This window comes from Emys orbicularis, chromosome 23, assembly GCF_028017835.1.
Source record: "Emys orbicularis isolate rEmyOrb1 chromosome 23, rEmyOrb1.hap1, whole genome shotgun sequence".
Lineage (NCBI taxonomy): Eukaryota > Metazoa > Chordata > Testudines > Emydidae > Emys > Emys orbicularis.
Window position 1 is genome coordinate 11,861,672 of NC_088705.1, and position 71,150 is coordinate 11,932,821.

General features: G+C 51.4%; 1 protein-coding gene across 2 annotated transcripts; it reads right to left on the minus strand.

Moving 5' to 3' along the window:
- Nucleotides 1-2,845: 2,845 nt before the first annotated feature.
- On the minus strand, nt 2,846-28,866 carry OPRD1 (opioid receptor delta 1). Of its 2 annotated transcripts, none has more exons than XM_065421648.1 (3): nt 28,631-28,866; nt 8,246-8,595; nt 2,846-3,378 (listed from the first exon to the last, which is right to left on the minus strand). In XM_065421648.1, the coding sequence occupies exons 1-3, from the start codon at nt 28,864-28,866 to the stop codon at nt 2,846-2,848; spliced, it is 1,119 nt and encodes a 372-aa protein (XP_065277720.1). The 2 variants fall into 2 exon arrangements, with proteins under 2 accessions (XP_065277720.1, XP_065277721.1); XM_065421649.1 differs by having other exon boundaries at nt 2,846-3,382; nt 8,247-8,595; nt 28,631-28,749.
- Nucleotides 28,867-71,150: the final 42,284 nt, after the last annotated feature.

Here is a 71,150-nt window from a genome sequence, read left to right on the forward strand (position 1 = left end):
AATATCAGGACAATTCGCATCCCGACCGAAGGTAGGTCGGGACGCGGGACAAATCGGGACGTCTGTTCACCCTAACCAGCGGCAGTGGACAGCCGTCCGCTTTGTGCATCAGCCCTAGGTTGCCAGAACTATTCGTGATTTGTAGTAAAAGGCCACATCTGCTAAGCAACCCACATTTTTCCCCCTGATCCTTGGCTGATCACTTAGGACAGGTCAAATTGTGCATGTATATGTAAGTCTCTCTCTCTCACACACGCACACGTATGTGTGTCTGTTTTTATGATGAAGAGCCTTTCACCTGTAGGTTACAATCCAGCCCAAACAGCTAACGACCACAAGTAGCTTCTCTCTAATGAGTGTCCCCAGGCTGGTGTGAAATGAGTGGGATCAGGTCCGTCCAGCTCCCAGCAGGCAGGTGGACACGTCACAGAACCCACCGCTTCTATTGGCACTGACGGGTCTCCTTGGGAGCCCTCCCAGCAGCGATGTCTTGGCATTGAATGGGCTAAGGAGACAGCTCCTTTCACCCCCAAAAGGAGAGTGCCCCCCGATGAGAGTCAAGGCACATTGGCAGGCTTACAGCGGTCCCCAGGACTGTCTCACTCCAGTGTGAATCCGGCACAACTCTGTTGACTTTGTTGGATTTATACCAGTGTAGCCGCAAGCCGAATCCGGCCCTCGGTGTTGGTGCAGCCCCTGGGCTGCCTCTGGCCTGGATCAGCTCTTCTCGTTGCTACGTACCTGCACTTTTCCTCCCCATCAAATCATCGGAGCCCAGTTCCCACCAGGCTGACCAGTTCTGCCGGTTTATCTGTTAACCAGACCTGAGCCTGGCCCAGAAGCTCACGTCCCCACACGCTGTCCAGCTGGATGAACTCCAAACAGGGCTCCCACCTGGAATCATGCAGATAATCTTCGAACAGGGAGAATGAAAATCCTGTGTCCGATTGCTAGCGTGTTTGAGATTTGGCCCTGGGTCCGAATTTAGTGGCTTGAGCACAATGTACAGCACCAAGCACATGGGGGCCATGACCTAGATAAGGCATTTAGATGCCACTGAAATAAAAACAACAACAACAATAAAGCCCGTGTCTGGTATTCAAATGTGTATATGCACACAGAGAGCATAGAATGGAGCTGGCGCCTGTCATGCTCAGGGTATCTCAATGCGCTTTGCAGAGATGCCAGAAACCCAATTTGCAAACTACTATGAGGCCCCTAGTTCTGCATGTGGAGGCGCCGATCAGCGCGTCCACGCCTGGGATGGGTACCCGGGCACCTGAATGCCCACTTGAGCACTGTGCAAGTGGGAGCCCTAACTTCTGGGCCCAGGTTGGAGAGTTGGGCCCTGAGACTGGCTGCGGCGGGCAAAAGTGAGAGCCACTGTCTGCCTAGCAATGGCTCTCCCACAGTGTGGGCCCCCCTAGCCCACTTTAAGGGCTGATCCAAACCACCGAAGTCCTGGGAAAGACTCGCATTGACTCGACTGGGGTTTGGCGGAGGCCCTAAGTGAGAGAGAGGGAGGGATGGCAGGGATCCTGGTTCTCTTTTTAGAAAAGTCCTGAAAGGATCTTTAACTTCAGTGTTTCGCCTCCCCCAGAGAGAGGCAGAGGGAGTCCGTTTAATCTCCCCTCTCCCAGTGCCGTCGCCCTTCCGCTGCTGGTGTATAGCTACAAGCCCAGTTCCTACTGTGACACTGAACGCAGGACGCGGTGCCTCTCTGCTCGGGCCGGTGTGAGTGCGTTCTCGCCAGGCAGACCCTTCCACGCGTGTACGCGAGGCTCCGAGCTCCGTGGCGCGCCGGGCCGGTGTGAGCAGGGGAGTTGGCCGACTCCTACAGATCCCGCATAAGGCTGTGTAGAGTAATAACGATGTGGCGAAAGGAACGAGGCGGGCACACAAGACGAGTAGCCACGCGCCTCCGTCAGGAACGTCCCAGGCCTCCCCGGCCAGGCGTTGCCTCCCGAGAGCTGTTGGAGTGTACGTATGTACAAGACATGGCAGTCAGTGTGTGCTCTGCTCTCCTACGGGGGGGGTCCTGAGCAGCCATCCCAGAGCGCAGCAGCAAAGGGCCAGCAGGATGAGCCCGTGAGAACGGGCACAAAAAAAGCGCAGGGCTCCTCCCCAGAGTCCTTGGGCTGTTGGAGAACCCCAGTTCTACCTTGCCTGGGTCCCAGGGCATGATGCGCGACTTGCTCACAGCTGGCTGAGGCGTCTCTCCACCGGCGCCACCTGCTGGCGTCAGGGGAACCAAACCCAACGCTTCAACAGCACAAGACTTCACAGGGTTGCAGCTTTGCAGTTTGCATCGTGCCGACCGGGGTTCGAAGGGCGCCTGGGCTTTTACATCAGCTGAGAGCTAAAGAAGCGGCCCCACCCCCATGAAAGCAGCGGCAGGTTCCCCCATCTTGCCCTTCCTGATGGCGGGGTGGGGGTGCCATGGTGATGGCAGGGCGGGGCTCCAGAGCCGTCCGTCTCCAGGATGCCTTGTGGTGCAGGTTTGGTGGTCATCTGATGACGTGTTTGTAGCCTGTGGATCCTCCTCATTCCCCATCCGATGCCGCGGTTTGTTTTTCTGCAGTTCTTAGAAATGTTCAGCCAGGAATCTGTTGCTTTGTGACTCCCCCGCCCCCTGCCCAATTCCCCATCCCCCTGGTGTCTTCATGGAAAATCAAGCATTTGCAAATATATTTTTTTAAAAGAGTCCTTGATGAGCCCCCCACCCCTGCCCGCTCGCCTCCAGTCACCTCCACTAGAATTCCGTGGTGGTGACCTGAGTCACCTCCGAGAGCAGTTCCTCCCCTCTGCGGCTACGGGAACCCCGCCGGTGGCTGTCCATGCCTAGTCATGCCGGCTTATTGAGGGCTTCGGAAGGGGTGCAGGTGGAGACGCGCTCCCGGGTGGTGGTCCTCGCTCGGGAGAAGCTGTTCTGCTCCATCCGGGACCGGAAGGGCAGGCAGAACTCACGGAAACACCTCTTGAAGTTCTCGTCCAGGAAGGCGTAGAGGACGGGATTGAGGCTGCTGTTGGTGTAACCCAGGGCGATGCAGAAGTGCAAGCTGGCCACCACGTAGGGGTTCTTCTTGTCTATGTCCACCAGCGTCCAGACGATGACGAAGATGTGGATGGGCGTCCAGCAGATGATGAAGGCCGCTACCACAACCAGCACCATGCGGGTGATGCGACGCAGATTGCGGTCCTTCTCCTTGGAGCCCGAGAGGAGGCGGACGCTCTTGAGGCGGAGGATCATGAGCCCGTAGCAGATGGTGATGACCAGGATGGGCACCATGAAGGCGAAGATGAACACGCAGATCTTGGTCACCGTGTCCCAGTACATGGCGGGGTCGGGAAACTGGAGCATGCAGAGCACGATCCCATCTGCAGGGGAGAGAGGGTAAGGGAGAGTGGTGGATAGGTGGGAGAGAGAGCCAGAGGAATACCCCCTTAATCAGCTGCCCCAGGGGTGCATTTATAGCCCTCTCTGCTTATTAAAATGGCATAGGCAAGAAACTCCTACCGTGTTCCTGTGTTTCTACTTCAACATAATTAAATACTCCTGACAGTCTTACACCAAGGGGGATCACATCAGCAGGATAATTGGAACTGCAGTTGAATTCAACAGGCCTAATTTGCACCAGAGTAGGAGCCTGCTTTTGCATACAATAGGGCCTTATTTGCATGCTGTGTCTCCCATTGTATTCAAATGATTAGACTATCTCAAAGTTGCCACCCCCACAATCCTCCATGCAGCCCACCGGGCACCCTTTTTCAGCAGACAGCTCTGTCTGTGTGCATGCAGCTTCCAACCTTGGCACCTGTCAGTTTCCTAACAGATCTAGCTAAATTCCTAACATTTGCGCTTGGTTTGATTTAACGCTGGCTAAACAGAGTGCTTCAGAGATGGAGTGCTGCCTAGTGGTTAGTGCTGGTGACTTGGTGTGATGCTATCTACCCATGTGCCAGCTCAGGACAGGGTTGCAGGCTAATTCACTCGTATGCTAATAGAAATCCAAGGAGTGTCAAAAGGTATTGTAATGTAATCAGGCCAGTTCACTTGTGTGTTAGTTCAAAGGAACTGTTAATGGTATTGTCTTCACTTATCTATAACCTGTGGATTGCTATCACATTACTTTATGTATATCCCTGTAATTACCTAGATCAAAAGTGTGTGTTAGTGTTAAGATGAGAATGTACTTGATCTGTAAACTTCATGAAAACTAATGAAGAATTGTTGTTTGCAATTACAATAGGGGCTTTCAAAAACTCTGCCACTGACACATTTAATGGCCTTTGGCATTAACGAGATCTGGGCACAGAGTCAAAGACCCAGATCCAAACTCCTGCTCCAAACTTCAGGGTGGGTCTGGTCTGAGTTTTGGAGTGCTACATTTCACCTATTGGTGCCTCAGTTTCCCCATCCGTAAAATCAGTCTAACACTATTTACCTGTCTCATGCTACACTGTAAGGGCTAATTAATGTTTGTAAAGCATACATAGATTGCGGGCTCTTTGGGGCAGGGGCCATCTTTTCCTTTGACGTGTGTACAGCACCTTGCACAGTGGGACCTTTATCCTGATTTAGGGCTTCTGGGCCATGCTGCTGTACAAATGATAAATGCCTTGAGATTCTTAAACAGAAGCCTCTACGGATGTGTAACGATAAAGCCCTTCCTCTGATCACTGCCAGTCGTAACACTGATCCCTGTGATGCAGATGCCTGTACTCTGGAAATGGGGCCAAGGACTCATTGCAGAGAGGCTGCCAAATGGACATTGACAGCGACATCCCACCACTAACCAGCCTGCTCAAGGTCAGAACTAATCACCTTCGCTAAGAGACAGGGCAGGAGAGGAACCACTGGGAGATCTAGGGCATGTAGGGGAGGTGGGATGGGTTTGGGGGGAACTGAGGAATTCAGTGATCTGCATGGGGGGAGTCTGGGGCAAAGCCAAGAATGGAAGCCAGAATTTTTTTGTCCTAGCCCATAGCTTTAACCGCACCACCATCCCTCCCCTTTAGCCCAGGGCCACCCAGAGGATTCAGGGGGCCTGGGGCAAAGCAATTTCAGGGGCCCCTTCTATAAAAAAAAATTGCAATACTATACAATACTATATTCTCGTGGGGGCCCCTGCGGGGCCCGGGGCAAATTGCCCCACTTGCTCTCCCCCCCCCCCCCCACGGGCAGCCCTGGGAAAAATAAACCTTCCGCATCTCGGCACAAATCCAGTTTTGAGAGAACTTCTTTACAAGGTATCATTGGTTCTCAGCATCAGCTAGTGCTAAAAGGCACTAAAGCTCATTAAAAGGGTTGGACAAATATTTTTCTGTCAAAACTTTTTTTGGATCGAAAACTAGGGGTTGTTAAAAAGCAGAAAAAATCACGGACAATGTCTGCTTTCCTTCAAAATTTGTTGTGTTTTTTTTTTAATTGAAAAGCTGAAATTAGTCTGCCAAAACCTGAATATGGTTTGGGGTTTCAGAAGTATGTGGCCAAATATTTGCTGCTTGTTGTGTTTAATTGTTTAAAGAAACAATAAAAAAATTCTGCTAAAAAAAAAAATCCAAAACTGTTGAACCACCTCAGCTTGTGACCAAACGCCTGAGCCCATCCAGTCAGAGATTTTTCCAGGTTTCTGATACTCTGTTGGCTTCCTTGACTCATATCTGTCTCCATAACTTTGGGTTCATTTAGGTTAGAACATAAGAACATAAGAATGGCCATACTGGGTCAGACCAAAGGTCCATCCAGCCCAGGATCCTGTCTACCGACAATGGCCAATGCCAAGTGCCCCAGAGGGAGTGAACCTAACAGGTAATGATCAAGTGATCTCTCTCCTGCCATCCATCTCCATCCACCCTCTGACAAACAGAGGCTAGGGACACCATTCCTTACCCATCCTGGCTAATAGCCATTAATGGACTTAACCTCCATGCATTTATCTGTTTCCTAGAGACTGGCTCCATGGGGTCCCTCACAAACTGGAGACGGTTACTGTGGGTTTGTCTTTAGTACAGCTTATGTACATACTCCACGAACTGAGCATTTGAGCTTGTTCCAGAATCTGGGATGAGCCTATGTTGTGAGAACTGAAATGCTCAAAATAGCACATGCATGTGAATGGACACAGGGTGCTAAAATTAAATTAACACAGGGGTTCTCAAACTGGGGGTCAGGACCCCTCAGGGGGTCACGAGGTTATTACTGGGGGTCGCAAGCTGCCAGCTTCCACCTCAAACCCCGCTTTGCCTCCAGCATTTATAATAGTGTTAAATATATAAAAAAATGTTTTTAATTTATAAGGGGGGGTCGCACTCAGAGGTTTGCTATGTGAAAGGGGTCACCGGTACAAAAGTTTGAGAACCACTGAATTAATCCCTCTGAAGCCTCAGGGAATGCAGGGGAGGGGGGTGTCCCTTGGTAGGGTTGGGAAGGAGGTAGGTGGTGTAGGATATTGCTCTTCTCATGTGATCCCTCCCGCAGTGGCTAATTTTAAATGAAGCTACCCTCCCCTGACATGAATCTCCCTATGGCACTGAAATTAAATATAGACTATAATTTGGCATTTGAGAAGTGAAAGGGACGGCAGCCCTAATGGAAAAGCTAACAGCTTGGCTCTTCTGCAAGCCTCAAACTGCTGAATGAGCTTTAGGGTAGGGAAGGCTGTGCCTCCCAAACAGCCTGGCCCTGCCCCCATCTGACCCCCACCCACTTCCTGCCCCCCGACTGCCCGCCCCCCTCAGAATCCCCAACGCATCCTGCTTCTTGTTCCCTCACTGTCCCCCAGAGACTCCCCCAACCACCACCCCGGGATCCCACCCCTGCTCCCTGTCCCTTGACTGCCCCAACCCCTATCCACCCCCCCCACCGAGTCCTGACAGACCCCCAGAACGCCCACAATCCAACCCCCCTGTTCCCTGTCCCCTGACCACCCCCCCAACCTCTGCCCCCTCCCTGCCCCTTATCCAATCCCGCCAGCCCCGGCCCCTTACCCGCGGCTCCCCCCTCACCCAGAGCCTCAGCGCGCCGCATCCAGGAGCGGCCGCATCCAGGAGCTGCAACGTGGCTCCGGTAGGGCCTTAGCTCCTCCCTGCTCAGAGCCGCGTGGTAAGGGGGCGGGGCTGCGAGCTCCAACGGGCCCTGAGCTCCCGCCACTTGGCCCGGAGCTCGCAGCCCCGCCCCCTTACCACGCGGCTCTGAGCGGGGAGGAGCTCAGGCCTTGCCGAAGCCAGGGACGCTCCTGGATGCGCTGAGGCTCCGGGAGAGAGGTGGGGTCGGGCCGGGGCCGGGGAGGGAGCCTCAGCCATTCTCGTGAGGGCCCCTGCGGAGCCTGGGGCCTGGGGCAAATTGCCCCACTTTCCCCCCCCGGGCAGCCCTGTTCTAGCCTGCAGCTCCCTGAAGCTGCATCTACACTTATGTCTTACACTTATCCAGGAGCGGTGCCAGGGTTTTTGGCGCCCTAGGCGGGGGTCCTTCCGCGCTCCTGGTCGTCGTCGGCAATTCTGCGGCGGGGGGGTCCTTCCGCGCTCCCGGTCGTCGTTGTCAATTCTGAGGCGGGGGGGGGGGGGTCCTTCCGCGCTCCCGGTCTTCAGGGCACTTCGGCGGCGGGTCCCGGAGCAAGTGAAGGACCCGCCGCAGAATTGCCGCCGAAGACCCGGAGCGCAGAAGGACCCCCTGCCGCCGAGGGCGGCAAAATGCCGCCCCCCCAAATCCTGGTGCCCTAGGCGACCGCCTAGGTCGCCTAAATGGAAGCGCCGGCCCTGCACTTATCCCCAGCTAACACCGGTATAGATAGCAGTGTAAACGGTGAGGCACTGGTTAGGTGAGTAGAGTACAGCCATGCCAGAGCCTTAGGGTATGTACCCTGACTGGCTCTTTGCATGCCCAAGCAGCGCCTACTCCAGCTACACTGCTCTTTTTAGCACTATTGATGGAGTATAGTGTCCTGCTGCCTCCCTGCATCCGGAGCCTTTCCCCACCACAGGGAAAAACTCTGGCAGAGGGAAAAGGCTCTGGGAGCTCCCCGCTGCTGGAGTCTTTTGCCACTGCCACTCCCTGGCCAGAGCCTTCCACTGCTGTGTTATAGCTACATACCGCAGCATGGACACAGCCTCTTTTTCACCGGGGTGTGTAGCCACCACAAGTGTGGACGATGCCTGAGTGTCAGTTCTCCTGTTACAGGAGGGTTGATTGGCGCTGGCATACACGCCAGTCAATGGATCACAGCAGGGGGCCACGTTCACTTGCCTTTTGACTTGGTCACAGCCATGACCATGATGGGCACGCCAATCACAGAGGAGAGGACCCAGATGCAGACGTTGATGATCTTGGCTTTGGCTGGGGTGCGGAAGTCCAGGGCCTTGACCGGGTGGCAGACGGCAATGTAGCGATCCACACTCATCATTGTCAGTGTGAAGATGCTGGTGAACATGTTGTAGTAGTCGATGGAAAGGACCACCTTGCAGAGCAGCTCCCCGAAGGGCCAGGTCTCCATCAGGTATTTGGCACTCTGGAAGGGCAGCGTGCTCGTCGCCAGGGCATCTGCGAGGGCCAGGTTGAAGATGTAAATGTTGGTGGCCGTTTTCATCTTGGTGTATCTGAAGGCACAGAGTGAAGGAGAAATGTTAAAGTGCATCAGAGTTTTATTCAGTGCCAAGGGGATATGGGTGCTGTGTGGAGACTACCTAAGGCCCAGATCCTCAAAGGAATTTAGGTATTGAAACCAATGGGATTAAGACCCCTAAATACCATTGAGCACAGGCACCGACTTTGTTCTTTCTGGGGGGCTGCTCCACCCCCCCTCTGCCCCACCCTTGCTCCGCCTCTTCCTGCCCACACTCCACCCCCTCCCCTGAGCATGCCCCACCCTCGCTCTGCCCTTTACTGCCCCTGCTCCGCCTCCTCACCGCAGTGCCTCCCACCCGCCACCCATCAGCTGATTTGCGGGGTTGCTGAGCAGCTGATGGGTGGGGCCCGCCAAGCAGCTAATCGGCGGGTGGCTGGTGGGTGCTGAGTACCCACTATTTGTTTTTCCGTGGGTGCTCCAGCCCCAAAGCACCCACGGAGTTGATACCTATGCCGTTGAGGGTCTGGAGCCCAGACCCTCATCTATAACGTGACCGTGAGAGCTGGGTTGAGAATTTTCCATGCAACCCCACTCCCCTTTTCCACCCCGCCCCCCATTTTATCAAAACAGAACTTTCCATGGGGATGATGCAAAACATCACTGGGCAAATATCCACTTCAGTAAGGGTTAAGGGCTCGATCCAAAAACTCATTGAAGCCAATGGGAGCCTTTCTCAGGGCTTGAGTGGGTGTTGGATCAGAACCTAGGTGCACACTGGGTACGAATCCATCTTTCCTGGCTTCCTTGTTGAAGGGATATGTGCAGAAATGAACCATCTGTCCCAGTTCAGGATGTGATTCATCAAAGCACTTAAGCACTTGCTTAGCTTTAAACACACGATTAAATCCCATTGACCTTAAATTGGGGCTGTCAAGGCTGTATCCCCACTTTGAACTTTAGGGTACAAGTGTGGGGGCCTGCATGAGGACTTCTAAGCTTAATTACCAGCTTAGTTCTGGTCTGCTGCCACCATTCCCTTCCCTGGGAAGCTTTAAGAAACTTTTCACCAATTTTCTGGTGAATACAGATCCAAACTCCTTGGATCTTAAACAAGGAGAAATTGACCCTTCCCCCCTCCTTCCTTTCACCAACTCCTGGTGAATACAGATCCAACTTCCTTGGATCTAAAAACAAGGAAAAATCAATCAGGTTCTTAAAAAGAAGGCTTTTAATTAAAGAAAAAGGTAAAAATCATCTCTGCAAAATCAGTATGGAAAATAACTTTACAGGGTAATCAAACTTAAAGAGCTCAGAGGACCCCCCTCTGTCTTAGGTTCAAAGTACAGCAAACAAAGATAACACTCTAGTAAAAGGTACATTTACAAGTTGAGAAAACAAAGTAAAACTAAGACGCCTTGCCTGGCTTTTTACTTACAAGTTTGAAATATGAGAGACTTGTTTAGAAAGATGGGGAGAACCTGGATTGATGTCTGGTCCCTCTCAGTCCCAAGAGCGAACAACCCCTTAAAACAAAGAGCACACACAAAAGCCTTTCCCCCCCAAGATTTGAAAGTATCTTGTCCCCTTATTGGTCCTTTGGGTCAGGTGTCAGCCAGGTTACCCGAGCTTCTTAACCCTTTACAGGTAAAAGGATTTTGGAGTCTCTGGCCAGGAGGGATTTTATAGTACTATACACAGGAGAGCTGTTACCCTTCCCTTTATAGTTATGACAGGGGCATTGGAGCAAGATCCTGTAACGGGCTGAGCACCCTGGTTCAGCAGGACTAGGGCCACGTCCACCTGACCAGCTAAATCAACACTGCTACGATTGATGCAGCGGTGAAGACACTCTAAGTCGATGGCAGAGCGTCTCCCATGGACATAGTGCGGTGTAGACACCGCTGTCAGTTGATCTAAGTTATGTCGACTTCAGTTACGTTGTAGCGTAACTTACGGCGTTAGTGAAGACCAGCCCTAGAGGGTGCTTGGCACCTTACAGGATTGGGTCCATAGTTCTTCAACACTGGTACATCTAGGATCAGTTCAAGGCCTTGTCTACGCTACACAGTTTTGTTGACAAAACAGCGGCGGTTTATGCACTGAAATGCTCCTCCGGCCGATGTAACTCCCCTGCTATGTTGGCATAATAAAACCACCTCAACGAGAGGCGTAGGACTTATGTTGGAGTAGTTAGGCTGATGCAGTGTCTGTGTAGACCCTGCTTTCCTTACGTCCCCTGTGGGCTGTCATTCTTGTTGATTTCACGGCTCCGCGGGAGCCATGAAATTGACAAGAAAGCTGGCTCACAAGCCAGGCTGCGGTCTGGTCTCCACTCCAAGCCAGGGTCCCGGCTTGGGCTGGCTGCTGCCTGGGCTCCCTGCTGAGAACCTACTGGAGCAGGGCAGCCGACTGAACTCGGTGTGTTTGTCTCCCGGCTGGAGGCAAGAAACCCCAGCGGGCAGCAGCTCTCCCGGTGGGGATCTGCGTGGAGCTGAGATCCCTGGCTCTCAGACCTCCACGCTGCCCCTCTTCAGTTGGTGGAACCGCTCCTGGTGAGGATGGGTACCACCGACAGAAGGAAGGTAGGGTGGACGTGAGCCACCTCAGTGATTAATGCGGTGGCTGTAAGTCAACCTAAGGGCTAGTCTACACTGGCAACGCTAAAGCGCTCTCTCCCAGCACTCTAAAAAACCCACCTTCACGGGGGGCGTTTCTTCCACTGCTGGGAGCAAGAAAGTTTCAGCGCTGTAAATTGCCAGTGTAGACAAGGGGTAACATAGGTGGGTTTATCTTTGTAGTGCAAACTGTGAAAAAACACCCCCCTGAGTGCAGCAAGTTTCAGCGCTGTAAAGCGCCAGTGTAGACAGTGCACTGGTGCTGGGCGCCACGCCCCTTGTGGAGGTGGTTTTTTTAGAGCGCTGAGAGAGCTCTCTGCTGCGACTACACAAGCCACATGAAAGTGCTGCCGTAGCAGCACTTTAGCGTTGCCAGTGTAGACAAGCCCATAGCCTTAAATATGTGCTTAAGTGGTTTCCTTAAAATTACGCCCATGCTCAGGTACTTGGCTGAATTGGGGCTCTCATTAGGAAAGAGTAGAATAAAGTTCAGAGCCTGCCGAGGTTCTAATCCCATTAGCTGAACAAGGAGGTAATAATCATTTCTGTAGCTAGACTGGAGAGAAAAGCAGTTGCTTTGAGAATTCAAAGGAAGATGAGGTAATAATGCATGAAAAGTCTTTCAGACAAGGCCTGGTTTCAAATTAAACCAATTTAATCTATCTCTGCAGCTAGAGAGGCAGTTAGGCAACCTTTCTCATATGGCTGGCTGCTTTTCTTTCTTTCTTTCTTTCTTTCTTTCTTTCTTTCTTTCTTTCTTTCTTTCTTTTTTTCCACTCAGTTTTGTTTTCTACCAGATTGCTTGCAGAAATCCATTCAGCTGCCTAAGGGAACTAACATGCTGAAACATCATGATTAATAATATTTCTTTGCAATTTTAGCTTTTTTTCACCTACGCTTCCCCAAAGACTTTACAAACTTTATATAATGGAGCCCAGAACAACATGATTATTCGAACCATTTCAGAGCAGGTAAACTGAGGCATACAGGGACACATTTCCAGAAGAGTTCTGGGCCGGGTTTTCCCTGTGTATAGCAGCTCCTACTGTGACACTTACAGATAGCTTTTCAGAAGTGCTCAGCACTCAATGTGCACCTGATGTGCTGATGTCTTTTGAATATCTGTCTGCTTATTGAGATGCCAGCTTAATTTAGCTGCTTATTTCAAAGCACTGTTCAGGATGTCTAAAATCTGGGTATTCATTTAGATGCCTAAATGAGAGCTGAGCTCTTCTGAAAATTCTGGCCTAAGAGATTACGCAGTTTATACAAAATCAATGCAGCCAACGGCTAGCAGGTCCTGGAATAGAGCTCAAGAGTTTTGCCTTGTCACCATATTCTGCACTAACCACAAAGACGCTCCTTCCTGGTTGCAGAATGTTTCAATGCGTATTAAACATGTAGAAACAAATGCAATTAGCCATTTTCATAACGGCACTAGGGATGAGGTCCTGGGTCCCTCACCAAACATTGAGAATGTTCAGAACATGAATGAAATTATTTTTTTCCCCTTTTGCCCTTTAAATCATGGGATGCCACCCTCAGAAGGTCTAAAAGGTCAGGTTCCTGCATGAGGCAAAATCTAGAACCTTGAATATTCTAAAGGGTTCCAAGGTCTTCAAGGTTCTGAACCGTGGAATCTATGAAGCTCTCGGCATTCAGAAAGATCTACAGCCATAGCCCCAGTCTGGTCTCGGCCAAGTGTTCTTGACTTTGGAATTTGCTTCCTCAGTTGGTTTGAGAGCTGCTGAGTCTGTTCACCACAGGGGCAAGCTGCAAACCAGACCTGCTTGAAGTGGAGAAGAGGTGTGATTGGTGTTCGGTTCTGATGATTGCCCAGGAAGTGGGTCATCAAAACCTTGGGAGATGTTGTGGTCAGTCATGAGCTGGACCATGAAAATGGAGTTTTATGGATAGGTAGACAGCAGAGGCTTAGGCCGGGTCAGCTGTGTATGTTATGTTGCATGATTTGTCCTGTCACCAGAGGTCCAGGGTAGTAGGAGTGGAATGGAAGGGACAATACGTGGTAGCATCTTGCCCTTCCTGTTTCAAAGTAACAATGGGGCCCTTGCCTTTCCTGATTAGTGATGTGCACCACAGTCTGGGGACTAACTGACTGGCGGCCTGGCCCCGTCATGTGGTGGCTGTGGTGCAGGTCTGGTATCTGGGTACCCTCCTGCTGCAAAGACACCCCACAGGCAAGTAACTCCCTACACACTCTTCCCTAGTGAACCTGATGTTGCGGCTGGTCCAAGCCTGGGGTGCAAGAATGGGCCTGGTGAGCCTGGCCCCCTTTTAATGGAGCCAGCCACAATCTTAGTCCTGGCCCTCCCTGAATTCAAGTGTGATCACCCCCTGGGTGGGAGCAGGATTTGAACCCAGTACCATTCACAATAAAAGCATGCCCCCTCTGCTTTGTGAGCTACAGAAGTAACTTGGTCAGCTGGTTGCAGTAGTAGGTTGTTATATGGACCAGCCCTAGAGATGGCCATGACACTCACTTAGGGTGACCAGACGTCCCGATAAAATCGGGACTTTCCCGATTTTGAGGAGTTTGTCCCGTGTCCCGACCGGAGTACGGTCGGGACGCCATTTGTCCCGATATTTTGTTTCCTGGTCTTCGGTGGCAATTCGGCGGCGAGTCCTTCAGTCGCTGACGGTCTTCGGCGGCATTTCGGCGGCGGGTGCTTCTGTCTTTGTCGGGAAGGTTTATTACCCGCTGCCGAAATACCGCCGAAGACCGTCTGCAACTGAAGGACTCTCCGCCGAATTGCCGCCGAAGACCCGGATGGGTGAGTGTAAAAAAAAAAAAAACCAACAACAAAAAAAGCCCCCCCCCCCCCCAGCGGTGGTCCCGATATTTTCCCCTTACCATCTGGTCACCCTACACTCACTGTGCCAGTGTGTTACACATGGAGGGCATCAGCAACCCCCTTTGCTCACCTACAGCCTCCAGGGGAATTCTGGGTGTGGCAGCCGGGAACGCCCACTACTCTGTGCCCAAGTCCCGTCATACCAACACTCAGCTCTGTCAATGCATCTCAGCCCTCATCTCCAGAAACCCCTACTGTTATGGTTCTGGAGCTCCCCCGCTCCCCCTGCAATTCCCACCATGCCCTTCAGTCTTAACCTACAACCCCCACCCAGCTATTCCAGACCTGGGCTTCCTGCACATATAGCTCTGCCAATGTACCCCAGTCCTGCCCTGCAGCACCCTCTGCTTTTCCAGTCTGACACGGACGGTTCCTGGCAGCCACTCTCTGTCCCTAACCGGGCACTTTATTAGGAGCTCTGTGGATTTAGTTAGTGTAAAATCTATTGCTCAGCGAGCACGTTGCTGACTGCAGCATTGTGTTACCGCATGCTGAAAGAGAAGAGACTGCGTTCCCTCCAAGGTTCATGGCTTGGAAATCCTCTCTCAGTCCCGGGGTGCGGCTTTGGCGCTTAGCAGGAGTTTCTGGAGCCGCCTGCAACTGCTAAACACCAGTGATTCCTGCAGACGCTCTTCCTTAGGAGAGGATGTCATTTCGGTTTTGATCTATGGTTGGCTAAGCATGCGGGCAGAGCGAGAGAAACATTTCCTTGGCTGAATGCCAGCCACGGGCCTCTGGTCATGGAGAAATTATGATTCCAAGATGATGGTTTCGGCAAAGCCGTTCCTTTGTAATAGAAACACACTGTTCTCACACTAAATTGTAAGGAGGGGAAATGCACTGTGCAGCCTGTCACCTCGCTCCCCTTTCGTCAGTCTCTTTCTGTGGACGGCTGTAGGTATATTATTGAGCCTCCTTTATCCACACAGAAAAAGATCCACTTGCGGCTGTGGCAGTGGGTGAGCCCCTACTGTGTCCTCCCATCAGTTAGTTTAACTTCTGTGCCAGGGAAGATAATGGAGCAAGTAATTAAGGAAATCATCTGCAAACACTTGGAAGGTGGTAAGGTGATAGGGAACAGCCAGCATGGATTTGTAAAGAACAAATCATGTCAAACCAATCTGATAGCTTTCTTTGATAGGATAACGAGTCTTGTGGATAAGGGAGAAGCTGTGGATGTGGTATACCTAGACTTTAGTAAGGCATTTGATACGGTCTCGCATGATATTCTTATCGATAAACTAGGCAAATACAATTTAGATGGGGCTACTATAAGGTGGGTGCATAACTGGCTGGATAACCGTACTCAGAGAGTTGTTATTAATGGTTCCCAATCCTGCTGGAAAGGCATAACGAGTGGGGTACCGCAGGGGTCTGTTTTGGGACCGGCTCTGTTCAATATCTTCATCAACGACTTAGATATTGGCATAGAAAGTACGCTTATTAAGTTTACGGATGATACCAAACTGGGAGGGATTGCAACTGCTTTGGAGGATAGGGTCATAATTCAAAATGATCTGGACAAATTGGAGAAATGGTCTGAGTTAAACAGGATGAAGTTTAACAAAGACAAATGCAAAGTGCTCCACTTAGGAAGAAAAAATCAGTTTCACACATACAGAATGGGAAGAGACTGTCTAGGAAGGAGTACGGCAGAAAGGGATCTAGGGGTTATAGTGGACCACAAGCTAAATATGAGTCAACAGTGTGATGCTGTTGCAAAAAAAGCAAACATGATTCTGGGATGTATTAACAGGTGTGTTGTGAGCAAGACACGAGAAGTCATTCTTCCGCTCTACTCTGCTCTGGTTAGGCCTCAGCTGGAGTATTGTGTCCAGTTCTGGGCACCGCATTTCAAAAAAGATGTGGAGAAATTGGAAAGGGTCCAGAAAAGAGCAACAAGAATGATTAAAGGTCTTGAGAACATGACCTATGAAGGAAGGCTGAAAGAATTGGGTTTGTTTAGTTTGGAAAAGAGAAGACTGAGAGGGGACATGATAGCAGTTTTCAGGTATTTTAAAGGGTGTCATAAGGAGGAGGGAGAAAACTTGTTCACCTTAGCCTCTAAGGATAGAACAAGAAGCAATGGGTTTAAACTGCAGCAAGGGAGGTCTAGGTTGGACATTAGGAAAAAGTTCCTAACTGTCAGGGTGGTTAAACACTGGAATAAATTGCCTAGGGAGGTTGTGGAATCTCCATCTCTGGAGATATTTAAGAGTAGGTTAGATAAATGTCTATCAGGGATGGTCTAGACAGTATTTGGTCCTGCCATGCGGGCAGGGGACTGGACTCGATGACTTCTTGAGGTCCCTTCCAGTCCTAGAATCTATGAATCTATGAATCAGAAAGTCGTCCCTTAAGCCCGAGCGCTCCTCACCCATGTTCAAAGTGCAGAACCCACGTTAACCAGTTAATCTCCACAACACCCCAGTTGGGCAGGGATGATGATGGTGATGAATAACTAATCTTACTGTCGTGCCTAGAAGCCACAGCCAAGATGCGGGCCCTATTGTGCTAGCCCTTGTGCGTACACTTAATGAGAGAGTCCAAAGGGCTTCTGGTCTAAAGAGGCACGTCACAAAGGAAGTATCATTGGTGTTAGCATCATCTCTACTTCACAGCTGGAGAACTGAGGCCTGGGAAGATTAGGCAACTTGCCCAAGGTCACATGGGACGTCTAGCGGAGCCAGGAACAGATCCCATGACACAACCTTGAGGCGCTCTTTCCTCTTCTAGAGCATCAAGCGTTCCCCCTTGGAGGTGGGCCGAACCGCTGAAGTTACACACAGGAGCCATACGACGTGCTCACCGTCCACACAGGCAGGGCAGCAGAAGAGCCAGGATTAGATCTCAGGCAGTCCAAGAGCACAGCCTGCTAGTTGGGTGAGCCCCTAATGTGTCCTCCCATCAGAAAGCCTGGCGGGGTACCTGGAAGCAGCTGACTCCCTCTGACATTAGTAAATTACAAGGACTAAAGGTTGGTGCCCCATTGTTTCCAAGAGGGGGAAAACGAATGTGACTTTATTAGGTGGGACAGAAGAAACATGGCGCTCCCTAAGCCTACCGAGGAGCTGCTGTGTAGGGAAGAATCACAAAGTAGCCTTCATTGCTAGTCAAACCCATGATGACAAACACTTAAGGGAGAGAGAAAACAGGAGCCTAAACCATCTTCCAGCCAGAAGTCACTTTCAAGCCAGTGCAAAGCACAACTTTTCAGCGCACCTCCCCGCTGCGCTGGGCTCACACAAAGCTGCCTTCACTAATTAAACACAAGTGCAAGCTATGAAGCTAGAACATTAATATCGCTTGTGTCGTCTCATGTACAAACCCGTCCTTGACTGAGAGTTGCCTGGGACCGTGACATTCAGTCCCAGATGTCCCTTCCCTGAGTTCACCCAGAGTTAAACCCGCGATGAATTTGAGCCCAAGTGTTCTAATTAACCCACATGTACTAGGTGTGGAGACAACTAACCCTTTGGTTAATGCAAAGCATTTCAAACAAGGACACGGCCGCACATCCACCCAATTAAAGTGTAGGGGTGAGCCGCAAAGGGAGAAACCACTATGATCAATAGGATTGTCGAAGCACAGAAAAGACTCAAAGCAGGGGTGTGGACCATATTCCCGCCCCAGAGGGCTGGATAATCCAGTCAGGGGTTCTCCTCTGATCCCCCAGGTGGAAATCACAACCAGTCTGCATTTATGAGAGGGGCACACATACCCTGCTCCAGCTGCTTACACCAGCCGGGCTGAAGAGGCAGTGAATCGGCAGTGGATTGAAGTGTCAGAATGAAACAGACTTTAGGCCTGTGAAAAAGGGAACAGAAAGGCTGCAGAATCCCACGGGAAGGAGGAAAGAAAACCAGTGGATGTTTTGTCACCATTAAAGCCTCAGGCTTGCCCAGAGACAGGGGAAAAGCTACGTGTGGTCCTTTCCAGTTAGAGTGAAAGGTTAGTGGCAAAGTGGAGGAAGGATTCTTGCATGGCTTGTGCCTGTTCTTACAGGTAAATAACAAAAGGGCTTCAGGTGAGCCCAGCCCGGAATGGCAGTTCTAAAAGTTACCTTTGGTTTAAAATGCAGCGGCTTAAAAACTAGCAGGGCCTGGTTCTGGCCACCTCTGCCCTGAGCGGCCATTTACCCCTGTGCAACGCTGGGGTAAAATGCTAGCTCCCAGATCCAACTGAGGATCTGTCCCTCTTCGCTCAGCTCTGGTCTCTCGCACACCAATGTCAATCAGGGGTAAGTCCAAGGAAGCCAGTGGCTCTACACTGGTCAGGCTAGGGTTACCCAGAGCATTCTGGGATGGCACCATGCTCCACCCTTCCCTTGCTTGCTGGTGTGTGAGTGGGAGCACTCTCTTCTCCCCCGGGCTCTGCTGGGCTGCAGTGGAATAAAGCAGCAAGTTCCCAGCCTGCTGTCTGGTGAGTAAAGCATTTGTCTTTGTTGACCTAAGCAAGCTCTTGACAACGCTAGTGCAAATGAGAGCAGAGGTTTGGCTTTACTTTGTTTCCTCTCTTTGCAGAGGGTACAACGCTTCTTTCCCAGTAGCTGACTCGGGTTCGACTCCTGGGTCACACCGCTGGGGCGCTGTTTATTCTGGAGGCAGGATGGCCTGGTGGAGAGAGCACTGGGCTGGGACTCAGGAGGCGTGGTTGTGTTAGTGGGGAAAAGCGCTAGATAAGAGTTGCAGTGGGGGAGGTCTAGGTTGGATATTAGGAAAAACGTTTTCACTAGGAGGGTGGTGAAGCACTGGAATGGGTTCTCTAGGGAGGTGGTGGAATCTCCTTCCTTAGAGGTTTTTAAGGTCAGGCTTGACAAAGCCTGGGCTGGGATGATTTAGTTGGGGATTGGTCCTGCTTTGAGCAGGGGGTTGGACTAGATGACCTCCTGAGGTCCCTTCCAACCCTGATAGTCTATGATTCTGTAATATGAGAGAGACAAGAGCTCTGTGGAGCTCGGAAGCTTGTCTCTTTCACCAACAGAAGTTGGTCCAATAAAAGATATTCCCTCCTGTACCTTAATATAATATATGGAGATATACCTATCTCATAGAACTGGAAGGGACCTTGAAAGGTCATCAAGTCCAGCCCCCTACCTTCACTAGCAGGACCAAGTACTGATTTTGCCCCAGATTCTTAAGTTGCCCCCTCAAGGATTGAACTCACAACCCTGGGTTTAGCAGGTCAATGCTCAAACCACTGAGTTATCCCTCCCCCCCTTGTCTTGCTAATCTCCAGTTCATTCTCCTGCTGGAGGTTTGTCTCTGGATTCCCTGCTGAAGGGAGGTTATTCTGAACAGAAGTTCTGGAGGTGAGGTTACCCTCCACCACCACACCTCTGAGGCTATGTCTACACTTAAACCACTACAGCAACTGTAGTGCTTCAGGGTAGACCCTCACTACAGCAGTGGTCCCCAAACTGTGGGGTGCGCCCCGAAGGAATGTTCAGGGGGGCATATGCCAGGGACCAGGCCAGTCCCCACAGGGGCGTGGAGGGAGAGCCATGCTTCCAGCCCTGCTCCGCCCCCAGACCAGCTCCGCCCCCAACCCTGTTCAGCCCCCAATCCTGCTCCGCCTCCAGGCCCAGATCTGCCCCTAGCCACATCTCTGCTCTGCCTCCAGCCCCAGCTCCTCCTCCATCCCCAGCTCCACCTTGTTCAGCCCAAGCTCTGCGGCTGAGGAAGCCTGGGGTGTGCAGTAATGAAGTGGGGGTACAGACGGATTCCCTCAGTGGTAAGGGGACGTGCACCTTTCTTGCTCAGTTTTTCCTAAGTGGAATATTGCAAGGGGTTTCTGTTTGTGCATATGTGATGAGGTGTGTGTGATGATTTGGGGGATCTGTCTATGGACCACATAAGAATTCTAGCTGGTTTTATGAAATTGCTGTGTCACCGAGTGGAGTCAGCCGTCTGATCTCAGGCCCGGTGTCACATCTCCCCTAGACCACGGGCAACAGAGAGTCATTAATATGAACCGTTCCCATTCAGATGGGAGCACCACAGGACAATCGGATGGCTGAAGCCTGGGGAAAGCAGTTCCACTAAGTTTGTCGGCAGGAAGGAGGGTGGAGGAGTGGAATTTCCCCAGAAAGGGAACAGAAAACCTAGCGTTGGTGCTAGCATTTAAAAACTGAGAGTGCCTGACGGATGAACACAAGTGGGCACATTTCCAGAGCGAGGAGGAACATTTCTACCTACCTGACCAGCAGCCAGGATCTGGAGGACACTGACTGCAAAGGTCCGAGAGAGACTCCCCGTTCTGGAGGAGAAGACCTGGGCAGGAGGGAAGGGGAGGAGGAAGGGTCCTGGGCCACTTAGACACTCGGAGCAGATCCCAAAGAAGGCTGACGAGTGGTGAGGAAACTGATGCAGGGATTCACTTGCAGGGTGTTTCTTATTTTGCCTAGATCTCGTGCGCTGTCTAAAGCAGAAGGATTGGCTTAGAAACCTCATGCAAAGCCTGTGCCTATGTGCTTCCACTCTCCTGTGTCCCCGGAGGGGCGGTAAACTCTAAATCACAAGGTTGGAGCTCTGGGATGGGGTGTGCTTAAGCTACTGTGGTGTCTGGGGGAGCTGACGCTAGTCTCAGGGCCTACGCAGTTGGACTAGAAAATCCCCCTTCTGTGAAGAGCTAGCAGCCAGAGTCTGTGCCCAGAGAATGTGCCAGAGAGGCCAACCTGTGCTGGAGCCTATGCCTACAAAGGGAAACTTAAAAGCACCTGGTCCAGTGGTGGGATCCAAACACAGCAGAGGGAGCTTGACCAGGGCTGTGACGACACGTGTATTGGTGTGTGCCCGGGTGTGTCTGTGCGTTGATGCATGTATCGGTGTGTTCCTGCACAGCCACGCATGTGCATGCATGTGTGGGTGGGTGCCAAGTCCCACCCCCTCACCTGCAGGAGGAGCTCCTTCTGAAGCGGATGGCATCCCCGCTCCTAGAAATGCTTCGTATTTAACGAGGTGGCGAGCGAACCGGGCCGATTTCGACTGACTAGGCTGTCCTCAGAGAAACCCTCCTGGACGCTGGTGAGAGTTTCCTGAGTGAAGACCCAGTAAGGGCTGAGTAAAGCAAAGGGCTGGAATCTGGCTAGACTTCTGTGGGTTTGTCGTAGGCGGCATCACTGCACTCAGCGTGGAACAGAGGGACTGCTCCCTAATAATTCCCCTGGGATGCCCGCAAGGGGACCGGGGTGGAAAGTAGGCGGAGCCATGGCTGTATTCTCCAAGGGGACAGGGCGGAGCTAGAGTGTAGGTGGAGCCATAACTTTCCTTCCCTCTCCCCGCCCCTTTGAGCCAGCTAGGGGAGCCTCTGGGTATGAGAGGAACAGGTGGTATTCTAAGGGTGTAGCAGTTTATGTTCTCGCTCTTCCACACCCTGGGAAGCTCTGGGGCCCCCAGCACCGGGCTGAGCTGCAATGGCACAATCGAACCCTAAGGAAGGACTTCAGATTGGGTCCCACTAGAAATGATCCGCCTCGGCTCTTCCTTTTATAGCCTCGTGCAACTTGCAAAAGGCCAAAGCAATTAAAAACAAAGGGGTCTCAAAATTGTGCATCCGAGGCTGAAACCTTTTCTAACTGGTTCGTTGGAGGAGTTACAAACCCTTGAAAGCCCATATAGGGTTAAAAGAAAAACACTGCCAGGACCTTCGCTGCGGTTCTGGGAATCCCACCTCTGCAACACACATGTTCTCTTAGCAAATTGGGCATCAGGCACTCGTAGAGGAAACACATGGTTCCTGCAGGAGTGGAAGTCGCCAAGATTCATCTTCTGCAATTATATCAGACAGTGCCGTTAAACGCTGGCCATTCGCCAGGGCACTCATGCAGCTGCCAGTTGTTTCAAGGGGTATTTTAAAGATCTGATGTCAGGACAATGGTCCTGGCTAAAATGCAGAACAAAAAAAGCAAAGGGTGCTCCCACTGGAATTGACAGATTTGGCTAGAAGCACATGGACACATGTCACAGCTCCAGCCTCCCCCTGTGCGTATCTCTGATTTTGGCCAAGAATCACTCATCAAAGGACCTTTTGGGCTCCACTTTCGCACGAGGGCCACTGGATTCTGCACTTGGCAGAGACGTTCCACCCTTTCCTCTGAGCGATCCACTATGGGCAAGATCCTTGGGTCAATTCTAGTGGCAGAGAGCAACGGCTCAGTGGGAGCTTTGTACCCCAGGTTGACACGGTGCCTTTTGGACCCCTGAGGCTGCATGGCTGCCTCCCCACCCTTGCAGCTCTGCTAGCTAGCTCAGGGTGGGAGGGATCCGCCATGGACCTGCTGACCGCCCTACAAATACCTGCCTGGGACTCGACCGCCATCAGTGGCACTAGAGAGGAGTTGTCGTTGTGCTCAGGAGATGCCAGGGCTAAGGTGCTCCATCCCCTGCGAGGTAAGTAAAGGAGGAGAGCCCTTGTATTCTGTCCCCCCTGCTGGGGCAGCCAGGCCTAGGATCCCAGCACAGTCCTGCCCGCTGGATTTAAGGACTGGGAGGAAGAGGGTGTGAGGAGAAGGTGGGCACCAGGGCCCTCGCCCAGCGGCCTCACCTGGGCTGAGACAGGGACAGTGGTTCTGGGAGAGCAACCAAGGCACAGGCCTTAGTGACTCCTGCTACGTTCTCTCACATGGTCCAACGTGTGCCCCTTCCTGCCATTGGCTTATCTCTGCTGGCCAGCCTGGGCCTAGGTCCTGCCCTCCCTGCTTCCCGAGCTTCATGCGTCCGTGAAAACGGGGGAAGAGGCTCTTTTCGCCTTCCTGTTGCCCTTCTTCCTGCTCCCCCTACCCTCTCATCTGCACAGGCATGCAGGATCGTCCCCCAGCCCTCCTTAGTCAGCTTTGAAGTGAGCTTTGAATGTGAATGGCATGTTGGATGCAGCTTTAGCGCCCTATCCTGCATGGATATGTGGAATTCCCTTTGAAATTAACAGGAGAGTCCCAGGTACAGCCTGGGCTCGGTCCTGCCCTCAGCTTCCCCGCTGTAAATCTGGAGTGACTCCATTGATTTAAGTGGTGCCACTTCACTTGGGCAGCTGAAAGCAGAATATGGCCCAGGGCGTGCAGGGTTGGGTCCGTGCTTTTTCCTTTAGGGCCAGATTCCCAGCCCACTGGTGTCTTCGCTTTTGCAGCTGGTTTCAGCATATGGGCTGGGACTGGTGCATTGTGTCGCTCCCCTGTGCAAAGCACTTTCAGAGCCTCGGACTGAAGGTGCTGTAGAATGGGCAATTGGTTATTTCATATGGATTAAAGCGATTAGGGTCTCAGACCACTGGTCATTAGACCACCGCAGTAGGCTCCATATATGAACCTAGATAGATTTTTAAGCTTTAGCGGGAGCGGGTAACAATTATGGATTTTTAAAGAGCCCCTTCCTGACAATTCTTTCCTGAACCAGCTTTTTAAAGAGCCAATAACGTGCATCCTTCACAATGACGCTGCAATGGGATATGTCTCTAGAAGAGCTTTGATGTTTTAATTCGCTTTTCAGTAGGGGCCTGATGCAAAGCCCGTTGGAGTCAATGGAAAATCCCCCCCAGACTTTGGATCAGGCCCGGTTTGATCTTCTAGTCACACAACCTGTCCTCCCACCCACCCAGCCAGCTCGCGGGGGCTGCAAAGGTTAAAAATACCTGACAGAGGCGGGCTAAAGATTATACAGGCACCAATGCACACCCTTGTGTTATTTTACTTGCTAGGATGCGGGCGGCAGAGAACATACCACAATAGCTACTGTTTGAGCAGTTTAACCATACTGTACTTTCCCTTCCTTTCAAAAGTCGTGGCTTCACGGCGCTGTACGTTTCCTACCCCAGCCCCCTAAAACTAATCAGTAAAGGTCCAATCTTGCTACTGTCAAAGCCAAAGGGGAGTGTTTCAAGGAGCTTTGGATCAGGCCCAGCCTGCTCCCATTGAAGTCAGCTGAAGTGAGCTGTGCCAATGGTGCAGAATCAGGTCCAAAAAAATCCTTTTCAATTCTATATCTGAGACAGGATGGGGAGGGGGGAATCCCCCACTGACCTATTTGATTTCACTACAGAATGAAAGGGGCCTGCTTGGCTTGCGATTCCCATTGAGTTCAATGGGAGCAGGATTGGGAAGGATGGATCATGCACAGGTCATTCCATTTCTTCCAGCCCTGATGCAGTCTGTGTTTTGTGGGGTAACTTACCTCCTGTGAGTCACACCATTTATTTCCCGCACAGCCAAAGCCGGGCTGGACCAATCTGGTGTGCTGGTTGCTATGTACCGAATGTGCTAGCAGAGGGAAATTGAAAATAGCTAAAAGTTGGGATTTTGATGGGGTATATTCAATCTTGCCCAGTTGTGCTAAATTCCCGTGAACTTGGCTTTTGGCTCCGCACGCGAGAGTGTGGTTCTGCTCGTATATTTCGTCTCTGGGGCTGAAAACCAGAGATTTCGCAGTAGCCACTTATGCCACAACAATGGGAATCATTAACCTCCTGGAAGTTCGCCGCTTTAATTCATTGCCATTCACCAGCAGGATGAGCACTTCAGACTAACGGAGTGGTGGGATGAAAGGGGAGCAAGAGGGTTTCTTTTTCCAACCCAGGCGCCAGACAAATCTCTGCTAATTTCTGCAGCTGCGGTGGAAATTGTAAATCAAAGCACTGTGGAATAAAGCTGCCATTTTACGACAGCCCACGTAATAAACAGCTTATTTAGTTCCTACCTCTGATTACTACCCATCGTTAGCCTCTTATGCGCATGTTATGATGTTGATAACAACACTTAGACAATTTTTTTCCCCAGAGACTCTCAAAGCACTTCACAAACATTGATTGGAGCTGCACAGTGTTCTGTGATGTCGGCACCATTGCCCCATTTTGCAAACGGATAACAAATTGGAGTCCTGGACCTGATTTTCAGAGGTGCCTGAGAATCTTCAGCTGCCGGGGTACTCAGCACCTGAAAGCCAGGCCCTTAGAGTTGAAGGGTAACACTTTCAAGGACCAGATTTTCAGATATTTAACTCCTCCTGGGCACCTATCTGTATCTTTGTGCACCTAAATACCTTTGAAAATCTGGCCCTAAGTGTCTTAGGGACCTAAGTCCCAAGGACATAGGCTTCTAAGTCCCTTAGGCACTTTTGAAAATTGTGCTCTAAGTTACTTGCCGAGGTTACCCAAGACTGATTCCCAGTCCTATTCTCTTACCACGCCAATCAAAGGCCTGGTTACACTGGAGTTGGTGATTGAGCAATTATGACAGGGCTGTAGGTCTTTCACATTGCAGCTGAAAAATGCACAGAGAGATTTTCAAGCGGGTGGCTGCCTCTCAAAGGGGAGGCAATCTTGCCTAAGGGTCTGAAGATCTAGGTTCTAGTCCCAGTTCTGCCACTGAATCAGTGTGTGACCTCGGGCCAATAATTTCACCTCTCCATACTTCAGTTTCCCTACCTGTAAAATGGGGCTAATACTTACTTTGGTAAAGTGCTTTGAGATCCACAGATGAAAAACCCCATATAAGAGCAAAGTACACAACTCACGACCCCCCAGGTTCTAAATGTGTGAAACTGACTGTTAAAAGGTGAGATAAAGACCCCCAAATGAGGAAAACACACGCGCAAACATGTGTACATCACCTTGCACAAATAGCTTGTTGTGCATGACCAGGGCTCCTAGATGCTACAGTAATATTACTACAACTAATATAACTAATAAATAATAGTCAAGGGAGAAGTTGGAGATGGTGCAGGATTTATCTACTAAAATATACTGAGTTTTCTGTAACCTCAGGGCCGGATGCTGCTACCCGAGCCCTGAAGAGTGCATTACTTCACAGATATTTTCAGTAAGGGCATCAGCATCTGGCCCCAAGTTTGATGGCTCTGCATGCCCAATATCAATAATTTACAGGCCTCACCCAGGAAGTGCTGGTAGGTTTGTGTGGGAGGGAGGTAAATTTGGTACCAGATGAGTGACAGCCCCAGTGATCAGGTGCAGCGAGGGTTATGGTGAGCAGTGGGGGGTACGGAAAGAACATGGCTTTTGTTTTAAGCAAACTGTCTAACATCCTACAGAACAAATAGGGGATGACAGAATTGCTGTCTTGAGTAAAGAAACTTCTAAGCTCCCTATGCCAAGGCAGGAGAATTGTTGTCCTTGCCCCTCCAACAGGAGCTAGAAACCTAGAGTGAAGGCATTAATTTTGGGGCTACAGCCCCTTGTGCTCTTGAGCCAACACAGACTGTAAGAGAATGGACAGGGGATTAGCATTATGGGGTGGACATCCAGGAGCCCCCGGAACTCCTGATCCTTGTGACAGAGCAGGAGTGAGGGTGTGCTATGAGACTGATGGAAGGATGAATGAGAACCGTGGAGAACGTGATCTCAAAAGAGATTTTACAGGCTAAGGGCCAGATCCTCAGGTGGTGTAAACAGGTGTAATTCCACGGAAAGCCACTGCAGATACACCAACAGCAGCTGAGGATCTGGCTCTAAATTTCCAGGGCCCAATTTGCTATGAATTCTGGTGAGCCAGGCTAGGGGCCGGATCCAGAGCTCACTGAAGGCAATGAAAAGACTCCCATTGACACTGATGGGCTTTGGATCAGGCGCCTACATGGGAAACACACAACGATTCACCTGTCATAGCGAGCAATAGCACGTCTCTATCCAGGTAATATTTGATTGTGCCTGAGGCCAGAATCATTAGGCTGAGATCTGCAGCCATCTGAATGACTGTCCACTGATAAGGAAAATCTCCATTCCGTTACCCGTAGGGTGTTTTATTCGAGACCTGCAATATACAGCCAGGACGCGCAGCCTAGCTGTGAGACTCAGTAACCTGATGAGGATTCTGAAACTCACGGCATGCGCACACCAATTCCCGCTAACAAAGCTACGCATTGTATATTTCATCTGTGTCAAAAATAACAAGGAAAAACACATTGGCACCTTGCTTATTTCCAGGTTCAGCACAGACACATGTGAGTGGTGACTCATAGCCTCTAGGCTAACAATGCATTTATGAGCTAGGGCTGTGTCATATTTTCATGGGTGGGAAATAAATATGCCCAGTGGTCCAGACCCGCAGGGTAGTTCCATTGACTTCAATTAAGTGACGCTAGTTAAGGCCAGCTGAGGATTTGAGCCCTCTGCCCTCTCTTCTTCACCACCAGCGAAGCTTTCAACACACAGATATACTGAACCCAGTTCTTATGCACAAGTCCTTCTGCAACTGATTTTATCACATTGACATTTGATGGCATTGATTTGGTAGGACTGGCTTTTACAGCAGGATATTAGGATTGCATTGACATTTTGCTAACCTCCAACCATCACCTCTTCCAACATGCAGCATGGTCAGCTTTAGACCTTCTGTTGTAAATAGCTTTCAACACTAACACTGTATGAATCACAACTAGGAACTAAAGGAACTTGCAGCATTTGGAACCAGTTACATTAGGGGTTCTGTATTCTCCCCTTACCTTCCTTCCCCTCCAGGGCATGCTGCGCACACACAGACACACTTTGTCTCACACACAAGTGTTTTTTCATTCGCACACAATACTCTGTTGCTTCACAGACATACACACAATGCTCTGTTATCACACACACATTGTAGCTTCACTCTCACATGTAATACGAGTTTTCACACATACCCCACCATACTCTAATATGCTGGTTTTATACACCCACCCACACAAATGCTCACACAATATTCTGTACACATACACAACATTCTGTACCCACACACTCACACAACATTCTGTACATGCAACCACCATGCTGTTCACACACAAATGCTCACACAACATTCTGTACACATACACAACATTCTGTACTCACAAACACTCACACAACATTCTGTACACACAGCCACCATTCTGTTCACACACAAACGTTCACACACCATTCTGTACACACAACACACACATACACCCCACACCATTCTGTATATATATATATATATATATATATATATACACACACACAGAGTATTCTGTACACACCCACCCACACCATTCTGTACACACACAACATTCTGTACACACACAAACACTCACACAACATTCTGTACACACAACCACCATTCTGTTCACACACAAACGCTCACACACCATTCTGTACACACAACACACACATACACCCCACACCATTCTGTATACACACACACACACACACACAGCATTCTGTACACCCCCACCCACCTACACCATTCTGTACACACACACACCATTATGTACACCCCCCCACACCATTCTGTACACACACACACACACACACACACACACACACACACACACACACACACACACACACACACACACACACCATTCTGTATACCCACACACACACCCATACACCATTCTGTACACACACACACCAACCATTCTGTACACACCCACACCCACACACCCCATTCTGTGTACACACACACACCATTCTGTACACAAACACCCCCCCTTTTTCTCACACACAATATCCCGCCCATACACCTACTCTGGCTTCTGGCCAGCCTGCCCCGCCGTGTCACCCTAGTCCCACTCGCTCCCTGGAGCCGGGCAGGTGACCTCCCCCTCCCCCCCGCACACCTGGCCCAGGTGGGAGCCGCCCGTACCTGACGATGCCGTACATGACCAGGATGTTCCCCAGCAGCCCCACCACGCACACCACGGAGTAGAGGGCGGTGATGGCGATGGCGATGATGATGGAGGTGGGGTCCTTGGCCCCGGGCAGCCCCGTGTGGTTGAAGCTCTCGTTGGGGAAGGGACCCCAGGGCGAGTCGCGCAGGCGGCTGCTGTTGAAGAAGAATTCGGAGTCGGCTCCAGCACCGGGCAGTGTGGACAGCTCCATGGCGCCGGTGCAAAGTGGGGCGAGACTTTCCAAGCAGCTGCCGCCTCTTGGACCCGCGGAAGGGGGGGGGGGGGGTCGTGTTTGCTGCCTGGCCCCCCCGCGTCCCCTAAAGTGCATCCGACTCCCGGGCTCCTCTGGGCGCGGCGGCTCCCCTCGAACCGGCTGCCACGGACCAGGAGCCTGGCTCGGGCTCCGGCTGGGGGGGAGCCGATCCCCGCTCTCCTGCGCCCCCCGCCGCTACTGCTGCTCCTCCTCCTGCTCGGCGGCTCGCACCCCGAGCGGAGAGCGGGGAATGTGCAGCCGCTGGTGCGCGAGCGGTTTCGTGTCAAACCTGACAACTCCCGCGGACGTCGGGAGCCACGTGGTGGCAGGGGATCAAAAAGGCGGGCCTGTCAATCAAAACCCATATGGGGCGGGGGGGTGCGGATCATTCCACCCATTACCCGATGTGCGGTGAAACTGCCAACAAGTGTCCCCCCCCCCAGCCTTGGAGGGGGTCCCTGGAGCTTAGCCAAGGAGCTCCAAGTGGGACAGGTTCTTATTAGGGGCCAGAATTGCACGTGAGCTGGCAATCGATGGGGAAAGGGGGAATTCAGATTCAGTGGCCCTTTAGGTCCCTTTTTCATGGCTAGCCGCGGATGAAGGGGAAAGGTGGGACGGACGTCATGGGTCGTGTCTAGTCTCTGCGGGTTCCCATGCCAGCCATTGAGTCCATTGCTTGAGAACCAGTGGGGTTGGAGTCATGCAAGGAAGCATTGCCTTGGGGGGCCCCAGCAAAGGGCCTCAGAATGGTGTGTGTGTGTGTGTGTGTGTGTGTGTGTGTGTGTGTGTATGTGTGTGTGTGTGTGTGTGTGTGTGTGTGTGTGTGTGAATTTAACATCATTGGGAACATAAATTAAGTCTGTAAAGGGGAATTTAAACACACCACCTCCACGTGACCAGTCAGACACCACAGTCCTGCTGAGACTTGCCTGATGCTATATTACATCCCTTTCTGGGCTCTCCTTATTTCACCAATTACAAATATATGTTTCCTGGTTCAGCTCCGTTTACTTCATTTGCACCTTTTATTTCATTTTTCTCCCTTCTTTCTGTTCCTCAACCACCTCCCTTCATAGACATTGGGATCCTACCCCCCACCCCCAGGTATCCACCTCATTGCTCCAAGCAGAGAGGCCAGTGGTAACAGAGACCCAAGACAGAGCTCAGCTCCTAGAATAGGGCAGGATATTTTCCCATCCCCAACTGGTTATGTAATGGCCATACATATTCATAGGCCGGGAATGTGCAAAGATGTGTGCTCATTAAACAAAAGACCCCTGCGGTACTACACAGGACAAAACAGAGCTGTAAGGCCTTCTTGTCCTAAGGGGAGAGGGAATAAGGGGTTGGATTTTTATTTTTTCCCTTTTGCAGCGTTCTCCCCACCCGTCCCCCACTCCAGGGGAAGCAGATGTGGCTGCTCAGTGGCATATTTACTTACACTCCCAAAGAAATGGTCTTAGAGACAGAAAAACAGATGCTCAGTTCTGCCCACCTCACTATGTGGTTGCTTATACCTCAGTCAGGCAAAACAGGGCTTTCTCAACTGCATCTTGGTAGGACTGTAAAGCTTTTTCTCTGGCTAGATCCCTTGATAGACGTCCGTTTTCCTATAGTTCTGGTGCCTTTCTCTTTCTTCTGCTCTCCGACACACACAAAGGCACCCCCCCCCCCCCATCTTTCCATCTAGCTAAGCTAGGGGTAACCTGTGTTTGCTTAAGCCTCATGAAAAGAGACGTGATTACTCTCTACCTTGCCACAAGGGGCGCCAGAGGGTTAGATTCCTACAGATCACGGAAGTCAAGATGAAACAGCATGTTCTAAATGAGATCTCTTGAAAGTCTCTTGGGAACTGGGAAATAGAATAAAGGGATGATGCTCCACTCCCTGCTTGGCAGAACTTTCATTAGTAGACAGGCTAGGAGAGAATTATTTTTTACATTGTTGGTGGAGAAGTCCTAACTTATCGGATACTTTGACATTTTTGAGAGACAAGGTGGGTGAGGTGATATATTTTATTGGACGAATTTCTGTTGGTGAAAGAGACAAACTTTTTAGTTTACTCAGAGCTCTACTTCAGGTCTGGGAAAGGTAACCAGAGTGCCACAGCTAAATACAAGGTGGAACAGATGATTAAACATAAGGAGTTAGCACACATTGAAAGAGACCATTCAGGGTGAAGTGGGTAGTTAACACCTCTGCTGTCATAGGTGAGATGGTGTTTTTGTCTTTTATCATTTTTCTCTGTGAGTTCATTTGAGAGCACAGTGTTTGTCTGGTTTCACCCACATAGTTGTCATTGGGGGCATTTAGTGCACTGGATGAGGTACCCCACATGTTGTGATAGGCAGGTGTGGGAGCCATGGATCTCGAATGTTGTGTTGTGGGGGGTGTTGATCGTTGTAGCAGTGGAGATACATCTGCAGGTTTTGCATCTGTTGTTTTGACAGGGTCTGGTGCCGCTTTGAGTTGGTGGGTCCTGGTCTGTGGGGAGCTTGCTTCTGATGATGAGCTTGGCAAGGTTGGGGGGGTAGTTTGAAGGCCAGAAAGGGGGGGGGGTTGGGAAAGATTTCTTTTGGGATGTGGTCCCTGTCGAGTATGATATTTTTAGATCTGTGGTTTCTTTTCAGGGAGGATTGCATTGCAAACTTGCCATGCATGGTTTTCTTTGTCAAGTGTGGTCCAATGACAGTAGAGACCGAATATAAACCAGATGCCAATAAAGGGTATAAACACAGAAGCCTTTTGCAACAAAGACAAGAGCGCAGTCATGGGGGCCAAGATTTTCAAAAGGGACTAGTGATTTTGTGCACCTCGGTTTTTGCATGTTCAACTCCATGTCATGTCACATTGGGCAGCCAAAAGTGGAAGCATCTTCTGAAAATCTTGCCCGTGCATTATTAGTTTGGCCGCTTATGCATATGCCTTATGATACAGTCTTGACTTACATGATCACATACTATTTTCCCCACAGGACCCCTGCCTCACTCGGTGCACAAGATGCACCTGCTCTGAGGATGAATCAGGGTTGTGTAGTAACTAAGCCTGTTGCCTTAAGGCCCATGGCATCATTTGTTGCAGAAGTTGGAAGTTGTGTAGTACATAAAGCAGGGGATTTCAGGAAGAGAAAGGATAAGCTTGTGGCTTAGGCAGCTGAATGCTTCCCTGGATAAATGGATTTTACCTCTGCCACAGCATTTCTATTTGATGCTGGGCAAGTCACTTGAACCAAAAGGTTTACAGTTGGTCACTGATGGTGTGTTCCTCATTTTCTGGGCACCCGACTTGAGACGTATGGAGCCCAGGTTTGTACTAGTGCTAAGCATTCAGAAGTGCAACTGACGTCAATTGGATCTGAGCTTTGAACATATGAAATGCTATCAAGAGGCTCCATACTCTGAAAAATTAGACCCTACATGTCTCAAGTTGGGCACTCAAAATCAGTGGACACTTTCAGCAATTTTGGCTTTAATCGCTCAGCTCCCCTCAGTAAAATGGGGATAAGAATGCTGCTTAATCAGGGTGTGTGTGTGTCTAAATTCAATAATGGTGGTGAAGCACTCAGACACTATGGTGAGACCATCCTAGAAATACCCAGAAGGAAATTAACCATTTTGTATTCAGTGCAGGGTTTGGATGGGGTGTGGTAAATAAGGCCTGGGACCACACGTTGAAAAGGAGGGATATGAGGAGAGGCTGAGGGAACTGGGATTGTTTAGTCTGCAGAAGAGAAGAAAGAGGGGGGATTTGATAGCTGCTTTCAACTACCTGTACCTATCTATCTCATATTACTGGAAGGGACCCTGAAGGGTCATTGAGTCCAGCCCCCTGCCTTCACTAGCAGGACCAAGTACTGATTTTTGCCCCAGATCCCTAAGTGGCCCCCTCAAGGATTGAACTCACAATCCTGGGTTTAGCAGCTACACGGCTATTTTAAGCACTGTCATGCGAGCCCCAGATTGTAAACCTGAGCTCTGAGATTCACGGCTGCAGGTTGGTTGGTTGGGGGTTCCAAAGAGGATGGATCTAGGCTGTTCTCAGTGGTATCTGAGAACAGAACAAGGAGTAATGGTCTCAAATTGCAGTGGGGGAGGTTTAGGTTGGATATTAGGAAAAACTCTTTCACTAGGAGGGTGGTGAAGCACTGGAATGGGTTACCTAGGGAGGTGGTGGAATCTCCTTCCTTTCGAGGTTTTTAAGGTCAGGCTTGACAAAGCCCTGGCTGGGATGATTTAGTTGGGAATTGGTCCTGCTTTGAGCAGGGGGTTGGACTAGATGACCTCCTGAGGTCCCTTCCAACCCTGCTATTCTATGATTCTATGATAATAAGAAATATTGAACTACCCAGTCACTGAATGAGGCAGTAGTCCTGCTGAAATAATACTAGGTGATGAAAGACTGTATCACCGTGCAGATATGCAAAGGGGCTGAATTAAGGTTGTACATGTTGCCTTCTGGCGTTTCCCAACTTTCGAGTGCTTGAATTTGCAACATGATAATGTAGCTTTTTGGGGTGTGTGTAATATAATTATAATTAATATACTTTGCATACAGATTGCACGTTCCATCTGTAGCTCTCCAAGTGCTTTACAGAAATGGGCAACTAAACATGATTGCCTACGATTTTACAGATGAGGAAATTGAAGCACAGAGAGGTGAAGCGCTCTGCCCAAGGCAAAACACCCAGTCAAACATCTCAGGGTGGGAACCTCTCAGTGCCTCAAGTAAACAAAACCATCTGATGAGAAAAAAGCCGCCTTCCCCCTCCAGAGCATAATGTTCTAATGAAAAGCTGATTCAGAGCCTTGCTGCAATTAAGCCTTTCACTTCAGTACCATGGAGAGCGCAGCAGTCAATGGTCTGGAGAATGCCTTGTTCTCCTAGCAGATGAATATTTTAGGATGGGATTTTCCAAGGAGCCTGAGGGAGTTAAGCACCCAAATCTTAGGCTCCTCTGAAATCCCAGCATGCATTCATCATTCAGGCATTCTGAATCCCATGGTGATGCATTTGAAACTGCCAGTAATAAATACCGTATGCTGACTTGGTTATTATGATGTCTACTCTGTGCATATAGTGAGTGAATTTGCATCCAGGAAGCGGGAGGTGGATCCCGATTAGGGTGACCAGACAGCAAGTGTGAAAAATCGGAATGGGGGTGGGGGGTAATAGGCACCTATATAAGAAAAAGCCCCGAATATCAGGACTGTCCCTATAAAATCGGGACATCTGGTCACTCTAATCCTGATAGACACGTCTCAAGCAAACACTTGAGAGCCAATGCAAGAGCTATTCACTTTGATGCCCGCCTCAGACTCCGGCTGGGCCTGCCAGACCCATTCTCCCGAGTGACTCAGTACCTGTGGGGAAGGACAAGGATCCAGGAGGTTTTACAGAGAAGAGAGGGGGGGTTGTTGAGACTGAGAACCTGGATTCCAGAGTTTGGGGGTGTCTGGGAAGTTGCCCCTACTGGGGTCCCCAAGGAGCATGGTTAGAGCCCAGGTGAGATAGACACTCAGGGAGACCTGTTGTTGTCTGAAAACCCCTTTTCTCTTCTGTTACATTTCGTTCCAACTGTGAAGAGTTAACAATGCTTCAGTTTAATAAGGCAATTGTGGTCACTGCTCACAACCTCCCAAAGGGAAGAACTGCAAGTGCCAAATCCAATCAGACCTGCCGGGTAAGCACAGCAGATACACAAGATATTGTAGCCCAGGGACAGATCTCAGCATGGGATGATCAGGGGATTCCAGCCCAGGCAAGGCATGAGCCTGACACCCAAGGGGGTGCACTCAGAGACCAGAGCGGGGTCAGAGGCACAGCTAGCCCTGACATACTGTATACATCCAGCAATGTGGACAGTCATCTCCCCTTAATAGGGTGAAAATGGACACTGGGTAAAATCTGCAGCTGGTGTCAGTTGGCATAGCTCTGCTTCTCCCCAGGTAAGGATCTGACCCCCAGTAGAAGATAAACAATGTAGGTGTCTGTTCGTTTAGCCAGAAGCTGGGAATGGGCGACAGGGGATGGATCACTTGATGATTCCCTGTTCTGTTCATTCCCTCTGGGGCATCTGGCACTGGCCACTGTCAGAAGCCAGGATGCTGGGCTAGATGGACCTTTGGTCTGACCCAGTATGGCCGTTCTGATGTTCTTATGCATAAACTGCGTCCCAAGCTCTTTGAGAAAGGGAGCATCTCTTCCTATTTGTTCACACAGCTCTGACCACAACCCATTCCTGACTGGGGCCTCTGGGCTCTCCTGAATGCAGACGATTAGTTATAAGAGTAATCATAATGCCTGCTGTTTCCTGCAGGGACTTATTCTCCGCTCTCCTTGACCTTTTACTGGAGCTTGATTGTTAAAAAATAAACCCGAAGGATACGTTTTCATTGCACAATAACACCGCTAGGCACTTTGATTATTAATTATTAGTAGTATTTGTTTTGCAGTAGCGTTATGATACGTCTATCCTGCAAAAACCAGCCAACCAACCTGCAGCTATGAATCTCAGAGCTCAGGTTTACAACCTGGGGCTCGCACGACAGCGCTTAAAATAGCCGTGTAGCTGCTCCTGCTCGGGCTGTGAAGTCCAGGGCTTCAGAACCCGAGCTCCACCCTGAATGGGAACGCCGACCTGGCTATTTTTAGCGCTGTCGTGTGAGCCCCATGGGTCTGAATATGGAGCCCCGGGCTCTGAGACCCGCTGCTGTGGTTTGGGTTTTTTTTTTTTTGCAGTGTAGACGTACCCTTAAAGGTCCCAACCAAGCCTGAGGCTCCATTATGCTAGAAACTGTGCATGCGCATAGCAGGAGACAGAGACCTTGTAATCTAACCCGCCAAGAGGGGAAGGGGCTTGCCCATGGTCCCCCAGCAGGCAAAGCCAGAAATAGAAGCAAGCTCTCCTGACTCCCAGCCCACTGCCCTATCCACTAGACAACACTGCCCCCCAGGGACAGCCCCTTCAAGGACCTCAGAGCACATGGAACGCAAGCGTGAATTTGGCCTCGCAACACCCCATCAGCAAGCGGGTAAGTATCACCATCCCCTATTCATTAGGGAGGAAATGGCAGCCTAGAGAGATGAAGGGGCTTGGCTAAGAACACAAAAGCCTCCAGTCTGCCGGTCCTGTGCCTTAAATGCCAGGCTGCTGTTTCGTCTGATGCCAATGTATCTGTATAGCAGACCGATGACTTGCTGAGTGTAATACTCAGCCCTTTCCCATCTGGAGATTTCAAAGCACTGTCTGCAGGAGCACATGTGCCATTATCTCCACTTTGCAGAGGCACAGAGATGGCCAAGTGCCCAAGTTCACACAGCAGCTCAGAAGCAGAGCCAGGGATGGACCCCAGGTCTTGTAACTCCCAGGTCTGTTTCCCAACCACCGCACCACACTGCCTTTGAATCGCTGACTCCGTTCGGGTCTGATCCTGCAAGATGCTGGGCACCTCTCCAATGACTGCAGTGAGAATCCAGAGTGCTCAGGGTCAGGCCTTTAAAGCAGCGGGGCCAGAGCCTCCACTGGCAGAGATGGTCGTTGACTTCACTGGATCTGCCCTGATTTATACCTGCCAAGAGTCTGGCCTTGGCGTTTTAATGGAGCCTTCTTTGCTAAAAAGGAAGGCGAGGCAGCAAACCCCCGCTCTTTCATTCAGCCCGGGAGAGCGATTTCCATTCGCTCCACGGAGTGTGCCAGGGAGGATAATGTAGCAGGCTGTAAAGTTGCTGCCTTGTGTACAACACCGGCTCAGCTGCTGCAAAAGGCTCGGCTTGAGGGTTTTTCACCCCGGAGGGGATTCCACCGGGGTGCAGCTGTGCGGTCCGGTCCTTTTAGGGAGAGCCACTCATTTAAAGGACAGCCGTATGAAAACCCATCGTCAGCCAGCAACGATAAGTCATTCCATTCGCCTCCATTGTCATCAAACCCGCCCTGTATTGTATTTATAATTAAATACAAAGTCTGGGGGGAAATCCTTTCCAGAAGCTCAGCTCGGCTTCTCATTAGCTTTTATTTTCTTATTTCTGCTCTGGAGAGCAGCACGAGGCAACTCCTGTTTCCCCACTCCGCTAAGCCCGTTCATTTCTGAAGGCTACTCCTGCTGTCTGTGCTGGGCTCCTTTGAAAGGGAGTTGCATTCGCGCCAAGGAGGCAGCGTGGGGGTGGGCATGCTGGGGCACCTTGGGAAATGAAAAGGGCCGTCGATGGGCATTAGACTCGCCCCCTGCCGATTTTGACACGTCGGAGCCAGAGTAAATGAGTCGTGCGGTTACTAAGGTGCTGAAAAAACTGTCTCAACAGCAGCACCCGTGAGAGATGGATGTGATCTGTTGATACTTCTCTTCCTAGGGCCAGGGTGACTCTCCCTGCACTGGCTTGGCAGCAAGCCCAGGAGAAGGTAGGAGGAGTTAATGCAACAGCCTTCCCGCAGGGCCAGCTGGGCAGGGTGCTCTGTAGGAACCAACGCATCCCAGGCTGGCATGGTTGTGCCCACTTTACAGCCAGAACCCCACCCATTTCTTGGGCTGTCTGCCCTCTGTGGCAGAGGTTGTGAGCAGCTTCAGATGCTCTGCCATCGGGGGCCCCATGCTGTTGTCTACATGGGAGCTGGCATAAGCCAAAGGTGAATCAGGGTTGTTGTCTAATATTCCAGTGCAGGGGTGTTTATGGGCCCGAGTCACGAAGTTTGGCTCTATACTGAGATTGTGGGCGTTTCATTGGCCCATTAGAGACATGAGGGCCAGCTGGGAGGCTGCCTCTAGACCCAAACAATTCCAAAGCCTGGGGTGGTTTGGCTCTGGACTTTGGATTCCGGCCTGTTTCCAGTGTGTGGAGGGTGAGCTCGGGGGTCAGGCTGTAGGTGAAGTAATAGCGATTTACAGAGCCAGTGCCTGTTCAGAGAGAGGGAAGCCCACAGTAGGCGCCAGGAAGAGAAAACAGAACAAAGAAGGGATCAAAAGCTTGCACAAGCCCAGCGAACATCACCAGATGATTTATGGCTTAACGTCTGCTGTGGTCGAATGGACTGAGCCTAGCACTGGGGGTCCGGAGGCCTGAGGTCTCTGCCAGACTCAGCCATTGGCCTGCTGTGTGACCTGGAGTCCGTTTTTTCACAAGTGTCCAACTTGAGAGCCTTAGTTTTTGGGTGTCCAGCTGGAAACACCCAGGGCCTGATCTATCCATAGATCCATCTATCTAGCTTCATACACACCCAATCTCTCTCTCTCTCTCTCTCTCTTTATCTATCTCTCTATCTATCCCAGAGGTGGGCAAACTATGGCCCACAGGCCACATCCGGCCTGCGGGACCATCCTGCCTGGCCCTTGAGCTCCCGGCCGGGGAGCCTAGTCCCCAGCCCCTCCCCTGCTGTCTCCTCTCCCCCACAGCCACGCTGCCACACGGGAAGCGCGGCTGGCTCCATCGGGGCGGCGCGGCTGCCAGACATGCTGCTCTGAGCGGCAGGGTTAGGGGGCCGGGGGCGGAGGGTCCCGGGGGGCAGTCAGGGGACAGGGAGCAGGGGGCGGTTGGATGGGGCAGAGGTTCTGCGGAGGGGGGGAATGGGGGGTTGGATAGGCATGGAGTCCTGGGGAGCCTGTCGGGGCCGGGGGTGTGAATAGGGGTCAGGGGATGGGGAACGGGGGGGGGGTTGGATAGGCATGGGGTCCTGGGGGGCCTGGCGGGGGTGGGGGTGTGGATAGGTGTCAGGGGACGGGGAACAGGGGGAGTTGGATAGGTGTGGGAGTCCTGTCAGGGGGTGGGGGTGTGGATAAGGGTCAGGGGGGCAGTCAGGGTACAAGGAGAAGGGGGTTGGACGGGTTGGGGGTTCTGAGGGGGGCATTCAGGGGGCGGGAAGTGGGAGGGGGCAGATAGAGGGCGGGGGCCAGGCTGTTTGGGGAGGCACAGCCTTCCCTACCCGGCCCTCCATACAGTTTTGCAACCCCAATGTGGTCCTCAGGCCAAAAAGTTTGCCCACCCCTGATCTATCCTCTTACATACCCATTATCTATCTATCCATTGATCCATCCATCATGTATATTTATAGGGCCTCCTTAACCATAGCCTCTGAGCACTCCCCCAGCTCCCATTGACTTCCTCTGGAGTCGCAGGTGCTCAGACTGTGTGCAAATCAGGCCCAAGGTCTTCTGAGGCAGGCAGGCACCATATGATCACCTGGGCCTTAACCTCTCCGCAGCTCCCTTACCTCTCTTGTGAGTTGCCTCCCCACCTTTGAGAAGCCCTCTCAGAGCAACGGGGCTGGAGAAGTGGGAGGTGTTACATTTTGGATCTGCAATATCAAGGGCGGGTTTCAGAGCGGTGGCCGTGTTAGTCTGTATCAGCAAAAACAACGAGGAGTCCTTGTGGCACCTTAGAGACTAACCCATTTATTTGGGCATAAGCTTTCGTGGGCTAGAACCCACTTCATCAGAGGCACGGAGTGGAAAATGGCAGGATTGAAATGACTGAAACTCCCCCAGTGCCAGCTAGTCCCAACGAGTTTAACTTCTGACCAGCCAGAAATGGAGCCTGCTGATTCCTAGCCCATTTTTTCCCCCTTGAAGGGTTTTTTTTTTAATGGAAATTATTTACATTGGTTTGTTTAACTTGCTGGCACCTGTGCAGTAGATTACACTTCAATGGGATAAAATTATATGCACCCTGGCAGGAACCTGAGAGACGTAGCTGCAGTTTTCTAGATCCCAGAACAAATTATGCTGCCTTTTCCTCCTCCCCCACCCCTGGGACTAATTCCCAGCTCTTCCCATGACCCTTCATTCACATATTCCAAGGCCAGCCAGGACCATTGTGATCATCAGGTCGTGATGGGGTCAGAGTCCCCCCTCCCCAGCCTGGGAGAGCTCAGCATTGGAGGTGAAGCTATAGACCTGCAGCGGTTCTGAATTCACCATCAGAGCCGTTCTCCCACCCCTCGCCTCTTCCCCACTAAGAACGAGCCCTCTCTCCAACCAGCCAGCGGTCCTCACTCACGCCCCATGCTGACTTTTCCTTCTAGCAGGCAAACGCCTGAGCTCCCTGCCCCTGGAACCAGCAGCACCCCTGTCGCCTTCTCTTCAGCAACATGGGTGGCAGGTCTGCAGGGAGGGGGCACTGACATTATTACTCCTTCTTACCATCCAGTGTTCCCTTTTCTTGGTGTGAATGCTTCCCTCCCCCTTATGTGGACTGACACCCTAAAAGGGGCAGATTCACCAGTGGGGATGGAAAGGGAGCTGTATGCCTCTCCCTGATGTAAGAGATGTGGGGGCGAGTGCAACCCCATAGCCCAGGCAACTGGTGCCCTATAGAGCATGGCAGGATGCTGACTGTGGCCACAGCCCCTCCCGTGATCTAGGTTGAGTTCCTGGTTCTGCCACAGACTCCCTGTGCAGCCTGGGGTAAGTCACTTAATCGCCTTCTGCCTCAGATCCCCCTTCTGTAAAATGGGGATAATAAAGCTCCCCTTGTCTATTGGATTGTAAGCTCTTCAGGACATGGATTGTCTAAGTGTGTCCGGTGCTCAGCACAATGGGGCCCTGATCTCAGTTTGGGGCTTCTGTCATCCCCCGTTAAACCAACGCAGGGCGCGAGGAAGGTGTAGGGAAGCCACTGAGTTGGGTGAAATCCACATGGACTTAAACGATGTTTTCTGAGACCGTCTTGGAGCCGCAGGGAAAAAATTCCTATTGATCAGCAGTGATGGATCAGCCCAGGCTGTTATGCCAGAAACAATTTATGGCCAGGGTTGTTAAAAGTGGCACTTGGATTAAGTCAGAGGTTGCATGTTTGACAAAGACAGAATATTTCACCCTGGGAAGACCCTCTCCTCCCCCTCCCTCAGGGGGTGGGCTTTAATTAAAATGCTCAGAAACTAAGATATAGCAATAGTTAATACACCACTATGGGATTTCAGTCAAGTTCCAGGAGCAACCTCTAAATGTTAATAAAGAGGGAAACATAATGGGAGTTGATTTTTCTCCAAAGAGTTCCTCTGCCCTTAATAATTTATCTTAATAACAGTAATAATGCTCTGTACTTATAAAGCCCCTATTATCTAAGCATATTACTGATGAATTAAGCCTCACATCAGCGCTAGGAAATAGGTATGTAAGCTCATTTGCTATATGGGGAAACTGAGGCACCAAGAAGTGACATGACTCTCCCAAGGTCACCCAATAAGTCAGTAACTAAGGTCCTGATCTTGCACCTATCGAAATCAACGGGCCAGTTCTCAGATCTGCTGCGTCCCCTTTTCACTGCTTCAGTGTGGAGCAAAATGGCCCTATGCCAGCGTAACTGGCTACCTGGGAATTTCCTTCACCGTAAGGGGAATACCTGGGTGATGTAGAGCTGGCGTAGGGGGAATAGTCAGGGGAAAAGGGACGTGGCCAGCACATCTTTGAGCTCCTGCTTTTGCTGGCTGCCCGCCCAGCCCCTTGGGGCCCTAGACAGTGGGGTGGAGCTCGGGGGTGCTGTAATTTTCATTGGGTGGCGGGGGAATAGTCACCTTTATGCCTCACGCCTTTGGATCGTGCTCTGAGGACAGTTCAGCCCCACTCGAAAATCAGGGCCAATGGCAAAGCCCTCATTGATCTCCGTAGTGCAGGAGCAGGCCCCGAGCTGTGGCTCCAACAAACCCAGTCCTGACCCACAGGCACCCATTGCTCAGCCCTAACGCCGCTCACTGGGGACGAGGTGGGAACACTGCTGCGAGATGGGCTCTTTTGGCTTCCCAGGACGGCTCCTCTTCCTGTCTGATGGCTAGAAATCAGCCCCCGGAGCTAGGAGTCACCTTGGCAGGACCTGAGGGAGGCGGGTACCAGGCAGTCTCAAAGGGGTTGCCCTGGACCAGTGGTTCTCAACCCACGGGCAGCTTGCGGCCCAATCAGCACACAGCTGCGGCCCATGTGACTTCCTCGGGGCCATACAGGTAGCCTGTATATGTGGTGTGGCTGCAGCCCACATAACACGCCGAGAGCTGCAGATGCGGCCCACGATGGTAAATAGGTTGAGAACCACTGACCTGGACTAAGCAATTCACACACACCCCTGCCCCCCTGGTCCTACCATGCTCCAGTGTATTGAGCTTCATTGCACAGCCTGGGTGCTACCCCGGGCATTTGTTAGGAGGGGCTGGAAGTATTTTGTGGGCTAGGGAGTTGCCATTTCCGTCCGGCGGTTTATTCTTTAATCTCTGTTCTGCAATGTCTGAAACCCGCCCGAGAGCTGCAGCGACTGCGTCTTTTCGGTGCTGCTAGCTACATAACGTACTGTAAATAACTCAAGCTGCAGATTGGCCCGTGTATCAACCTGGCACCGACCAGCCCTTCGCTTAACATTGCATCAGTGAATCAGCACCTACTGGGACTTTTAATCAAGGAAGTGTTGGGAAGCCGGGCTGGTGAGGTTATTTTCCAGGAAGGCAGCCTGCTTTTGTCCCAGCTGTAACAATTTGCTACAGTAATATATACAGGGGGAGCTGCCATTTCTTCCACTGGTCTGTGATGTGCTTTAGATTTTTACTGAGAAATACCTCCCTGACTGGACGTAGCTTTTTTAAGAGCGACCCAAAGCCAGTTGGATATAGTGGCCATTAAAATAATTGGAAGTTGTCTGGGTACAGAGAGACACAAGTGCTATCATCACGTGCTCCCTTTACGGTAGGCAAACACATTTTGTCTGCCTGGTGGTCAGTTTCTAAAGCAAATGCCACTCAAACACGGAGTGCAGCGTAAGAGATCAAAGCCACAGAGACTTGAAAGACAGAATCCACATGCTGCAGAAAAGCACAGGGTCGCTTTCCATGTGACATTGAGCACAAAGCCCAGGGAAGGTGGCCAGTGGCCATGCCACCTAGGAGGGTGATCTCATAAGCAAAGCAAGAGATGGGCCTGCTTGATAGATGGAAACCTCAAGGGAAGAGCAGGTGGACAGGATGTTGGAGGAATTGGGCCTGATTCTCCTTTTGCCCTGCACCTTGGGGAGTTATTTATGCGGGTACAAGGTGGGGGTAAAACACGCCCATTTGATGTGGCAGCGCTTGATGCCCGCTTTGCGTAGGTGTGAGATTCAGGCTCCACTTCTTTCCATAAAACTGAGCTCCCGGTCACTTACCACTTTGGAGTTTGCTAGCTCCTGGGACACTGAACTGAGCTTCTCGGGGGTCCTACTCTTTGGACTACATCAACCATGGCTCCAGAGCCTCCGGACACGATTGCCCAGCCTGTTTGGGGTGGGGACAGGAGAGTCTGCCAATGCCTCCACAAGCCGGGGGGGAGCTGGATGGAGCGACTTATATAGACAGGTAGCTGGGCCAACGAGGAGCCAGTTTGGAGCGGGGAGACCAGCAGCACAGCGTGGGGCGTCTGTAATCAATCCTCCCCTCTCCAAGGGGGACTTCGAATGATGCGGGGGTGGGGGGTGTTGAGTGTGGGATCAGGGAGGGCCAGCCCTGCGGAGATCTGCGATCAGCAAGGCAGAGAACCCACCCAGTCTTGGCTACCTAGAACCAGCCAAGACCTCCACAGGACTATAGAGCAGGAGAGGACCTTGCCTCACTCAGGGGTGAAGACACTGTAAGGGATCCCCCTTTTTGTGTGTGTAAGCCAGCCAGCATTCACAGCGCTGCAGCACTCATCACAGGACTTATCCTCAGCATCTCGTCCGCTGGAACGATGCTAGGGAGTGAGCAGGGCCGGGGGTGTAGTGGTGAACGCAGGAAGGGGGGGGATTTGTTACAGCATTGTGTTTGAGTGTTTCCGTTGATCTTAACCCTTTCTTTCCCATCGAGCCTTTGTTCCCTGTCCCCGGTAACGTCCCTGGTGTTATACTGCTCTTTTTGAGGATGGCATTTCATTGCTTGGGGGTTGTATTAATGTATTGTGGTGTTGGGATAGTGGGTTATACTCCCGGTGACCAGAATAGCTTCATTAGTCATTTTCCCAAGGCACAGCACCTCTTGTGCTGCCGGCACAGAGAGGAGTCACCTTGCGTGGAGGCACCAGGCACCAAAAGAAAGAACCCAGGGCCCAGCCCATGTAAGGGGCAAGGAGAAGCCACTCTGATTATCAGGCACTGGGGAGGAGGTTTGAGCCATGCATCGGGGGAGGGGCTACACCATTATTCCAGGTCCCAAAGTGCCCTTTGCTAGAGTAGGGATGTTAGCCCTGGTCAGATTGCATCTTGTTGATCTTCTGCCTATGTAGATCCTGCCCTGCATCGCTGCTACTGCTAAGCTTCAGCCAGTCACCTGTAAAAGTCAGGAAGGGAATTTCTTTCCTCTGTGTATTGTGCTGCCCCCCCCCCCCCCACTTCCTCTGAAGCATGGGGAGGGATAACTCAGTGGTTTGAGCATTGGCCTGCTAAACCCAGGGTTGTGAATTCAATCATTTAGGGATCTGGGGCAAAAATCTGTCTGGGGTTTGGTCCTGCTTTGAGCAGGGGGTTGGACTAGATGACCTCCTGAGGTCCCTTCCAACCCTGATATTCTATGATCAGAGATGGCCGTGGCTGGAGATGGGATACTGGTTGGGGTGGGGTGGTGCTGATAATTCTCTTTCTCAGGTGCTTGGCTGGTGAGTCTTGCTCAGGGTCTCAGTGATCGCCATGTTCGGGCCTGGGAAGGAATTTCCCCCCAGGTCAGATGGTCAGGGACCTTGGGTTTTTTCTGCCTTCCTCATGGGGTGCAGGGCACTTGCCAGGCTCATCTGGGTATATCCCACCAAATCAATGCCTTGCCATTGCAGGGCCTCAGGCATTGGTGCACTTCCATCCCTTCTGTTCTCTGCCTGTAACATGTAACAGTCTAGTCTCCTGAGGGATGTAATACCTTGGTCTAATTCTGGTGGTTGGCTTGGTGTAGGGGTGGCTGGGTGGTGGTTAGTGGCCTGCAATACACAGCCTAGGTGCTCTGATGGTCCCTTCTGGCCTTAACCTCTATGACTATGACTAGTGTGTAGCATTATTGGAGCATGGACAACAGCTGCTGCATTGCAACTCAGAGGTGACTGCATGTTGGTGGTGGACAGTGTGATTCCTCTGCACAGGGGGTCAGTGACACCGTGAAGTCAGTGGAGTTAATTTGGATTTATACCCATGTAATGAAGATTGGGATCTGACCTATGGTCTGTACAGTCAGTAATATTTGTATAGTGCTTTGGGCTGTAAAACCAGGAGCTCTGTTCACCTGACCATAATGCCAGCGTTTCCCTCTTGATGAACCTGTTGACTGTGTTAGCATATATGTATAGCACATTCCCAGTACGTATTATCTGCACCATACATAGATCAGTATGTATTAAGCACATAATAGTAATATAATAGCAGTTATATAGCCTAAATTGGCCTATGCTTTTTCTAGAACCCTGCTCACTTATGTTAAAAATCCCATAACCCCTTGCGTTCACTGAAGCATATTTTGGCTTGAGCAAATAGGGAAGCTGGCAAGATCAGGACAGATGAGTGCTTTGCCATAGCAACAAAGAAGGAGTTATTCTCACAGGCCAGCACTGGAATGCCCCAAAGGACGATGACAAGACATATGATTGTTCTATCCTAGCAGGTGCATTCACACCCCTGGGTGCCTGGAATGCATGTGTTCAGAACAGAGAGATAAGGGGTACTCCTCGATAACAGAAAAACAAGGTGGAAAGCTGATTGGTTAAATCGAGTTTCAGATGACGTACACAGTGCTTCTTAATTGTAAATAGGTGGGGTATCAAAAGATGGCTTTAGGGGTGTAGCTTTGGGAGCACACCTTCTCCGTCAGGTGAACGTCACACTGCATGAGACATCTTCCCAGAGACTGGTATCACACTGAACCTTTCCCTCGTGCTATATTCGCATTGGCTTTTAGCAATAAAACTGATTGATGCTGGTTCTTTGGTCTCTTGACTATATTTCATAACGAGCCAAAGCGCGGTCCAGCAACTGATACAACTTATCAACCAACCCCAGGGACATGGCCTCTTTGGGGCCTCTGACATGACATTGGGTTGTAGCACGAAGACATTGCGTGACCTTCCCATGAGCGCGCTGGGCTGCAGAACGGGTCCCCGGTTTGCCAAACGGTGGGGCAGGACACGCAAGCTCTCACTCCCAACGGGGAGCCCTTTGCTCCCGCAAGCAATCTCACAGGGCCGGATCCTCAGCTGGTGTAAACTCGTGTAGCTCCATTGGCTTCGATGGCCTTTTCACCAGCTGATGATCTACTCCCTTCAGTGGGACAACTCCTATCAGGAAGCAGGGCCGGCTGTAGGATTTTTGCCGCCCCAAGCAAAAAACATTTTGGCCGCCCCCCCTCCCGCCCCCAGCCCCGCCCCAACTCTGCCCCTTCCGAACCCCTTCCCCAAATCCCCGGCCCCACCTCCTCCCCCGGGGGTGCTGCATTTCCCCCCCCCCCCACGACCTCCCGCCCTAGCTCACCTCCGCTCTGCCTGCTCCCCCAGGCGAGGGAGGGCGGAGAAGCGGAGCAGCGGCGCGTTCAGGGGAGCAGGCGGAGCAGAGGTGAGCTAGAGTGGGGGGGCGCAGGAAGTAACGGGGGGGGTAGAGGAACCACTCCCTGCTCCAGCTCACCTCCGCTCCACCACTGCCGCCTCCCCCAGGCGCCCCGCCGCTTGGCTTCTCCTCCCTCCCAGCCTTGCTGCACAAAACAGCTGTTTTGCGCGCAGCAAGCCTGGGAGGGAGGGGGGAGAAGCGGAGCGGCGGCGCGCTCAGGGGAGCAGGCGGAGGCGGAGTGGAGGCGAGCTGGGGCGGCGGGGGCACTTTTTGTCCATGCCACGGAGTTGGTGCCTATGATGGCCGGCGCCAGAATGCCACCCCTAGAAATGTGCTGCCCCAAGCACCTGCTTGTTTAGCTGCTGCCTAGAGCCGGCCCTGTCAGGAAGTGCTCGGCCGTGCGCCCAAATCAGACTCTCGTACCCTGAATGTGAACCTGATTCTATGCTTCTTCAGGCTTGTCCAACCTGCCTGCCAGCCCCATCTCCTGGAGGAGGGGTCACATCCCTCCCACGGTCCCAGTCCTGCCATCTCTAGACAGATCTCTGGAGGCCCAAGCAGCAAATACGGGTCCAATCCCCTTGTCTTGTGTAACCTCTTAATCCAATCATAACGGCGGCTGGTGTGCCTCTCGGTAATGCGGATTCATTAGGGCATCAGCAAGGATGTGAAACACATCTTGCTGCAGCCTTTGTCTCAGGCTCTTCACATGCCTGCGAATGGACCGTGTTGTGCTTCGTAACGATGCACTTGTTGGACACAGTGGAGTGCAGCCGCCCGGTTGCATTGGGAGAACGGGGAAGGATGTGTGTGTGGGGGGCATAACCTCATTGTGGCAGCAAGTGAATATAAAAAATAAAAAGCCACTTGGAAAGCTTGCTGAGTCTTTAATCCTCCCCCTGCAGAGAGGGGAGCTTTCTTTGAGTGCATTTCCTTCCTCCAGCAAACGCAGCTTCTCTTGCAGGGAAGGAGTCAAATGTGGCCCCCACAAGAAAGCTGTATGTCAAACCCGCCAGTTCTTTCCCCTTCAGGTCTTAGGAATCCATCTCTCCTGATGGGCCGTTCAACCGATCATTAGGTTCTGTAAGGAAAGGCTATAAATAGAAGTAAGCATAATAAGCAAACCTGACAGTGGAAGAGACAGGAGGAGAGATTAGTCAAATGAGAAGACAGACTGGGTAATTAAGGCAGATAGCAACCGAGGCACAAAGGAACAGGCTAGAAAAACTCAGGTGATGTTCCGGGATGGTTGATAGCATCACGCCCGGGATCGGCCATAGGAGAATGTGGCGATTTCCAGACTGGGTCAGACCAATGGCCCATCTAGTCCAGGATCCTGTGTCCAAGAGGGGCTGGCATCACATGCCACAGTGGAAGGTGCAAGGTTGTGGGATAACCTGCCCCTCCTCCCCGCCACGGAACGTCTCGTCCCGCCCTTTCTCCCTTTCTTTTCCTTGATGGTACTGCCATAAACATCACCTCTTCCCTTGGACCTGGGACCTTCTTCATGTCTCACCCAAGAGGCCCCGTTGCACAGGGTATATCAGAAAGCAAAGGACGCACTCTGCATGCGCTTATGCCTTAAAGTCAGTGGGCTCAGTCCCCCAGCCCTTGCTCGGGCAGCGGGATTCCACCAGGCACTTTACCTGATCCGGGGCTGATTTACACCCGGGGAGGAACTGAGCCAGCTGGGAATTGTGTTTACATGTTTCCAGTCTTCCCCAGGGGGTGAAATTGTGACTGGTGCTGTTTGTCTCCCAGTCTGCCCACCTCAAATTAAAAACCTCCTGATGTGCTTACATCCAGTGCTTGCTATCGCCTCTCTCTCGGGGCGGACAATGAATGTCTGACTCCCGTGCAAAATCCTCCTCCAGGCAGAAGGGCAGGCCAGGCATTACTATCGTGCCAGAGTCCGCAGGCTGGACGTGATCAGAAGGAACAAGTGGCCTGTTCCCACAGAGGCTGTTACTCTTGTATCCGGCTAGCTAGAGCTCACGCTAGCGGGTGGCCACGGCGTCAGTATGTTGCATGCTCCATGCAGGTCGGTGCCCGGGGCCTCCTTGCTGTGGGACATGCTGCCTTACTGATAGGGGCTCGGACTGAAGTCCTGACTTGCTGGGGACTCGAAAGATCTGGGGGCAGGTCTTGTAAAACTAGGGGTGCACCTGGGGCCTAGCGGATTAGGCACGAGTCAGGAGAGCTGGGTTCTCCATTGCTCTGACCCTGCTCTGCTGGGAGACCATGGGCAAGTCCCTTCATCTGTTTGTGCCTCTGTATTCCCCACTCACCGTTTTTTCTTATCGTGAGCTCTGCAGGGCACTGACAGTCTCTTCCTATGTGTCTGTACAGCACCTGGCACAGTGGGGCCGTGATCTCAGTTGGCGTCTCTAGGTTCTACTGTACTAATGAATAATAATTGGCCTGGTGAAACGCCAATGTGGGTAATTCCCATCTTCCTCCCCGCAGTTTCCTTTGGCTACATCAAGACTGATTTTGTTCTTATGCCAGTTGTGCACGGGAGTGATGCACTGGCGTTATCTCTGATTCACATGAGTATTTCTACTTACTGTCTGTTGAGCAGTGTTGCTGTATACCGTTCAAGGGCTGCTGTGCTTCACCCCAGAGGTGGCTGCATTCCAGCAGTGTATGGAAGTGATCTTTGTCTATGTATATTTTTACAAAGTGCTTTAGGAAGCCTCTACATTACAAGGTACAATAGAAATGAAATTCACTGCTATTATGACCCGTCACCAGCATGTCTGTTGTAACTTCAAAGGGAAGGGTGTAGCTAAGTGAATTACACACGTGCCCATCCTGTCCAAGACTCAATTCTGAGTTCAGCTTATGGTGCTAAATGACAAACATTTGCTCTTCCCTCTGACGACAGCAGTTTGTGGGATAGCATGGTCCAAGAGATAGAGCCCTGGCCTGGGGGTTAGGAGACCTGCATCTTAGTCTCAGCTCTGCCACTGACCTGTTCTGTGACCTTGGGCAAGTCACTTTGCCTTTGTTCCCCCTTCCACCCATTTAGGGGAGTGCATGGTCTAGTTAGATTGCTAACTCACTAGGGCAGGGGTTGTCTGTCTCCCACTGGAGCTCTTACCATAACAGGGCCTCAATCTTAGCTGAGGTCTCTAGGCACTACTGTAATACAAGTTAAAATAAATGAAGAGTTAACTCATCCTCACCAAGGCTCTGATTTTCAGCTCAGTCCTTTTTGCACCAACAGGTTTGCAGGTCCAAACCACTGCAAATTTAGGCCACGCAGAGATCTAAGGACCTGGGTGCAGGGAGGTGTTTTTAAACACAGGCATGGGTTCAGAATGCCCCCACAAATCATTGCAGGTTGAAATTGGCCCTCAGAATTATTTGCGGGTGCCAGAAGGAAAGCTGGGGGCCTAGAGATCTGCTCCTAAATCCCCTTTTGCCTGCAGACATCGGGCCAAATGCGCCTCGGTAATGTCACTGACTTCACTAGTGTTACAGCGGGGATGGGTTTGGCCCATGACGGTTCTGTTACCAGCAGGTTAACGTGGAAAGCACCAGGCAGCTATGGGAGCACTCAGAGGCCCCATCGGGATCAGAGCCCCATTGCGCCAGGCGCTGTACAGACAGACGCATAGTGAGAGATGGTCCCTACTCCAAAACGCTCACAGTCTAACCAGACGAAGAGCGGGAAGCAAAGCAACTTGCTCAAGTGACACATTAGGTCAGGAAAAGAACCAGACACGTGTCCTCACCGCTAGACCGATATCCACCGCTATTGCCTGCCTGACACCTCTAACTAAACGGAGGGTGACAGCACGTTAAAATAATGACGCGAGAGCTAATGCTGAATTGTAGCTGAATTTCCATATAATCCCTAGCCCTTGCTAATGCCATATTAATTCCCTGTGATTAATGGGACTCCCGGGAGCACGGTTTAGCGTCTAGCCCATCTCATGGCAGCGCTATAAATCTGCACGCTGGCTGCAGGCTATCGAGCCGCCTGTGCTGGTGTTCAGCTCGCCAGTGAATTCAGCACCTGCTCAGATACTTGGGGGGAAGCGTCGCAAACGCTTCTAGTTGCGACGGAAAGGAAATACCATCCGGCCAGATTTCTCTTGGACGTTATTCCAAAGCCAGATTCCGGCGCACCAAGACCCTGGGCACAGACCCATGGCCCTTCCGCTGTGCGCTGGCCGTGCCCCTCCTGGGGGTGTTAGTGGCAGGAGTCTGCTAGGCTGTTGGGGACCCCTCCCTCAATTCCCCATACAACCATGGCCTTTCCTCAAGCAGACCAGGGTTCCTCTCAGAGAAGGGAGGACTCTACGTCCACCAAACAGAGGACGCAATATGTGTATGTGGGGGTCTGTGCTGACATCACCCCCCAGCGCAGCCAAACTAGAGCGGTAGCAGCGTGGGGCCCCTGCAAACAAACTCCTCTGCTGGACTGGTGTCAGCTGGGGGGCGGCCAGTAGGTTTCAGCATTAACAATCCACCAAGATGAATATGGTAGTTCACACATCTTGGAGCTACCGTTTCAGGCTCTCTGCAGACTCAGGTAGACGATAAGGCACCAGGTACAAGCTTTCCTACACGACTGCGAGGGCTAGACATATCCAGGGTGGGCTTTGCAGAAGCAGCAAAGGGATTGAGGAGCATGAGTCTCATTGACTTTCGTGCTTTTGATTCTCTCTCCCCAAGCCGCTAGTCGCTCCAAATACCTAATAATAATAAAATGCTGGAGGGTCCCTGGCAGCGTGCCGGCAATGGAACGCCGCGTAACTATGTCCAGTGCCTCGTGTTACACGGCTCTTTTCAGATCGTTCCGGTTAGGTGTTTATGAGCCCCCGCCCCGCCCTGTCGGTTTGTGTTCAAAAACTCGTTCACATTTGGTAGGGAATTCACTGTGGGTGGAAGGCACCAAGCTGACCCGTCCTGGAAACCGAAGGCCCGTGTGTAACCACCCCACAGGTCTGTGTGAACACTGCTCCGCAGATGTCTCAATGCTGAGATTGGGGGTTCAGCCCTTGGCCTCCCCGTTGAAATTGCCGGCAAAGGGGAAGGCAGTTCTGTGGCGTGGACTCATGGCTGGTCGACTCGCGACGGAGCCACGCTCACACCAAGCCTTTGGGGCAGGACGCGGTCTCAGACCAGCCCCCCGCAGATCCACGCACCTTTGCGCTTGATGACGTGCCTCGAGTCACTCTCCCAGCTGCAGCTGAGGCGCTCGCGGTGCAGTTCATGAGTTAACCCACCTTTGCATTCCCTGATCCTGAGCTGGACAAGTCCCAGCACAGCAGCAGAGGATTTCTGGAAGCTCTGGCCCTGCCCTATTTTCCCCAGCTGGCCACAGGAAGGGAGCAACCTCGGACTTGCTGGGGCAGCCCTGCATCGATTGAAAATCCCCTTCTCCAGAGGTGAACCTCCAGGGGCCGGTTCAGGTGGCTTTTGGAACGCTTTGCCCTGGCGGAGTGGCGCAGATTTCCCCCAACTCGGGGTAGGACCTAGTACAGTGGTTGTGGTCTCATCAGCGCCTGCTACATGTCCAGAGCTCCCTTCTTCGTCAGCGAGCGTGGTCCATTCTCGTGAGCACGGCCACATGGCGAAGGTGTCGCCTTTGTTGCCTTTGACGCTTGGTTTGTTCTGCGGGGTGGAATTCTCCGCAGGAGTTCAGGCTAGTTGATCATACTGGTCCCTCCTGATCTGTGAATCTATGAGCCAGGTTCTCCGCTGGTGTGAAGCACAGCAGCTCCATTCACTTCTATGATACGCTGTCGTTCAACTACCAGCTGTTGAGCTCAAGGCAGGAACCGGTGGGTGAAATTCTGGGGCCCCCGTGACAGTCTTAGCAGACCGCTCTGGCCTTCACAGCTCTGATTTGCATCAGCGGAGGGTCTGGCCCTACAACTCTATCACTTTCTCTGTATGGTGGTGGTAGTGAAGGTGTGATGGCGGAGGGTGAGCAGGGGCTGCCTTCCCAACACTCGTCAACAGAAGGATTCTTTTCCTCTAATCCTCCCAGCTGGCAAATCAGGGGAGAAATGGCCAATTGCCTCTGGAACGCCAGTCGCTGTCATTCTATAATGCATTGCCTCAGCCTCAGGCGAGCTTCGAAACCCCTGAAAGGGCAAATATCCACCCCCCCCCAAAAGGGACCTATTAGACCTTTTTTCAGTTGCCTCGGTTATGGGGTTTGTCTTTTTGCTTTGCTCTTTGGACTCTTCCGTGTGTGTGTGTGAAGCCGTCAGGTGCCATATTAAATCCCAACACAATGAAATGTTCATCCTCTTACCTGCTGAGCTTGCTCCAGGCTGGCCTCAGAGTGGAAACGTCCCAGAGAAGGGAGTTTATTACGCATCACGTTTGGTTGCTGAGCATCGCGCTCACCTTTGCTGGTAATTAAACCCACCCCAGTGGAGTGTGAAAAAGAGCTCCATGAGGAGGGGATGTTAGCAGCGGTAAGGTTGCTTTGTTTCATAGCTGGCAGCATGGGGGCGCGTGTGTCAAAAAGCCGGGACGGCCACTGCTCTGTGATGGTATTTCCTTGACGTGTAGTACGTTTTAGCACTCGCTTGTCTAAGTGCAGGGGTGAGGGGGTGGTTTCCATGGGCTGGAGGAACAGCCTTGTGCAAGGGGCGGTGGTGAAGCTGACCCACCCCAAGAATCGCCCCGGGATGCATTGTGCCGCCGAGACACCCCGGAGTCACAGTCCCCTCCCTGATAGCTCTTCACTCCAGGATCATGCTGCTGGTCTCTACGGGCAGCAAATTCCCATCTCCCACATGCAGGGACTCAGCAAGTAGAGAGGTGGTGCCGAGATGTGGCCATTCCCCACCCACCTCCTGGGAGGGCGTAGGCAGGGAAGAGGGGAAGGCTTGTCCAATGGTGAGGGCTGTAGCCGAGATCTGGGGTTATTTCCCTGCCCCGCTACTGACTCTTTGCATGACCTTGGGCATATCATTTAGACTTTCTGTGCCTCGGTTCCTTTTTTGTGCACTGGGGATAATAGCCCAGCCCTCCCTCCCAGGGGTGTGGTGAGGGTACATACATAGCAGATTGTGAGGTCCTCACATCCAATGATAAAGGGGGCCAGATAAGTAACTTATGGGTGTTGTCCCTTTTATACCTACCTGGCTGGACTCAAGATGCAAGGAAACTGAACAGAAGTAGAAGGGGTTTCTTATTCCCTACATAGGCCCATCTCTAGCCCAAGTCACTGTTTAGCCCTCTGCATGTTTCAAATTCCACACAAGGGAACGAGAGTGGGGACCGAGGCAGTACAGATGAAATGTGCCACTCATGCAGCATTGTGTGACTAACTCAGCCATTGAAAGGCAGGGTCGGGGCCCTGCATCCGGGGCTTCCTGCTTTGAAATATTGTCCTGAAAAGTTCTGTGGCACCTCGGAGTTCTCTGGCTTCCCAGACCCACCTGGGAACTTGTCGATGCTGCATCTTCTTATAGGGAATAGCAGAGCCCTGGAGTATGGTCCTGACTGGTAAAATGCTCCTTTCTGTAGCACATATTCACTCCCCATGGGGCAAGCTCCCCGCTGGTGCAAATCAGCAAAACTCCACAGAAGTTAATGGAGCTTCACCCCTGACTCCAGCAGAAAATTTCGTCCCATATGTTTTCTGAGTCACAGCTGCCTTGTTTACTGCCAGAGCCCCAAAGGCCCTGCTTAGCCGAGCTGCTAAGCGCCCAGACTTCCTATTGGCATCTGTGTGCTTGGCACCTTAACAACCAGGCCAGAAGGGTTTGGGGCTTTTTTCCCCTTACGGCCAACCCCTCACACCTGATTTATGGCAACTGCAGAAGAAGGAGCAGTATTTTAGTCTGCCCCATGCATCATGAACACTCAGCGGTGGCTCCAGAATCTTTACTGATGGTGATGATATATGAATCAGAAAGGACATCTATCTATCTATCTATCTCCATACACCCACTATCTATCTATCTATCTATCTATCTATCTATCTATCTATCTATCTATCCTCTTACACACCCACTATCTATCTATCTATCTATCTATCTATCTATCTATCTATCTATCTATCTATCCTCTTACACACCCACTATCTATCTATCTATCTATCTATCTATCTATCTATCTATCTATCTATCTATCTATCCTCTTACACACCCACTATCTATCTATCTATCTATCTATCATGCTGAGCATGCAGCTAAAAAATATTGGGACAAACTTGACCGGGAAGTCACTGCTGATTGTACCATGAGATGTCATTTTTATATGCTTGGCTTTCTCCTCAGAGCCATTTGAAAGGAAATAGGCCATTAAAGTCTGTGCATCGATACCTATCACGATGCTTTAACTCTCTCTGGCCTTGCGAGACTCTGGGTTCAGGCAGGATGGGAACTGCATCCCTTACCGCCCAGGTCATTGAACGCCGTTTTGTATTTCAATGGGAAAGCGAAGGCTTTGGCAGCCATTGCTGTTAGATCTCGGAAGTGAAACCGTCAGGATTTGACAGGGACAATCCAGCGGTGGTTGGTGATTCAGAAGGCGGCACATTCTCCTGTGAGTCAGAACTGCCCCAATGACCAGTGTGGAGTAAGGAGGCGCTGCGCAGCCTGGACTAGCATTTTTCAGGATAAGATGCAAAACTCACCCTTGGGCCATTCACAAGAAGAGAAGTGTCCTCGCTGCATTCCCATATGATTCATTACATTCCACCTCCCCACTTGCCGTACCTGGCAAGGGCATTCGTCACTTCTTTCCCGATCATTGCATAGTGTCTGCCTTGCGCTGCTGCATGGCCTGACACACCCCACCCCAGAGGTGGGTGAAAAGATCCCTATTGTGCTCAGAGGGTGACACCATGGAAGTCCATGGGCCCGATTCTGATTTCCCTTGGTCTGGTTTTAGACCTGTGCAATGTCCCTTGATTTGAGTTACTCCTGATTTACGCCAGTCTACGTTCAAATTCAGACCCGGCTGGAATTGCACGGGTAGAACGCGGAGCGGAATTTGTCCCCCACGTTTTGTACCCCTAGAGTGCGCTTGGGGGGCCTGGCTCTAAATCAGTAAGGAAAGGGCTCGATGCTCAGCTGGGGTAAATCAGCTTCCTTGATGTCCGTGCGCTCCACCAGTGTGCACCAGTTGTGGAGCGGACCCAGTGACTTTCAAGGGAATAATGAGGTTGACTCGCACGACGCCGGCCTCCTCGCTCTTTCCACCATTATCCTCAGCAAATTGTAAGTGGTTCCTTGTTTTGATTCCTTTCTCTTCTTGCCAACAGTGCGCGGCCAGTAAATCAGCCTTGAGGATGAAAATAGGCTTATTTTTTATTTTGTTTTCACATGTCAGCTGAATGTGAGAGTTCTCATCCCTCGTGCTCCATCGGCTAAGTACGAACAATATGTTTCCCGCACCAGCGTTGCAACGATAATAGATTCTTCTCTCCGTCACCATTATACTTGGCTGAATGGAGGGAGTTTTTCAGCTTTATTTCCCCTGTGTTATGCACTGGAAGGATATCTCAGAGTGGAGTTTAACTCGATATTTGCATAGTGGTTGATGAGCTATGTGATCTGACTGGCTCATGATATAATGCAGAAAGTTTAATAGTAAATAACACTTAGCACTTTTCATCCGTAGGGCTCCAGTGCTTTACAAGGGGAGACAGTAACATGCCTCATTGTACAGATGGGGAAACTGAGGCCCCAGGGAGGGGAAATGACTAGGCCAAGGCCTCAAAATAAGTTAATGACAGATACAAACTAAGGGGTAGATTTTTAAAGGCACTTACGTGCCGAATGCCCATTGAAATCCATGCGCGTTAGGTACCTAAATACCTTTAAAAATCTGGCCCTAAGTGTCGCGACTCTCAAACACCTATGACAATGGTGATGTGGAAGGAAATATGTGATGCCATTGGCTGGGATTGTGACAGGAGCCCAGGGGAGTTAGGTACCCAGAATGTCAATGGGGTTTGGGCACCAAAATCTCATCATTTCACTTGAAAAGCCCAGCAGAAAGACAGTTTAGAAGATTAGCTCTCCACTGGCATCTCAGTCTTCCATAGGATCTGACTGCTCCCCGGAACATCACTAGGAATCTGCCATCAGCTCCCAAGGGAACAGCAGCAGGCTGTCAAATACATTCCTAATATTAATGTTCTCTATACGGAAGTGCTGGCCCTGCCCCAGGGAAGTTACTCGATCACCAGTGGGAAGCGAGGTGGGGCTGCATTATCACCAAGGGGGGAGCCACACAAACACCAGTGGGAGGGGAGGGGTGTCCTCCTTATCTCTGATTGGACGGGAGAGGTCTATGTGGTCACCAGTGGCAGGGGGAAGAGGTGGGAACTGCGTGATCACCAATGAGAGGAGGGTAGGAGATGGGTGATCACCAGTGGAAGAAGAGGAGCGGGCTGGGTGATCACCAGTGGGAGACGGGGGGGAGGGGCTGGGTGATCACCAATGGCAGGGGAGGTGTCCACAAGAAACTCTCTATAAAGATGTGTTCCACACGACACAATCTGGGACCCCTGTCCTAGGCTGACGCCCCGGGAGTGGTTTTGACCATCAGGTTTCTTACAGTGTAGTTGGAGGCCAAGGAGACGTGACAGGCAGGAACATTCCTTTGTAAGGAAAAGATGTGGGTGGGGTTTTTTTTTTCCTTTTTTTTCTTTTTCCCCTTTTCCATTGTCGTTGAGCCTGGTGCTCATGACAATGTGAGACTGACAGCGTTAACGAGAGCCCCAGGCTGAACGTGGGCAGGTGACTCCCACGCACAGCTTCAGCTCCGCACCTTGGTCCTGACCCCTCCTCCCTCAGCTCTGCTAACGCCCCTGGAGCCGGACGTACTATTCTATACCCCTGGCTGGTGGCCCTCAATCCAACACACCTGCTGCTGTTCTGGGAGAGGCGCTCACAAAGGATCTCAATCTTAGCACCACCCTGCTATCCTCTCTCTTGGCCATTCTCAAGCAGAGGCTGCCCGTTACGCCAGGCCACGTGCCAGTCCTGTGATGTGGGCTGCACAGTGGACGTAAGCCCATCAGGCATCAGGACCGAGGGCAGCTTTTAGCTGCAGGAGAAGAAAAGACGGTGCATAATTCGACATCCCCCAGCCCCGAACTACAGTGAGAACGAATAGCCATCGCGACCTGGGCCAAGCGCCGGGAACTAGATGTGAAACTGAATCTTTTTATTGTTGCTTATTTATTTATTTAAGACACCCTGGGTTGATTTCCGCTCTTTATTCTCTTTTCCTCACAATGAGACATTGATTAGGCATTGGCAGAGCTCCTCCAGAACTGGGGGCAGAGAGGAAAGGGGTTATCGGCTGCACCTGGAAGGTGGATTTGGACAAAGGAAGACTTAGATAGCACCCCTCCCCACCCCCACCACACGCAACTCCCCCCCCCCCTTTGCATCCCTTTGGGAAGCCGCATTCCTGCTCTGCAGCTGATGTGGAAGTCAGAGCACATCATGAGTATTAACAGCCCATGAGTCATCCCGACAATGAAACGTCTGAAAAAAAGAAATCAACACAATACTGTATATATTTATTCCCGCACAGAGCCGGGCTGGTCGGTAATGGAGAAATGCTGCCTACCCTGTACGAAAGGAGGGCAGCGTGAAAGGTGGCGAGAGTCTGTTCTGGTACAAGGGGGTGACCCCAGTGTGGTCAGTGGGCCAAATTAACCCCTGGTGTAAATGCACTGGCGTCAGTAGAGGCAGTGTGGTGTAGTGGACCGGAAGAAGGCATGGGAGTCAGGGGACCAGGTTTCTTTTCCCAGCTCTGCCAGTGCCTCCCAATCTGACCTTGAGCAAGTCACTTTGCTGCGCTGAGTCTGTAAAGTGCTTTGAGTTCCACTGCTGGAAATGCTACCTCAGTGCTAACTATAGGCTGATCATCTCGCTCCTGCTTCCTGGGGCTCGCCCCGGGCCCCACAATTTCTTCAGGGGGCTTTGGATCATGGGCTTTGCTGCATCGGGGTCAAACTGAGCATGGCCCAGGCGCATTTTACTGGACTTTTGATCCTTTTCACCTGGAACGAAAGGGTGGAAGACCTGGAGACCGGACCAGCTGCAGACTGGCGGAGCCTGGTTGGACGCAGACCGGGCTGGGGCAGAAGGGAGAAGCCACTGTGTCCGCTCGCTTCCCTTGATGCCTCAGGCCGGTCCTGGTTTTGATTTAGCTGATGCAGGCACTTCTTTGAGAAAATGCCAAGTCCTCTGGTGACCAGACTGCCTGATTTATGGCCCTGCTTACACAGCGCCGTGTTCCGCCAGCCAAACAGCAGCTCGGAGATGCCCCGAGTGCCATTTGTTATTCATTTTATTTTTAAATGCCACCATAAATTAAGCTCTGCATACATGTCGTCTGGATCCACACCCTGGATCCACCATCAGACAGAAGAGAGCCAGGGTGATGGAGATCGGATTGGAACGGAGGGGACCTGGCTTTTATTCCCCGCTCTGGCACCGACCTGCTGTGTGACTGTCAGCATCTCACTTAATCTCTCTGACCCAGACTCTCAGCAGCAATTCGGCACCTACATTTGAGCCTTCCTCTTGTTTGGTTAGACGGGAAACGCTTTGGGCCAGGGATTCTTTGTTTATGATGTGTTTGGTCAGCACTTATCACAGAGGGGCCGTGATCTCAGCCAGGGCCTCTGGGCACTAGGATAATACAAATAATAATAAACGCCTCGGCCCGTTAGCTGCTCGCTTGTTCCGTCTTCTCGAGTCTATTCCCTGTGGAAATCTTTGTCACAAACGCCCAAACGAGGCAAAACTCGTCCTGAGAGAAGCCCCCAGATTCAGCAAGGTTGGCGTAACGTCGGCCGTGCTGTGATGCTGGGAACTGAAAGAGACTCTGGGATAAATAAAAGGAAACAGCATAACTGTGCCCCTTGCTGGGTCGTCCTTAACTGGGATTAAACCTGGGATCTCTGCATGAGCTGAAAGACCTAAGCCTGTAGCTGCTTCAGCAACCTCTAAATGTGGCGACACAGCACTGGACGGAGTGGGTGTGGGGTTATGTTAGCAGCAAACCCTGTGTTCTTTCTACCAAGAAAGAGAGACGGATTTAAGATGTCATCCCATCATTTTTAACACAGCCTGTTAATATGGCCTATTCGTATTGGGACAAATCTAAGAGTTCTTCCTCCGTGCTTGACTTGGAAGATGCAGGAGGAAGGGACGGGGAGTGTTGAAAAGCTTTGTTCCCTTCTCTACACCATTAAAAACAGGTTGTAAGTCAATTCCTGACTCCTTAAGATGCTACGGGATTCGTGGTGAAATTCAGCCATCGTATGCTTCCTTGCGTGAGATCTGTGGCTAAGGGTTGGACACAGGACCTCAAGGTTCAATTCGCCTTAAACTTCTTGTGTGACCTCAGGCAAGTCTCTAGCCAGACTTTTCACGAGAGCCGAGCAAGGTTGGGGTCTTGAGCTCTTCAGAGAAGCCTGCACAGCAAAGGTGAACAAAGCGAGTGGAATTGTTTTCATTCAAAATGTTTTTCCCAGCCCTTTCCCCCAAAACAGACATTTCCTCTTCTTTTTTCAAGTTTTGGTTGAAAAACCAAAAAAAAAACCCTCCAAACACCCACCTCCAAAACAGCAATATTTTTGGCTTTTGGCAACTGAAAAATGATTTTCTTAAAACCCCAAAACTTTGGAGGAAAACTTTTCTGGTTTTGCTGAAAATGTTCATGGCCACAGATCTGATTTCCCGACCAGCTCTGGAGCTGAGTTCTTTTGAAAAGTCAGGCTTCGGGGATGGTGCTGGCCACTCGAAGGTCTAGGCCTGCGTGCCTTTGAAATTGTATTCCTCTCTGCCCTAGATTCCCGTCTGCGAATTGGGGTGTTGTGATAAATTAATTAACACTTGTCAGCGACTGTAGTGATGGGAGCCATAGCAAAGCTAAGACATAAAGAAAAACCTATGATCTTAGAGGGGTTTCTATGACATACTTAGAGCTAAGCTGTGGGACTAACACACTATTGTTAATTCTCTTAGTCACTTACTTCGCTGAGGACAAGGATCACCCACGCATTTTTAAGGGTATTGAAATATGCTGCCCCATTTCCAGCAGTATCCGCAACAGGTGCTTCTGTACAAAAATGGATTTGCTGCTGAGTCATGCTGTTAGCAGATGCTTGAAGTATCATTACTGAGTCATAGCAGCTGGTGGATTCTGTTCACTCCAACCAGGCTATTGAGGGGTCAGGGTGTTTCTCAAGAGCAGAGGGAATTATGATCTGGACCATGCATGGGAAAACTTTAGGAAGAGCTCAATTGGGAGGAAGTTTAGGCTGAAGTTTCTGTTGTGCCGTTATCAGAGTGATCAAGAGGGTAAGGTTGGAATTTATAGAGTATGCGCTCTGTTCAGAGCAATGTGGGTTCCCTACCTGTGAATGTACCCAGATCTTCCCTTGCTCCCCCAAACCAGCGGCCAGGGTACATACTGTGTCTCTCAGGTGTAAAGGAGAGAGAGCCACCTTTCTGCCTCCTGATTCTGGGCTGCTCTGGGGGTCAGTGTGACTCCTGGTGTAAGTCAGGGTATGTCTTCATTGCAGAGTTAGCCTGAGGTCTTACATGGGTGTTGCCCCAAGAAGCATGTAACCTGCCTGCTGTCCACACCCAAAGCCCTCTCACCCGAGTGTGGTGGAGCTTTGAACCCAGGCTAGCTGGCCCAGCTGGAGTGGGTTATTAAAGCCTGGGTGTTGCTTTCACTGTGAAGACACAGCCTAAATCACTCGAGAGCTGAGCGTCCTCCAGTGCCTTCCCACAATTCCCCCCGTGTGTCCAGAAGGACAGACAAGTTCTCCTACAATTCACTGGGAAAGAACCATAGATTGGCTCAGTTTAGTGCAGCGCTGAGCACTATGGGAGGTGCCCCACAAAGGGGGGCGCAGCACCAGTGAGGGCCCAGTAACTCAGGCAGGGCTTTGCAGTGTGGCTGCTCTCATTCAGCCCAGGCTAACCTGGGTGCCAATCACCTGGGCTAACTCTGCAGTGTAGACATATCCTTAGAGCCACCTAGGGGCTGCTCTAACTTATGGCCGCCTCCCCACAGCTGCCTCTGGGCTGCTCTGCAACTCAAAATGGCAGAAGATTCCAATTATTCCTTCTTCCTCCCCCCGCCCACCCCGAATGTCCCCATATCCGCAGGGGGCTGTAGGGTCATGAACACCCCTGCACCAGGGAACACTGTGGGGACCACTTCACCCCGTTGCAGTGGTGGGGTTGTGTCAAGGGGCTGCAGTGGTTGTGTGAGGGGGAATCTGCCTATTTTCCTGTCTCTGGTCCGGCCATCAGACCGGGGGGCTTTTGTGGGGAAGCAGCCACCAGTACATCTAACCACTCCCCACACCATAGCCTCCCCACACAACACACAGGTTTCCTAAGGTCGCTGAAACACCGCACCATGAACTACTGGAGACTCAAGGCCTGGAGAGCCTCCCCAGCCAATCACATCGCTCCTTTTCTCCAGCCTCATTTATCCTCCTGGTTTTTTCTTTGTTTGTTTTTAGTTTGCAAAACCGGTCAGGATTTACCCTAACATTGTACGTTTTCCAGTTAAACGATCTTTTCTTTAAAAGGGGAGTAAACGTAACCCTAACCGCCTCCCGGCCGCACCCCAGGCCTAGTTTCCGGTCGCACTGGGCCTGATCTTCACTGACACTGGGTTGGATGTGCACACGGGCATCTGGGGAGCTGCGGTAAAGCACTGCTTCCAACGATCCCACAGGGTGGGCATGTTACTTCTTATTGAGTTTGTTGTGGCTGGGTTTTCTCGCCCCCTTTTCCCTCCATCCCTTGTTTCAGACGCTAGTAAGTGGGGAAGTATTGCTAGTAAGGGCAGCCAGGGAAGATGTTTTGTTTGCCCAGGTTTCGGCCCCGCTGACCTGCCGCCAGCAGCGATCTGAGCAGCAGCCTTGTGTCTCCATATCCAGAGATGGGCACGTGAAGCCCCAGCGAGTCCCCCCTCGGAGAGCAGCCGTCAGCGCCGAGCATGCTGGCTCCTGGAAGCTTGTGCAATGTGAGACAGCCCCACACTGCTGCTGGCATCACGCTCCGTCCCGCCAGACGGCCTAGCCTGATGCGATCCGGTGCCTGTGCCCGGTGGGGGTCCCATTATACACGGATAAAGCTTGGGGGCTGGTTTCCCCAGCAAGCATCTTGCCTCTTGCTTGGACAGCAAACCTGCTGCTGCTACAGCTCCAGTTACTTCCCCAGATGCTGGGGACTCGAGCTCTGAGTGGGGCCATCCAGGCTGATGGCAGATCCAGGACAACTCCCCATCGCCATGGTGACATAGCAACTGGAATGGTCCTGCTACTGCTCTTCCTTGTGGGTTACCCCCACCCCTCACTCGCTGGGCCACTGGGGGGCTTTGAGAGCCAGAATCAGTGCCGGACTCCGCAGTGCTCCAGTGAATGCCCAGAGACCACTGAGTGGGTACGGCTGGACACAGAGAACTTGATTCCAAGGAGCTGGGGCTCAGAATGCACCCCCTCCGCCCTCTCCCATCACCCCCACCTCCTCTTTGGGATTCAGCAGCGGGACAGCAGCTTCCCTTCTTGCTCACGTAGCACAGAGAAGTGAAGTCCTGTCTTCTGTCTCCCTCCACGCACCCACCCCTCCTTCCCGGCTACAGCACAGTCATCAACCCTTTGCATGACTGTGGCAGCCAGGCCAGGAATGACTCTAGGCAGCATGGGCGGTGATGGCGAGCCAGAGAGAACCCCGGCCTCTGTCTGCGTCCAGCAGCCTCAAGGATTAATCCCCTTTGTATTCAGTACAACAGAATCCTGCCCGCTCTCCTTCCAGCCCATTCAGCAAGGGGCCATCCTGGCTGGTGGGCTGGGCCTGCGACCGCTCCTGCTGGGCTCCGGTTTCCCAGGTAAATAACTGCTAAGAGCAGCACCTGGGCAGGAGCGAGACCCCAGCTCTTGGACAGACAGCCCCTTTCTCACGCAGCCCTCGCCTCTTGTGCTCAGCACTGGGGCTTAAGCCTCCCCGAGCCCAAAGCGCACATGTTTCCACTGGTGGCCACACCAGCCCCTAACCCTGGCCTGTCTCTGACAACAAGCGCAGCAACCTCCTGCCATATTGCCGGCGAATAGGGTCGCCTCGGGGGTGCTGCCCTCCCAGACGCACAGAGGGATCGCTGCCTGTCCTCCCTCTCTGCTCATCCTGCAGGGTGACTGGCTCCGAGCGGGGCAGCGGTGCCTTTGCTAGGGCAGGGACAGTCTTTCCTTGGGGCTTCAAAAAAGTCCAGAGAACACACAGAACTGCTGGCCTCAGCAACAAAGCAGCATTTAGCTCCGTGCAGCATCCTGCAGGCTTCCCTGGGGAGAAGCATTATATGCTGTGGGGAGGGGGGGGTGGTGTAATCCAGAGGTTGGAACAGCGGGCTGGGAGTCCTGGGTTCTGTATGCAGCTCTGGGAGGGGAAGGTGATCTAGTGGTTAGAGCAGGGGCTGGGAGTCAGGACTCCTGGGTTCTGAACGCGACTCTGGGAGGGGAAGGTGATCTAGCAGCTACAGCAAAGGACTGTGGGAGGCGGGGAGGGAGTGGGGAGAAGTCAAGGCTCCTGCACTAAATTCCTAGCTCTGCCACCGATTTGCTGTTTCACCTTGAGAATGATCTGTAGGGTCTGAGGCCTGGTCTACACTAGACAGTTATATCGCCATAGCGATGTCAGTCAGGGGTGTGAAAGAACCACATCCCCCGGTGCAGTAGCTATGTGCCCAGATTAACTAGAGGGATTGAACAGGGTTTAACTCTTTCCACGCTGGGCCGGAATAGAGGCTTTGAACTGTCACGATCAGGCACCATTGTGCTAGGAGCTGTCCAAACATTGTCCCAGCGCCAAAGAGCTGACAGTCTACCTAGACAAAAGGCAGGAGGGGAAACAGAGGCACAGAGAGAGGACAGCAGCTCCGTGGTAGAAACAGGAGCCGAACTCAGCTCTGCTCACGTCCAGCCCAATATCCCACCCACTAGCCCATGCTGCTGCTGCAGACCGACCGCCCACCCATGGGACATCAGCTCCGCTGCCCCTGATCCTGCAATGGGACACACGCAGCACTGTGGGTGCAGGGGTCTACCCACACGGATGCAGCGCAGGATCGGGGCCAGTCTGTGGCGTGGGGGGACCCTGTTCGGTGAGCCGCCCCCTCCCTAGGGCTGGTGTCTGCTGTCCAGATCCTTAGCCGCTCATCAGAGGATTGGTAAGATCTTAATGAGGACCCCTGCTGGGCCATTGTTTGCGGGGGTGGCTTGTGTTTGAATGCTGGCTGCTTTCGAGGCTTTCCACGCTGGAGCTCCTACTCACTCCCTTCTCCATCTGTGTCCTGTAAGGCTTCCAAGGCGTTTAATAGGGCCCCTGTTTTTCATTTTACCAATCCCAGCAAGCTCCAATCTGCCTGGCCCAGAGCGGTCCCTATCCCACCGTCGTTGCATCTGGGGTTGCAAAGGGTCAGCTCTTAGTCTCCGCAGTCCTGGGCCCCTGTGGGGAAGGTGCTCGTCAGTGGACCCTGAGGTCTGTTCATGCCCAGAGGCGTTTGGGTCCCAGTGCAGGATGAGATATACCCAGCCCAGCGGCAGCGACAGGAATTAATCAGCAGCATCGTGAGCAGCAGTAAAGAACATTCTCCGGGCATTTCCCTGTTTGTGTCTTCACTCCACTAGCTCAGGACAGCTCCCCATGCGGGGCAGGCTCTGCCCCTGTCTGGGCAACTCCTAGCTAGCAACCTGATCCAACATCCCCTGAAAGGTTCCAAAGAGGATGGAGCTCGGCTGTTTTCAGTGGTGGCAGATGACAGAACAAGGAGCAATGGTCTCAAGTTGCAGTGGGGGAGGTTTAGGTTGGATATTAAGAAACACTATTTCACCAGGAGGGTGGTGAAGCACTGGAATGGGTTACCTAGGGAGGTGGTGGAATTTCCATCCTTAGAGGTTTTTAAGGTCAGGCTTGACAAAGTCCTGGCTGGGATGATTTTGTTGGTGTTGGTCCTGCTTTGAGCAGGGGGTTGGACTAGATGACCTCCTGAGGTCTCTTCCAACCCTGATATTCTATGATTCTATGAAAGTCTCTCATTGACAGCGCTGAGCATTGAATCAGACCCTGGGAATGCAGCCACAGAAGGAACCACCTAATCAAATTCCAGGTCCATTGCAAAGTTAACTTTAAAGCCTAAAGGGGATGGGGTCAGCGGGCTCAGAGACCACATAGCTCCATGCCCTGGTCAGCAGGACATGGGGGCAGATGGGGCTCAAGTTTCAACTCCTAAAGGTTGGGATGGGTTGGAAGCATAAAGTCCAGAAGGTGCAGAATCCTCATGCCAGTTTCTGGCTATTAGGACGAGACCTTCATGGGGACAGATTATCCCACATCGGCCTATTGTGGGGGTCTGGCACTTTCCTCTGAGACATCTGGTGTTGGCCGGTGATGGAGATAGTATATTGGGCTAGATAGACCTTGGCTCTGATCCAGTCTGTATGTTCCTCTGGACAGGGCATTTTCCAGACACCATCTCCCTTGGGCAGAGTCCCATACCTGCCTCCTTCCCTGACTGGGGTTTTTCCAGGCTGCAGTTCCCGGCCTTCCCTGTGATGTGCCTGTTACCTGAAATTGGGCCAGCTAGTAAGCTTAGGGAGGACTAATGACCCACCAGAGTTTGGCAGAAAGCAGCACGTTTATTATACTGATAGCTAAGCTCAAAAGAAGGGGAGGGGGGGTCACACTCACACTCGCATAGTCACACTCCCAGGACAGGCACGGCACTGGAGATGTCAGGATTGTTCAAGGTACGTGTCCCACAGCACAGCGATGGATGGTGCGATGAGGTAAGTCTTCCCGAGGCACGATGGAATGCAATGTGGTGAACCACTGGCCAGGCGGTCCGGGCGAAGGGCCTTCACGGGAAGTCCAAGCTTGTGAGTGCACTCCTGAGTGCACTCCCCTCCCCTTTTAAGGACCTGCTCCTCATGGCCTGCGACTAGAGATGACTTGGCCGCGTCTGGTTGGTCACACTCCACCTCGGGCAGTGTCCATGCATTGGGTGTGTGAGTGATGCCTAATTAGAGTCCCAGACACCTTGTCTACCTGGGAGCTCTTCTGATCTTCTAGCTGTTCAACCAGCCCATTCATCCCACAAGCATTCCAGGAGGGAGGGGGAAAGCCACTTCACAGGTATTCAGAGAGGGAGAGGAGACAAACGTGTAACAGACCTTTTGAGCATACAGGTTATACATAGCATACAGATCACTGGTGCTTCTACAAGAGTGCCCAGCTAGCCAGACTGTCTAGACAGCAGACTCTGGGCCTGTATATTTGAGTGATGTGTTGGATGGCTTCCCCCAGTATAAAAGCTCTTCTTGAAAGCCAGCCACAGACACTGTCATTGAGACTAATTCTGCTCTCACTTATACGAGTGTTACACTGAGTTCAATGGAGCTACTCCAGATTTACCTTGGTCTGAGTGAGAGGAGAATCAAACCCATTGTGTTTACACATCTCCTTCCTCCCTTCTGTTCAGACTCAATGGGCCAGGCTCGGATTTCATGTGTACTATTGTAGCTCTGTAGGTACCAGATCCTCAGCCGGTGTAAACTGGAGCAGCGCCAGTAACGTCAATGAAACTGCACCAATGTACACTAGCTGATGATCCAGCCTGTTGACGTCACTGGTGTTCTTCTGGATTTACACGCGTGCAACTGGGATCAGCATTTGGCCCGGTGTGAGAACAACTCACCGCAAATGCTCCCTTCCCAGCAGTATCTACAACCAAGCCGCTGCACATGGGTATTTAGTATCATTGGGACATTGGGTCAGCGTCAAACGCAGCCCAGTTCAAAATCATGCATGCCTCAGACTCCGCAGTACAAGGACCCTCCTGGCGTCTCTCTACTGTGTACAGCTCCATCTGCCCGGTAATAAAGTGCTTGCAATGTGGCATAGATTTCACTTTATTAGATAATACAGAGCAGGAGCGAATAAACGGAGGGATTCAATAAAAGCCTCCTCCAGACACAAGTGAACTGAGTTGCCATTATCCAGCCGGAGGAAATTGGGTTGCTCGGAAAAATAATAAAAAGCAAGAGACGTCGTAAGGCTCAAAAAGGATTTCCCTCCTGTCTGCTCAGGGGAAGTGAATTCGGGTTTGGTGCCGCTGTTTAATGGTGAGCTGAGAAGGTTTCTCTTCAGGGCTGGCCCACAACATTTTGGCACCTGAGGCGGGGAGCTCAAATGAAGCCCCCATGCCTCCTCGCTTGGGCCAAAACTTTGAAAGGTCTCAATCCTGCCTAATTAATCCTGTTAATTTAAGAATTAACAACTTAAAATGCCTTGTTCAAAAATTTTAAGTAACACTTAACTTTCAAACACCTGAACAGCAAATGTAACTTTTCTTGTCTGCATAGTAAAAATTGACATTTTTATCTGTTTGAATAATCAAAGTGGTGCTTTCCATGCCTTCTTGGCTGCAAAGATTTGAACTGCTTCCTGCTGAAGGTCCACAGTCTGGGCCAGCTCATGCTCTATTGAGATGGTTGCAAGGCCGACCAGCCTCTCCTGTGTCATTGTGGAGCGTAGATGTGTTTTTATTAACTTCATATCGGAGATGCTGCGTTCTCCACTGGCAACTGTTACAGGAAGTGTTAGAAGTATGCGCAGAGCAACAAAAGCATTTGGAAAGAGGGTGGTCATCTTATTTGTGCACATATATTCCAGAACAGCCTTTGGAGTTGATCCTGCTGAAATGTATCTTGAAAGGGCTTTCAGTTCATCACCTAAATCACTCGCATCAATATCGCGCATGTCATCATGTGTCAACACTGTCTCCAGTGCCCTGCATTGCTGGTGTAGGTCTTCTTCAGGTATAGTGAGGAGTTTTGGAATATCATACAACATCCCAAATATACTGCTGTGTTCCTTGAGCTGCATGAAACATTCTTCAACTGACTGTATTGCACAATCTACCACCTGGTTAAAGAATTCAACTTTGAATTGTTGTTTGGGGTCTCTTATGGGATTATCCCGTGCCTCATAATCAAAATGTCTTTTCTTCGGTGACTCTTGTATTCTTGAATGGGTGGGGAAATAGCTTCAGTGTGAAGTTCCTCTGCCAACTTCTTTGCACTCTTCAGAACATTTTGAAATCCCTTATCTGACCGGTAAGACTGTAGGTATGACTTTGCTTTGTCCACTTGTTTCATTGCTCCAGATATATCAAGGTCAACAACACCTTGGAGTCTCTTGCTTACAACATGTATTTCAAACAGTATGTCATGCCACAACACTAAGCCACACAGAAATTTGAAGTTATGTATGTTTCTGGTGATTCCATTTCCTTCTGCCACTGTTCTCCCACGAACAGTTCCTGTCATAGCATTATCCTCCATAATGGCAACTATGGCATCTTCTATCTTCCCAGTTTAGTGTTTGATAGGCTTTATCATCTCCACTCGACTTTCCCATCATGTGGCACTCAGTGGTTTCAGTGTCAGAGAGGATGTTCCCAGATGTTGCTTCAAAATTGGCCATTGGTGAGTTGATGCAGAGAAAAATACATAGATGCTTTGAATTACATTAAAAAATTCGGCAGCCTCACTAGAAGCTGATGCTGCATCACTGACCACCGAGTTCAATGAATGAGAACTGCATGGGACACAAAAAGCTTGAGAGTTTAACTCTCGGATCCGTGTCTGCACTCCTCTGTTCTTTCCTCTCATGTTGGCACCATTATCATAGCCCTGACCTCTCATGTCAGCTATCGCAATTCCCGTATCTTCCAGCTTTTTAAGAAGCACATTTGTCAGACCAGCTCCTGTAGTATCATCAAGGTCAATAAATTCTAGAAAATGCTCTCGGACAGTCACCATTGCAGGGACATTTTCACTAGGTTCTGTTGTTGTTACAAAACGCACCATTAAAGTCATTTGTTCTGTATGGCTGATGTCAGGTGTGCAGTCCAGAGTAATATTTTGCTGACTTCAGATCTGCCACAATCTTCTGTTTGACTTTTGTTGCCAGTAACTGTATAATCTCATTTTGAATTGTTTTTCCAAGGTAGTGGTGTGTGTACATTTCTTGGGTGGTGACTCTTCTTAGATGCTCCTGGAGTACAGCATCAAACTCAGCCATCAGCTCCACAATTTTAAGGAAGTGTCCATTGTTTGGCACATACAGCTGATCTGAAGTGCCATGCAGTGCTAGGTTTTGGGTAGCAAGCATTCTCACAATGGCAATGAGCCCTTTCAGAACATTTTGCCAGTAAAGAGACTTTGATACAATCTTCTCTTGATGCTGATCATCTATGGTGGCCTTTAACCTTAGTCTCATCTCAAGCTCTTTCCACCTATGGAATGCTCTCTGGTGATTTGCTGCCTTCTCGTGGCATGCCAGATTTCTAGCCAGATTTTTCCAGTCCTTTGTTCCTGTAGAACCCAATGTGGCTGGAACATTAGACTGGAAGAGTTTGCAACAAAAACAGTATGCAGCATTCTGGGTTTTTGAGTACATAAGCCATGGCCTCTCCACTTTGTCACCATTGGGGATTTCACGCCAGTAATGTGTTGGATGGAAACTTCTATTTTCATTGTCTTTGGGGAACATGAAGTTTTTCACTTGCTGTGGCCCATGCAGTACAAGGAAGTCCCTCAGGCCACTGCTCAAGTGGGTCCACAGTCCTTGATCATCTAGACTTAAGGAACTAGACTCGGCAGCCGCTGTTTCTTGCGCCCCCACTAACTCTGATCTACACTTTTCTTCAGGAATGTGCATGGTTACATCCATTTGAGATGGAGATATGGATGCTGCAGTAGCTGCCAGGTCACCTGCACTCTGACTAACTGGAAGATCAGGCATCTCCTCACCACTCCCATCCTCACTGGGGCTGGAAGGCTCATCATGAACATTTGTGTCTATGTATCTCAGGGGAGAGCTCCTTCCTGCTTAGATAGAAACGTTTCCTTTGCTTTCTTTCCCCCAGAATGTGCAGGAGCTTGGGCAGCAGGCCTGGCTAGCCAGGGTCACAGATGCGCTCAGGGGATGGTGGCGCCCTGTGAGATCTGCCCAATGCAACGCTCACCTGCTGCCTCTGAGCTACTCAGCTCGCCTCTGTGCTTTCCCCGCCAAGAGGCCCTTGGATTTCGGCCAGGGGAGGGGGGTGGGGGTGGGGAATTGGACCCCCAAGGTGCTTTGGTTAAAGCCCACTCAGCACACTGTGCAAAGGGGACTTGCCTTGGGTAGCTGCTGGCTTTGGAAAGGGGCCCTTGCTTTGACGTAGGTCGTGCCACGCCGATGCCTCAGCGTGATTCAGCTCTGGGTAGGCAGGGAACAGGGAGTCGGCTCCAGAAACGTTCCAGAGCGGCTAAGAGATCGGTGACATTTGGGCTTTAAAATAAGAGTGAAGACTGGATATCGCTGTAGTGCCCTGTTAGGTGCAGAGGGGACCCCTCCCACCCCTCCCACCCACATGGAAACAGAAGCAGCAAAGGGAAGCAAGAGAAAGAAAATACGCTGAGATTCTAGGGCCAGAGCCTCAGCTGGTGTAAAGGGACGTAGCTCCATTGGCTTCAATGCTGACTCTTGCCACCTGAGGATCTGGCCCGTACAGTGACCAGAGCTGAGAGTGGGAAGAGTGCAAACCAAATCCACAGAGCCGGCCAAGAAAGGAGCAGAGGGGGCAATGGTCAAATATGGGGCTAGATCCTGCAAAGCCCTGACTGAGCATAGGCCATACTAACAGGACGGGGGCTGCTCTCCTGGGAAGCAGCG

Bases quoted from the DNA above. Each gene is read 5' to 3' on its own strand.
- OPRD1 (XM_065421648.1), bottom strand. From the start codon at position 28,866: ATGGAGCTGTCCACACTGCCCGGTGCTGGAGCCGACTCCGAATTCTTC. The intron at 8,596-28,630 runs GTACGGGCGGCT...CTGTGCCTTCAG, and splicing joins GTCATGTACGGCATCGTCAG to ATACACCAAGATGAAAACGG. The intron at 3,379-8,245 runs GCAAGTGAACGT...TCTCCCCTGCAG, and splicing joins GGCTGTGACCAAGTCAAAAG to ATGGGATCGTGCTCTGCATG.